The sequence below is a fragment of the Scomber japonicus genome, chromosome 21 (genome assembly GCF_027409825.1).
Source record: "Scomber japonicus isolate fScoJap1 chromosome 21, fScoJap1.pri, whole genome shotgun sequence".
NCBI classification, from domain to species: Eukaryota; Metazoa; Chordata; class Actinopteri; order Scombriformes; family Scombridae; genus Scomber; species Scomber japonicus.
In genome coordinates, this window is record NC_070598.1 from 8,053,581 (window position 1) to 8,125,669 (window position 72,089).

The following is a 72,089-nucleotide window of genomic DNA, read 5'->3' on the forward strand; positions in this document are numbered from 1 at the left end:
AGTACAGCGTGACCTCTAACATGAACTAAATAAGAGAGCACACTGTGTGAATAATGGAAAGAGAGAGACACAGATGTTGCACTGATGAGCTTGAATTAATGTTATTTCCGAGTCCAATGCCAGATTATGCAGATGAGACATTTCTGGAGCCACTAGAATTTCGCATCATTAAATAATTATTGTGATCTTTATTGATAACCCTGGTGTTCTGTTATAATATGGATCCTGGAGAGAGAAAAAAAAAAACGTATTTTATCATTTCGTTACTTAATGATCTTTTCTAATTTTCTGAGAATTATTTATGATTTTGAAGTAATGACATGTTTTACAAATGCATTGCAGAAAATTAGGATTTTCATAGAGTATTTCTGGGACTTGTATTGCCACTACTTTTTTTTAAAGCTGCACTGCCACTCCAATATTTATGTTATTGGAATGATTTAGTTATAACCACAAGAGGTTCAGCCTTGGGGGTCTAACTTCACCCAAACATAACTACTGGTGATATCACTGTGTAAGATATAATTTTTATCTCACTTTTTTTATCTGTGAGTGACAAAATATATATTCAACACAACACAAGGGTTTAATGTGTGCAGCGTTAAAGGCATTTAATCCAACTGCATGAATAATGACATCAGTGATGGAATGATTGGTTTGACGTCAATAAACTGGAACTCTGCAATTCTTAGCATCCTCCACCAGATGTCAGTATAAGTCCATATTTTTTAAAATCCCATCACAGGAATTCTTAATCATACAAGGAAAACATTCAGAGCACTTTTGCATTCATAAGCATTATTCTCCTCATAATTCACACAATTACTAAGATTCACACATGGGATTGGTCCTGCACAACCAGGGTCGTCTGGGTAATGAGCTGCTTTGTTCAGCAATTTGATGTTTGGTTATTGTTAAGCTAAATAATAGTCACTGAAGAGAGAGGACAAAATGTCTCATTTAAACCAGAAAAGCATGATTATGAGCCTGTTCCCCTACATTTTTGGTTACTGGCATCTCATAATAAACTGAACTATTGCTAAATAAATACATGCAGAAAACTACCCAAAGAAACTGACTTGCATGTTGCATAATCCTTAAATTTCCTGTTCTCCTGTCAGGATTTGCATCACAGCAGTCAGCTCTTGACAAGGAGCGTGGACGCAGAATAAATGTGCCTATGTCTGGTTTTCACTTGCAGATTTTACTAACTAATCACACATCAGTCAAGGGAGAAGCTCTTTTTTTTGTCGGAGTTCTAATTAGATTTGAAGGTTAACTTTTAGTGCTGCTGTGCAGGAGGGTTCAACATGTTTTTACAACCTCATTAATGATGGAAGTGTAGGAAGGGTGAAAGATGGAAAAACACAGATGCATCAAAATCGATTAACATTTCATTTCTAAATGGAGATTTTACGACCCGTTTCCGAGCCAGGAAATAAAAAACGGAAATGCATTTTCTCCTAAAGTTCATTAAGAAGGGATTGACCCCCTCACTGTCATCCCCTCATTATCATGCCTAATCCTGTTTACCATTATGTAAGGTGAACAAGAATAAGCATAATGATCATTTTAACCATGGGTGTTCTTCTCTATACCCGATGTAAACAAGTCAGAAAACACAGAGATCATTTAGGCTACAAAATGAACACCATACAAAGATCACAACTGGAAATATAAAACTTGTCAATGTATATCTAAGCAGCCTTTGTCTCTCTCACACCTGGCACCATGATGACATGACTTAGGAGGCTATTAGAAGTTGAAAGGGGATTTTTGATTTAGCCATGCAATAGCCTTGGAAAGACCAAATAACAACCACACAAGGCTGATTTAAAATGAAATAATACATTTATTAATCAGAGCACTCACACAAGACTGTAGCACTAAGTATTTTTTGGCAAGTGGCTAATCCAATAGAAAAAAATGGCATACCAAAGACAGTTAGTGTCACACAATTACTAGATGTGTACACCAAATGGTCTTTATGAAACAGTAATAACTTTTAAGAGATAACAGGAGCCTTCAGGAAGGCCTACGAGGATGACTTTTGGTCCCATCCACTATAAATCAAAATGTGATATGTCCTGGTTATGAAGTCCTAACCAGTGAGTGAGTCAGCTAACCTTTTGTCTGCCTTGACACAAAAAAGGGGAACAAATAGATAACTATTTTCATGGTTACAGTAGAGTGGCCTTTTCATTTCTGAAGCAAACTTGATTAAAAAAAGAGGCTAAAATTATAATGAGAAGAGAATAATTATTAAATGAATGAGATTAAATATAACATGCTGATATGTTTGGCCTTCTCTTAAGGCCTTGAAGGCCCTAATGGTTGCCCTCTGCCTATCGCAGGCCATCAATATTTAATCCAGGTCAAATAAAAGGTCTGTTTCTCCCTAAGGGGTAGGTTCCTAAGCTTGACACCTGATTTTCATGCAAATCGTAGCTGCAGTCTTTCCTTTTTTTTTTTGAAGAAAAGTGTGTTTATATTTTAAGTTCATAGATGTGAGGAACCTGATAGGATTTTTCCCCAAGCCATGGTTTATTTACTCAGTTTAAAGTTTAAGAGTATGAACCTGCTCATAGTAACGGTAGAAGTGCATTGACCATTTGCACCCTGGCAGCTGTTTGTTGTTGAGCACTGGCAGAGTTCCTCAACCACAACCTCCACTCTGATTTCCCAGCTGGTCTGAGAATTCACTCAGAAAACTTCATATTACAATGTAGTCTACCAAAGCTGTTTGAGTCATGCTGGATGTCCGTGCTTTTAAGCTAAATATTCCAAAGCAAAGAGCAGAGCCCGAGCCTCATATACGTAAAAGGTTGTGAGGTTTTCTGTTGGATAGATTGTAACTTCAGATTGCAGAAACTGTGCTATTGGATCTGCTTTCAGCAACTTACCTAATAACATTTATAGCCTTTACCTGAACTCACATTACTAAGTCTGAGTTATTGCAAGCTGAGGGCCTCAGATTGCAATATTTCATCTTACATCACTCAGCTCAATTGACACACTGAGTTATGGGGATAATAGAGTTATTTAATTTCAAATAAAATAAAAAGATCAGTGACACTCTGCATTCATAAGATATATTCGGATTGAGCTACATCCTCATATCACCATATTACAATTATGACCATATTAACATTATTATTGGAGGTCTGAAGACTTCATTTTTGACTGATTGTGTTTCTAAATCGTTTTAGGGGGAATGAAAACTTCGCCACAAATGAATTACATATTATGTTTATTCTAGGACACTATAAACAGTAATTAGACCAAATATACTGTATGTTAAAAATGAATTAGTTCAATATAATAACAAGGAAACTGCATTCACAAAAGTATAGACTGATTATTGTTATTATCCATTGATCTGAAGATTACACTGCTGAATAGTCAATTTATTGCTCACTGTACAATGTCCAAAATCCCAAAGAAAATCAGATTATTATCATGTTTAATAAAGAAAAGCATAAAATCATCACATGTGAGAAGCTGAGAGCAGCACATTTTTTGCAACAATAATAAGAAGTTACTTAGCATGTTGTTATTATTATATGTAGAATGTATTATTAACATATTAGTGTCAGATACCCGCTACGTAGCTTGGTTAGAAGTAAACTGAATTAGAAAAATATTGGGGATATGATCAAACATGCCTTTCAACATTTGATTGGTAACAGATCTGATAAAAGTTTGAATGTAAACAATGTCTGTTATGGAACTGTGCCCGTACGAGTTGCTACTAGCAACCAAATATTTGGTTGAAACCAACTACTTATGGTAATCTCTAACAACCGTAATCTCTAGGGGACAAGATTTTGAGATCGGAGGAGTTCTGGTATCTGTTTCTATGATTTCTACAGGAAGATGCTTTGGTTGCACGCAGGTAAACAGTCCATGTGGTTAAATGAAAGAGGCGGAAATTGGCGGAAATGTTGTCTGGACCTAAAACACAGACAGAAAATATGAATGTTTGTTGTGTTTAAACTGTTAACTAAATTCAAACTGGCTACTTGTGAAATAATCCAGTCATAGATCATCCATCATCTCTCAACTCGAACTCATTCATGATCTCAATTTGCTAATCAGATTGTAAACACTATCCTAGTAATATCGCACTTACGATTAGGCTATTGCTAATATATTATGTATTATTGTAATAAACTTCTTTGTAACTGACTCAGACACAATTTTAAAAGATGGTGGTGAAGAATGATAAGTGGCCCGATAGTGTTGTTTGAATTTTATGGAAATCTCTCAAGCGTGGCTTTCTATGATAGATGCAGAGACAGTATAATAAAGAAATTGTGTCTGAATTGCTGGCTGTGGAACAATTGGTACCAAATTATGCTGCAATGGAGGGTAGTAAAACTGAAATTGAAGCTCAGGCAACAGCAGCTTTGATTTTTGTATGTCATGTTTTTGTGGGTGTGAACAGTGTGTATACTTCCAAAAATATATATATATATATATTTTTATTTCATATCACCTTTCTGAACATGACCTGAATATCTGAACGCTCTGTACCTTCCTCTATGAAGTACACATTACTTGACGCTTTAACCAGCACTGTCCCATCTCTTAAAACTTTTCACATAAAAGCTGTAAACTGTAATCCGGCATGCATACAGAGCAGTGCTTTATCTGAAACCAAACAGAATGGCTAATAATGTCTGCACTCCCTGGCATCAGCAGAAATAAAAGTCTCCTCTGGGAACCATCAGATCAATGAGGCAAACCTCTAAATCAAATGTTGATTGAAGGGAATCACTGAATCAGCAGGATCTTTATTGTGGGGCAAATTAGGAATTTAAAGTTGTGTTTATGAGCTTATTGTCCTGTGGCTATTACAGGCCTTTTAAATTCATTGAGATGTAGCATGTGTGTTGTAGTGTGTAAAGTTGCCCTCGAGGTTATTTAGTTTCACACAGCTCAGTTTGACAGAAAAGTCAGAGCCTGTAAACATATGTCAAAATGGATTTCCAAACAGCTAATGTAGAGATTTGGCAACCAGTATTTCAATGTGATTTAGCGGTTAAAAAGTCAGGGAAGGAAAGTCTGAGCAAATTTCATTTCTCTAGCTGAGTATGATGCTTATCATACCTTTACGAAAGCCATAAAAATAAAGCAGAACATCAGTTGACAGACACTCTCTTGTTCTATTTTATATGAGTAACAGTGCACTCATACAGCTGAATGTTACTTCGACCTTTTCTTTCTGGAGCCTTATACTAGACGGTGTGGTGAAAAGATAACAACTACAAAGAGACAGACAGGAGAGGAGGAGAGACATGGTTACACAATACATTAACAAACAAGAAAAGTGTTGTCTAGACCTAGTCTTATTCAATATCTATTTGTCCAGTAGAAGGGAGGCTGTTCATCACCAGCCCAAAAGACATATTCAAAAAGATATCGTATCTATTATCAAGAGTTCAATCCAGAGATGAAGTTCACGCTTCTTTGATGTCTCTTTATGAAATATATATTGTTAATAACCAAGAAGGACAGATATGAATAGTGTGTCAATGAGGAGGAAATGTGACTGGCCACACACTATACATGGAGACAAATGGAGAGCCTCTTGTGGCAGAAAACCATTTATCTTCAAAATGTCAACTTTTTATGCGATAAGAAAACTGTTCTTCAGATAGTCTAATGGGTTTTTAAAATGGTGTAAAATAAGAGAGAAAATCGACATTTCTCAGCCTATAATGATTTAATGATTAAATTATTTATTTTATCTGAGTCAAAATCAACAAATTTGTAGATGTCGTTTTCACTGGACAGGAATATAATGATGAAAACATATCATTATTGTTAATTCATAATCATTTTTACAGTGGGGGAAGCAGTATTCAGACCCTTTACTTAAGTATGTAAAAAATACTCCATTACAAGTGAAAGTCCTGCGTGAAATAGCCTACTTAAGCAAAAGTACATACGTAAGTATTAGGAGCAAAATGCAGTTAAAGTATTACAGTAAAAGTAGTGGTTTGGTCCCTCTGACTGATATATTATTATATATGACATCATTAGATTATTAATACTGAAGCATCAGTGTTAGAGCAGCATGTTACTGTTGTAGCTGCTGGACTTTATATACAGTTAGCTAGTTTAGTTCAGTGGTTCCCAACCTAGGAGTTGGGCCACTCCATAGGGTCACTAGATAAATCTGTGGGGTCCTGAGGTAATTAATGGGAGAAGAAAGAAGAAAAAGTTAGGTTCTGATAAACAAATACTTTTTCAGTTTTTGGACTTTTTCACTAATCTTTGATTTTTGGTGAAATGTTGGATCATTTTAACGTTTATTGAAATTAAACTATGTTTAGTTTTGAGGGGGAAAACACTATTTGGTGGAGCTGTTAACAACTCAGACATCTGAAATACTGCTTTTTGTAAGACATCAAATGTCAGAACAGTTGGAAACCACTGGTTTCATCTTTAACAATGTGTTGTATTTTTAAAGCTTGTTATATTATCCATTGTGTCCAAATCTTCATCTGAAATGTAACTAAAGCTGTCAGATAAATATAGTGGCGTAGAAAGTACAATATTTCCCTCTGAAATGTAGTGAAGTGGAGGTATAAAGAAGTATCAAATGGAAGTACTCAAGTAAAGCACAAGTACCTCAAAACTGTACTTCAATACAATGCTTAAGTAAATTAATTCATTCACTGCATTGTTAGTATAATATTATTAATCATTAATTAACATTCTGTAATTGGAATAGTAGTTACATTAAAATTGCAACAAATAGCAACGTACAAACTTTTTAAAGTCTGACAAATAACTTGTCAAAGTCCAAAACAAAGCCCACAGCAGGAGGGCTGAGGGGAATATTCAGATACTTCATGTTGTAAATAAACATGTTTTCCTCAGTTGCAGCAGCTACTGTGGCTACACATCTGGGAGAAAAGCCGTTGAATTTTTTATGACACACTTCGAAGCTTCTCATGTTTAGTCACAAGGTAAAAGATCAGCTATGTTTTCTTCAGTAGGTGTGACAGTAAAACTTCCAGCTACTCAAGCCAAGCCATTACAAATAATCCAGTAAGAGTGGCGGGCCTGTTAGATTGGCACTTGCTTCCCTGTGAGAAAACTCATAATCAGAGGTTGACATTCAAATCAAGCAAAATACACTCAGCAGGAGATATGATGCTTATAAGAAATGCATGGCTCATAAGCAGTAACTTTGCCACTAAATTGAGAAAAGAATACATGGATATTCATTTAGATAAGAACTGTTACTTCCTGAAATGGTTCTGTTAGTTCTAATGTGTACTTTTAATGAGCCGAATCTGAATGGAGAGCCACTTGATGTCAAGAAGCACTGTGGTAAGAAGCTGCTTCTGCGAGCAAACCACTTACCCTACTGCAGAATGGTCAGTAATTAATTATCAGTAAGGAAAAACCCATTATAAACAAATCACTTTATTTTATTTCATTTTTTAGCATCCTTAGCATAAAAGCTGTTTTATTGGTGTGTTCTGTTGAAGTTATACACCAGAAATGGCTCCTCATACAGCAAAATGCTAGCAGATCCAACACAAAGATAATAAAACAAAAGCTATCATCTGGGGCTTGGAAATATATAGGGGCAGAATCCCCCCAAAATGAACATCGGAAGATTGAACAATAACCTGATTATAAATTAGGTGTAAACCTCAAACATTTCTTCTAGAACAAATTGTTCATTTTCCAGGAGAACCTTCAAAGTACACAACAAATGTTATCACTCAATTAAATGGGCCTTATCAGTGATCATCAGTCTCATAGATATGGGCGCCTGTTACATTTACTAGTTGGTTCAGAAGGGGCGTTATCATCCACTGGTTAGGTGGAAGGTCATCTTTGAATAAGGACGCCATCGAGCGGCCATAGTAATTATGCCCTGTGGAAATGATGTTCAGATTACATCAAGATAAGATTATCGTATATGATTATGAGGCAGGTTGGGTGGAAACAAACCGAAACCACCATTCGCCTTCGTAAGGACATTTTCACTGCATTTTACTGTATTCATATCCAATGTTTGCTAGATTTAAATATGTTTCAAGTGATCATTTTAACTTAAACCATGATCTTTTCCTAACCCTAAACAAGTGTTTTTTGTGCCAAACATTAACAACAATGTTGTCATATCATAAAACATGATCTTGTAGCGTTATGCAAAATGGCAGCATATTATCTACTGGTAGGTGCGACAGTCCTATGCTCCCTCTAGTAGGTGTAGCAGGCCTGTTCTAACCAAAGACTGTATAAAAGAAATGGACATCACCCATTGGTTTGTGGACTGCTGCTTGGAAGCCAATAGTTTCCAATCTGGGCAGCTCCATCTTGAAAATTTCAGGTGCATGCTGGGAAAAATAAAAACACGGATTCTACTTATATGGGCATGAGGCAGGGCCATGGGCGGAGGGACATTGGACAATCAACCTGTCAATCACGACGTAGCCATGCCCTAATGCATACCCTGCTTTATCGTCAAATATAAAATCAGGAAGGCCAAAATGTCACAAATGAACATCATACTGCATTGAAGAAGGCTTTAAACTAGCGATTGAGACCATAAACACATTTTGAAAACGTTTACTGAGGTTAGAAATCAAGTGAGAAGTTGGTGAATTCTCCATTGACTTGTATTGAGACGGAAGTCCTTTTGACACCAAAACGGTCGCCTCCTGGTGGCCTTTTGATAGAATGCAGTTGTAAGTTACTTCCGCGTGGCCTCATTTCAGAGGACCCGAACTCCCCGCCTGGTTCTAACCCATATCTATGAGGTTGATAACCAGTTATATGTTCATATGGCCATTCAATCGAGTGATAACATCTGAAATGGTTGTCAAATTACGACGCAGCTTTGAACTAGGACCAAGATTTATTTGGTTGTGCTCTTGTTAGCACTCTTTTCATCACTTAAATGGTTTGTTTTCTTTTTACTATTATTGTATCTGCAGAGAAGTATCATTTGGAACAACATAATAAGTGCTTACATTCTATTAAATAGTTAACTTTGACATTTAAGAGAAGTCAAAACATGTTTTCTTTAAAAGGACAAATTATGAAAAGAGCCTGCTTTCTGTCAAGCTGGATCATTTAAGGTTGAGTCGGAGAGATGAGGGAAATTACATCCCTTTTAGTGCTAGTCATCCTGTGGAGGGGATGTGCCATATACTGTTGGCAGGATGATAAAGAGACATTTGAAATGCAGATATTAAAAAGACGTCAATTTTGTGTGGAAGAGCAATCTGACTGCGTGTTTGTGTATTGATCAGCCTTCGAGATCTGTGGAGTGGTAGCGTCCACTGACACTGCCATTTTAACACAGTGAGATGTGCTTTGCCGGCACAATATAGACTAAATGGTGATCTGTAAACAGAACCAGTGGGGTTCCATGAGGACAAAATTAAGTTATTTGGAAAAGAAGTCACATAAATTGTTGGTAAACTTGGACCCATAAAATATCTAATAGCTGTACAATTCTGGCTTAGTAATCCTGGGCAAAATGATGGTATTGATTTAGTGTTAAATACATATTAAAGGAGGCATTGTGTGTTCATGATGATGTATACAACTCCACATATTTACATCATGCCGAATATCAAAAAACAGCACTTCAAGGAAACGAATATTTATGGATGTAATGGTGATCTGTTACTGGTCCTTTCTCCAGCATGATTTACATTCCTACTTAGATGAAAGAGATCCTCTCTCTGTCATCACACTGACATCTCAGCCCTGCAGTGAAGGCTTATGAATGTTTGACCTGCTCCTTCAGATACCTAATATTTTCTTTTAAAGAAAACAGAAGGTCATATCAGGGACAACATTAAAAAAAGGGATTGACACTTTCACTTCAAAAAATGTGGAAAAATTAAATTTGCAAATGTCTCAAGGTGACCTCAAACTTTGGTGGAAACACATAATGTGCTGAAAGGGGACGCTCTATGGACATTTCCAGGTCTATATTTTTCTCTACTGGAATACATTTGCCTTATTTAAAGTAAAAAAACCCACATTATTTATCTTACTGGCTCTTTTTGCAGCCCCCCAGTTTAGCTCCTGTCTCTTTAAGCCCCCCTCCTTATAAGCCCACTGATTGATTAGTTTCTGGGAAGCCACCCCTCGGTGGACAAATGATAGTAGTTGGATTTCACTTCCTTATCTAGTTCTTTAATGAAAATATGAACTTCTCAAATACATCCATGTTGAAGGCTGAATTTGAGAGCGTAGAGATAACATATTCATTTCATTTCATTTTAGTGGGGAAAAACATTGTACTTTGGGGGACAGGAAAATAACACTTTTATATATATGTAAAAGAAAATTGCATACTTCTCAAATGCCCTCCATTTTGAAGTAGAGTGTAAAGCAATACAGTTTTAATTTAGTGAGACAAAGATAGAAACAGAATAAAGTGTAGACCAGTATTTTAAATACAAGTGTACAATGGAAGCGTATGTTTGAAAAGCAAAATCAATAAAAGCTTGAGGACATATACATGGACTAACCAGCAGCTTGGAAGACCAGCTATATTGACTTTGCAATAAGAACTGCAGGCAGCAGTTTTGACTTTTAAGTCCAAGTTCAATTGAGACAAAACAGAGCTCCAAAACATGAATAACTAAAACTGCTTAAATCTCCCTTATAGGAAATAGTTGCATTATCTGTCCCTTGAAAGCCTTACCTTCAGGCAAGGCTTTTATAAATGGACTTTGTCCCCTCCCTTGTGCTTTGCTTTTGGGATAAAAATAGCCTATCAATTTGACATGCTTACCATGTCAGTTAACAGCAGACATCTTACTTTTTAATGCAGAGAGGAGGCGCGACAGATGAGTGAGAGAGAGAGACAGTTCATAGCGGGGAGGGGGAGGTAAATGTGAAGGTTTCTGTTGATTCAGGTTGTGGGGCTGAAGCAACATTATGTAAGTTTGACTTACTCTGTCACTGGTTTTAGAACAAATCTTGGCCTAAAGAGACTTGCTTCAGTATCTTGGTAAAGACAGTAAAATATTCCTACAGTTCTAAGTTGAGATTTTAAAGATCCATGTACTCATTATTTTCCAAAGACAGCATAGTATGACAGACAAAACTCTGGTCTTGGGATGATGCAAGTGTTTCATCCTCCCTCCACTGCCTCTTACGGCACATTGTGAACTAGTTGGTCGCCCTTGACAACCGTGAGTGCCACGGTCATGAAAACCACTCTGAGACATATTGATTTATTCTGTTCAATCAACCATATCTTTGCCAAAAATAATAGGGAGCTGTGTCTTTATGGGCTTGTAACATTTCTAATTAAGAAAATAATCAATATGTTAACAGTCACATTCATAATTATAACTAATGGCATGCACAGAACACGGAAAGGGCACTATTCCACACAGGTGTCGCCTCGATACAATCCACACCTGACAGTCTGCGAGAAACTTTTAATCAATGTTGAACACAGTGATGAATATATAATTAACTGGCACTCTATTGATTAGGAGCAATTTCTCTACAGCCTCAAGCTGATTAAAGCAATTAATTTCATTAAATCTTGTGGTGCATTTACTGTAGGTGTTGAACTGAGGCTGTCATTACGTGGCATACAGAGTAATAAGCTGCCACACTCTTTTGTTCCCTTGCTACATTAGCAGGATACTGTGATAGCAGAGAGCCAGTATGTGCAGGTATGTCACAGCTTTACTTTCTGAAAACCAGCTACACTGTCTCATCTAGATAAACACCTTCACCCATCACTTTACTTTTGATGGCTAATCTTTATGCAGATGATAGTTTTGTATTCTTCACTGCATATATTATCTTTCAACCCTCACTCCATTTACACATATTTTAAGATTTACACTTTGTAGGGCCCGAGCAAGACTGGACCTTTGGGGCCAATACCAATACCATAATATTAGGGAGTAAAAAAATTCCAATATCTATATCAGCATGGAATACATAAACTACATACATAAATACTAATACATACATAACAAACACTTTTGATAAAGATATGTTTAAGAGACATTATATTTTTCAGTTAAACATTGTATAAAATGAAATTATGTGCACTGGAACAGTAAACTTTACTTGATACTTAATGATTATGATAGCGATATTGGTCACCTTGTTATCATCTCACATTCCTAATTAATTAAATGTCAAGCTGAAGTGTGTATAATATTGCATGTACTGTATGAATCAACCACATGTGGCTCAGTGCCAACAAAGGGCAAGATACATTCGACTCTTTAATGCCATCAATTCAAATAGCTTGTTGGAGTTTTTTTTATTGCCTTAAGGCAAAACTGTAGCAGTAGTGTGAGGATAATAACACACACAGTGAAGTAGATGTATCACTGAATAATGTAAGATGATGACCTTGGCCAATGTTCTTGCTATTATACTCATTATGATCTGTGCAATTACCGGACACATAAGCATTTTATAGGCGAGTAACCTTGAGGGCAGTGGCAGCTAGAGGTTTGAGAGGCAGTTCAGTTCATCACAAAATCTATACATTCTTGGCATTTATAGAATTATATATTCATTTTACAAAGAATGACTCCTATTTGCCAATTATGATAGTACAAATAGCATTGTACAAAAGGTGAAATAGGGTGGAAGTAAGATTAAGCACAGAATGGTATGTAGCCATACAAATATATTACATTTGTTAGGCTTTATATTTGTTATGCAAAGTTAGATTGCAGAAAATGTGATACCCACCTCAAAAAGGTTACACACAGACTAAGAAAACTGAAAATCAAGGCTGAGTTTAATAAAATATATACTGTAATTGTTACACAGGGGGCCCTATGTATGTTATGTACATGTGTGTCCTCTAAACTCTAAAGCATGTGCACATACTTGTTTTCAAAAAGGTTCCATTACTGAGTAAGTTTAAGTTGTTAACAAAGGTTGACAAAGATTTAAGTATAAATGTATATTAATATAGCATAGTGAAAGTCTACATCTGTAACAATGTTAACTTCTTCTGAAACGTCTTGCTTTTTCTGCTTGACTAAACGTTGCTGACAACTTGTACCTCACAGTGAGTGAAAGTCAAATAGACAGAACAAGTGGTGTGTTACTATGGTGAGACCATCCATTAATGTCTGTCCGTGTCTCTGGTTGTCTCCACAAGAAATCTAAGGTCAGCAGATTGCCAAGTTCAACACTGACCCCTCCTTTGGTCCTCACTCATTTGCCTCACCAGCGTTTAACTTTTGAGCTGTCACACTTGATATGCAATCAGTTGAAGTCTTGATTTCCCAGGGCCAGAAATACTGTAGATAAGAGGTGTAAGATAGGGACACATGTGCTTTGCGATAAGGGGCTCACCAGTTACACAACATGAAACATATCACAACTCTTGATCTGATATAAGTAAATAGTGCTGTAGAGATGCTCTGGATGTGTGTGATGATTTTCCCAAGACAGTAAATTAGGTCAAGTAACTGTTCATTAAGAGGAAGTAATTATGCCATCACTGGCTGATTACGGCACATCTATTTGTTGTTTTGCTGTCATATGGTTCATTAGCAACTCATTATCTGTCTTTGAGTATGTCCTCCACTACTCGAAAGACATACATATTTAAGTGTGACATCTGCTCAAAAAGATAGTGGTAAATAAAAAAAAATAAAAACTTTGTATAAAAAAATTGTCATGTTGCTGAGGAGATTTCTGTGTCTCAACACATAACAAAATCAAGGGGAAAACAAATCACTTCACATTTCCATCATAGTGAGTTATTTGTCATTTTTGAATTGATCAAAAGAAGCTGTTCCTTTCTGTTTTAGTATGTTTACGTTAAACCTGTTTTTTGATAGTGAAAATCAACAATGTCACTAGCATTACCACAGTTAACCATAGACTGTAAATGCATCTTGCTAACCAACATAGCAGCTAGTGTAGTAGTGTAGTCAGCTCCGCCTCCCATCCAAATACGGTCATGTCTCATCACATCTGGCTCCAAAAATCCAAGATGGCGACAGCAAAAAATGCTTAAGTCAAGGTTTCAAAACGTGAGTCCACAAACCATTGGGTGACCTCACAGTAGCTGGATGTGTTTACTGTATTAACATTTAACTTTGATCTCTGGCTTCCTGTGTCCAGCCACCTACTAATGACTTCTATATGGTCCTTGGAATGAAAGAAAGAAAATGCACTGCATACATAACCACATAACTCTAACCCTAAAGGCACCTTTGCGCACACACCAAACCCCCCACCCCCACCCCCTTCACAAACACATCACATATATCCCTTTATCGGTAACCTCAAACCCCTCTAGAGATACGCCAAATCGCTGTCCACTCTACCTTTTTCATCTGCAGTGACGAATCATTACGCCCTATGGCAAAGAAAGGAGAAACAGGTAAAGGCTAGCCATTGATTAGACTACAAACAGTCATTGTCTGTGCTATCTCTGTCACATGCTCAATAACAATGGAAGCAATTCAAATGCGATCCCAAGGTCATCTGGTTGGCTCTATGTGAAGTTCAAAGTCTGTCTCATGTTACTTTGATTTGGTGTTAGGTTACAACCTGGGATCTATATGACCCAGATTGGCTCTCATTCCTAATCTGATCACTGCTATCTGAAATATTTAAAAGCATGTTCAAAGGGTCTGCTCAACTTTGTTCTCTGAATCTCCCACCAAAGCTGTCCTTTAAATGGAGGACATATGCAAGCCATGTGGCCAATCAAACAATATACCAGTGATGGACATTAAATATATGGGAGAATGGTTAATAATGTAAACATTACACTATAACACAGCATCCATCCTCAATGGGAATTAAAGGTTATTGTAAGATAGCAGATTTGATTCTGGTCAGCTTTGAACCAAAATAGCTTTGTGTTTGATTCACTCTGATCTTTCTCCAGCACAGTGTTTGACTTTTGATGTTTTTGTGTGTGGAAATTCTCCTTGCTTGGTTTTTTGTAGAAAGCACAGGAAATAATTGAACATTTGTTGGTGATCAGTTACGAGTTAAATAAATAATGATTATTAGTCACTTGGGATTAAGCTTGACATCAGGATTTCAAGGATTTATAGGGCTGTTTATCTGCCAAGTTCCTTGGAAGATGGGGAAGATACTATATTCTTTAAAAAGGACGTTACATGCATATTTCTAGGTATATATTTTTATTGTGAGGCTACTACTACTGGAATATCTTCCCGGCCTTGTTCTAAAACAGGCTTTAATCATATTGTCACAATTATCACAGTTATCATTATTACCACATGTTTTTAACAAATCTGGAGTTTTTAGAGCCTCTGGAGTTGTGGGGCCCTGGGACAATTGTCTGCCTTAGTTATTCAACCTTGACTAGCACTCTGTGAGAGATCTATAGTGCAAGCGCCTGTGAGGGGAACAGTGGCTGGTGAAATATAATCATCATACATTATGTGACATCATAGGAGGCATTATTTACCAACAGATAATCACAACTGGCTACTAGTGACCAGCACATTGATTCATTTCTAATATGTTTTTTAATGTTTGATTCCTGAGTTTTTCATGACACACAGACTGTTGCTGGGCTCTTCTGGCTCTTCCAATGAATTATTATGTTGAGGAAAAGCTGAAAACATTAATTGTGGGGAAAGTCTACCATCTGTAGAGTGTATATAAGCTAACTGCATTTCTAATATACAGGAACAGACAGGTGTCCAGTGGACTGAAAATATACTGCTTCTTTCAGATTGATAGCCATGTGCATGTCAGCCGGAGCACTCAAAAACGTATTTGTCAAATAATCAAAACAAGTTGATTCTATACCTGCAGCACACACAGTTTCCACTGACAGCAATGGCTCCTCTCCTCAAAGGAAGGTACAGTATTTTACTGAAAGTGGTTGTGCTTCTGTTTGTGATTGCTCTTGGTTGCAAACTGTATGGGAGTAAAAAATATTGAAGCACTTCTACAATGAAGGGTTGTATAGTTTGCAGTGAACGTTGAAAAAAACAAAACAACTTGAGGAGTTTCTTTTATTTGTACGTTACACTTCATTAGAGAAAGATCCCCTCTCTTGATCAAAGTGTCTTACACAAAGTTAATTGTGGTAATTTGAAATGAAGGACAAACATTTCAAAATTATCGTGTCAACTTGAGTATCTCCAAAGGCACATTTTAGGTTAATTACAGTTTAATGAAGCCAGAATGAACTAATCATATAGACCTTGCCACTGGCTACAATTTCATTTTGAGTGAGTAAAAGAGCCAAATTATTTATTGTTTCCTAGTCGCTTTCATCCAATATGTCCTGGAGGTTAGATATCAAAACTTGCCCCAAAATTGCTGTGTTTGCCTGTGATTTGGAGTGCTTCTTGTATAAAACATAACTATTAATGGATTCAACTCCTGCAGGAGCACTTGACCAGCAATTTGAAGAGGAATCATGTCTGAGACAAGAAAATGTACAGATTCTCCTCCTTGACGGGTTGATTTTGTGAGCCTGTCTTCAAATGCAAATTCTTTAGTAAACAAGTATTTCTGACTGAATACATAAAAGGCCACAGGTCTTGAGGTAAGTAAGGAAAGTGCTTTACTCGGGTTTGGATGCTGTCAGCTCCTGAGTTGGCTGACTGTCTGATCAAGTCAAACAATTCACTTCATTATTTTAGACAAAGCTTATCTATTTACTTAGAAGCTTTGAGAAGTAGTGGTTCGATAAGTTTGGTCATAGTGTCCCTCTGAAAATATCAGGATTTGATTGATCAAGGGTATATAACTTCTGCTCACCCAGACAGGTGATTTCATGTTTGCCATGCTCATCTGTATTCTAGGCTTTTTTTTACCTGCCGTCATGACTGCTTTTTTTTATATCATCTTTTCAGCTTTATTCATCCGTTCCATCCTTCTATGACTGTTTTTATCATTCGCTCTTTGTATGGACGTCCATTTCTTTCTCTGTCGGTGGTCTATAAACTGTTGATGACTGGGGACAGATGTGTGGATAGAATTGACGAGTAAGAGCACAACGAGCTGCTGGAGACCATTTGAGGGTAAAGCTTCATCTCATCAGGTATCGTCAGTCCCTGGGAGAGAGACAGCAGGTGAAGGCCAGTGGACTAGGAGGACATATGTGGACGAGGTCAGTGAGAGATAAAAGCAGAATTCAGTTTCAAACGTCAGATGTATCTGTTCTCTCAGTATCTACCATGGTTCAATAAACAGCAGTCAAAACACAACATGACAAAGTGAAGATAGGAGGTTGTATTAGCAGATCCAGAAATTCAGATAACATATATCCTCTAAGCTCTCTGTCAATATAGAGTACTTTTTTTTTTTTTTTTTAAACCAACCTCAGATTTCACAGATTTCACCTTTTCAGTGTGGGATTTAGATTTGAGTACAATATTTTTTCAACTATAGGCAACTCAGATAGAAAGCCAAATGTGTCTTTTTTTAAAGCACATTTCGCATATCATATCACGCTTGACTTTATCAAAGTGATGACAAAACTCCAGCAAGTCATTTTGATACTTTTTTGTGTGAATTAAACAAACAAGATATACTGTTTCAATAAGTGAACTTTAGGGGAGCTGGTACACAAGAAAACAAATTTGTATATTCTCCATAATGTCTATCTTCCAAATATTTAAAGACTTTGTGGCAAAAAGGAAAAGCACAGTATCTGAAACCTCATGAGACAAAGTGTGTTGTAGTGCTTTATGCTTGAAAAAGCAAAAAAAACACATTCCTGACAAATGGTCTCACCAACACACACATACATTTTCTTGATTCATGTTTTCCTCATGAATCCACCACCACGGTTGACTTGCCTCATTTTGTCGACTCAGCAAGCCTGAAATCCAATGACTGACAACAAGATTCCCCGAGACGGCTTGCCACTGGCATCTTTTATCACAAGAGGGGAGCCAAAGTATTTTGTTCATGAATAAAGAAAGGTGTAATTCCTTGTAGCATCGCATCAAGTACAATGAAACAGAGGCCACTTTTTTCTCCAGAGTGTAGCCCTCTAGTAAGGGAAAGGTTCTCCTTGAAGTATCTCTCTGACTGGCACTTTAACCTCTCCAATTTGCAGCGATGCATAATGGCATGCAAATGAAAAAAACGGTTTCTAATCTGGCATTGGGGAAAACCCTGTCAGGTGGAATTGTAGAAAGATTGATGGTGGTGGACGTGACTGCAGTCAACCATTAACATCCATTTTCCTCCAGCTGTACATGAAGACATGAGACTGCAGCAGTTTGTTTTTCTACTAAGGCAGCCTGGACTTATATAATTTTCAAGATGACAATCAAGCATTTTCAAATTACATGTTTAGAATTATGACAGTGTTGATGAGCTTGACCATTTTCCCAAGGCTTTATTAGTTATTCACCATATAGATTGTATTCATATTTTGAAGAGTGGGCATAAATGTTGGTTGGGATTGTTAAATGTGTTTGATCTTGCATCTGCAAGATCAAATTCAGTGAGATGCTAAAAGTAAGCCAGCATAAATTGATAAATCTATAGGAGCTATAGCCCATCTATTATTCATGGACTTTCCATAGGTCTCAGACCAAAGGCCAAACCATACATATTTTAGCATCCTGTTCCTGGCCTGTCAGACAATATATCTCAGCACGGACAAAATCCTTCCCTAGTCAACGCCTTCTTTCACACTTTGAGTCATCATCAACTGGGGTACATTTGCTAGAAATTGTCTTTCTCTGAATTGTTGTTTCACTTTTACCGCAATCCTCTGCAGTCAATTTGCTTCTGGGAATCTATAAATATGTCCCAGAGAGGTAAAGTCAGTTTAATGGCCAGTGTTTGGTTGTAAGGTCTATGACCCCTTTATTCTCACTGTCCTGGTTCATCTGAGCCACCAGTGGAAATGAAATAATATAGACCCAATGGTGACAGGTCAACTCTTTTATTGTTCTTATATTGTAACCCCAATTTCACCATGATGGCTGATTTTTAAAATTGAGAAGGGTCTGTGTTGGTTAGTGGAAAGTAGGGCAGCACACCATGGGCAGTACATTAGCTTTTAGTGTGCAGGGGTCTCAGGTAACATAAGACTAGTTTCAAATTACAAAGACTAAACAAACTGCACCATCATACATAGACTACATTTGGGATGACTGAACTAAAAAAAAACAAAAAACAGTAGATGGCAATTTTCAACTTGCACAGAAAAGGCAAAGAAAAGTCCAAATTTGGGTGACATGGTCGATGAAGGTGTAGGAACTTCAAATGAGCTGGATGAACTGGACTATAAAAAACATCATGTACTGTTTTTACAGCCAACTTATTATTCTGGTTTCTCCAATGTTATGTATCTCGTGTTATGTCCATCATCCTACTTTCCTTTGCTTTTAGTCATGAAAAATTATAATGGATGGCCTCCTGATGATTGCCATTAAACATAATAAAACCATAACAAATTGCACTCCAAAGCCACCATTACTGCTCTGCATTGCATGCTGTAGCATTACTCAAAAAGATCATTTTTCTTCAGAGCACTGTACCACCTTCATTTGGTAAAGTGCCCAGTCCACATCATTACCACACAAATTTTGACTCCTTGCTTTGAAGTCTGCTTTAATTTCTCTCACGGAGACATTTCATTACTTTAGGCTGTCGGTTGTAAAGGTTGACCCACGAGTGGCCTAATTATCGGATTGCTGTAAGTTGGAGCATCTAAATTGGTGCTGTGAGAAGCTTTGCAAGGTATTCAATGAGATATCTATCCATCTATCTATCTATCTATCTATCTATCTATCTATCTATCTATCTATCTATCTATCTATCTATCTATCTATCTATCTATCTATCCATCCATCCATCTATCTATCCATCTATCTATCCATCTATCCTCCATCCATCCATCCATCTGCTTATTAACTATAGACAATATCACTGTTGTTCTATAGCTGTCAAATTTAAGTCATTGAGATTCCTTGTATTGATCTCAAACAAACAATACTCTGTATTGTATTGGGGTTTACATGATAAACTACCAATGTGTTTGGTTACTTCTGGGTCCATCACTCTCCTATTTACTTAATTAACAAACATGAGAATCAATGCGGCCACAACAGAATCGAATTGATTAGTAAACAACTGATCAACAACTGATTTTTAAGAGATTTTACTTTTATTTTGGTAAACAGGGTTGTTGTTGGGTATTTTTGCTAGTTCAATAGAAGTTAACAGCAGTCAATATATTTTTGCCTCATTCTTCCGTAATTATACTGACAATAATTCAAAAAAATGTCAAGTCCTTTGAAAGAGTGAGAACAAAGTAAAAGCTTTAAGTTAATATGCTTATCACATTGTCAGAAGCTGATCAATTGTATTCGGTCCTGAAGGTGTTTGAAATTTTTCCACAAAGCCTGTCGGAACAGAAGCTGCATACTAACAGAGGGAATCTCTGTCATTATTCTGCTTTAATGTCTGTTCAGTGATTCAACTTACTTTAGACAAAATTTCCTTCCTGCTGCAGTTAGTAATGGGAACTGTCAGATGTGTTTTTTGAAAACAGAGCTTATCTATATCAGACAAGATACAGCAAAAACACTAGAAGACTACTTGTAAAGCCTTTTAAAGAGCAAATGTGGATTGGTTATTTACTATAATAATATAACATGAGGTGACATCCAGCCAATGGGTGTATAGTTCTAGGGATGCAATATTAGTCAGTTGTGGATTTCATTAAATGTGAGATATTCAAATTCAGATATTCAGGGTCCCCAGAGGATAAATGATCCCCTGATTTTTCTTGAGCATCACAAGCCTGTAAGACTTTTCACACATCCAGTGAATTATCTCAACAACAACTTAACATCTACAAGATGGATTGGCACAAACTTTGATTGAAGATGGATTGGCACTGACTGGATTGACAGAATTTTTTATGTAGCACCACCAGCAGTTTGGCATGTTTGATTCAAAGTGAAATATCTTTACTACTAATGGATCGATTAGCATTAACTTTGGACAGGTATTCATGTTCCCCACAGGATGAACTGTATTAACTTTGGTAGTGATATCATACTATCTCATGATGGAAGTAAAATGTCAGTGCAGTTTTACATTTCACCATGACTGCTAAGGAAAGCAAAATGTAAGCCTAAACCTTTATAAATCTTCCAATTATGTTTTCTGACAGCATCACAAAACTGCCAGCACAGCTGCAGTCCTGTTTTTCAATAAAGTTAAACTAAAGCAGCGTACCGTAGCGCAGACTGTAACTGTAAATCATCATTTGATTGTTCAAATTATAATTCACTCAAGCAAATCATCAATAGCTGATACACCCTACAAAATAATCAACTAAAAAACAAAATCACTTCAGAAGTCAGATTGATTTTCTGTACAACATAAAATGCTGTATATTATATAGTTTCCCCTATACAAGAACTCTGATCGTCATCCAAAAAGTTTGGATACAGTTTATTGAAAACACTGTGTATGTGTATGTGAGGGGGTTGCATCTTTGAACCTGCTACAAGTCTTTAAGTGGAGTTTCACAAGAAAATATGAGGAGAAATACAATACAGCCACGACTGTATCTGATTCCATGAAATGCTCTTGTTTTCCACCATATCTTGCTAATTTTATTTCTTGTGCATAATCCATCTCTAAAGTGGGCTAATTGAATTTTCATGAGATTATAGCTCCCTTCCCAAGTGTGCTTAATTCCTTGATACTCCATTCTCTGTGTACTGTTTGCAAACGTGCTTTGTGCCATCACTCATTTCTTATTAATGCCTATTTAGATGGTAATCTCAGGCCTCATTATCTGTGAAAAAACAGCACCGGGCTCCAAAGTGGCTCAGCAGAGGCTGTCGGTAAACAAAAGATTGCCGTTTGAGCCAATATTTGACCAATCAAAGCAGTTTCACTTACGCTGAATGATAAAAGGGTCAAAATGTTAGATATAAATTTACATAATAGCTCCCAGAAAAAAACAGACAAGGTCTTTTGAATGGCAGTTTCAGTTGTTATGTGTTATTCATGAGGAAACCTTTTGGTTGAGGAATACCTGTAAGCCCAGCAGCTAATATCAATACCAGCTAAAAATCCACAGATGCTAATATCAGGACACAGATGCAATGTGCTTTTATAGCTTTAGTTGCACAAGTAATGATAGCTGAACCTCTCCGGGCTGCTTTCTCTGGCATTTCCAGAATTAATGAAGCAAAATGTGGATTGTGTTGATATCACTGCACCTGTAATGACTGTGGTCTTTTCTGATGATATTCATTTTAGGAAGCAGATAGGGTGTTGCATTTGTGTGCTGTATTACACACACTGAAATCCAATCTGATCTTGGGAAAAAAGGTATAATTATGCCAGTTAAATGTATTTTTCCTGAATAGTCTTGTTGAAAAGCAAGCTTAAAAATAAAATGTGTTGTCAAAGTATAGACTACCTCACCCCTTATCTTGTCATTCATAGTCCCTTGCCATTTGTAGGATCATAGCTGAGCTTGCACCAGAAAGTACTTTTGGATTACCTCTGTCCTTTGCTTTTAAAGATCTATTTCTGAACTATTTTTCGAACCAGCATGCACACTTTCTCCAGCTTGCATCGGACAGTGGTTGAGCACAGCAGGATGTTGATATGCTAACTCAAAGTCTTGGAGACATACCAACATTTCCAGTTTCAATTGGGAGTTTTCAATACTTTTTTTTCGACCTATTTAACAAATTTACAGGGACTTAATACATGTGAGAGAATGATGCACTTTATTATATGATTATTTAGCTTTGATCTCAGATAATTACAATTATGTGGGTGGGAATATAGAAACCTGAACAATGGAGCAAGTGGGGCATATGAATCCCCATTATCGAGTTAGGGGGAACAACATTATGGTTTTGCTACCCCACTTTTTGTCTTTTTGAAAATAAATGTCCCATCATACAGCCCCCACGATCAGGTGAGTATATTTAAGTAGCCTATATTATTGATAATTTTCAGCACCTGTACTCACACATTTTTGGACCACTCTTTCAGTTAATCCAGTCAAACCCATCACTGACTTTTGGCCACAGTAGTTGGCTGCTAATCTACACAAGAGTATGACTGTTTACAAAGGTGAAAAACTGCAATCACTGACTGAAAAGAGAACATAGGAAAAGATACATTAGCGTATATTGAATGAACCTGCTTGGCCCACTGACTCCAAGAAAACTTTAAATTAGCTAAAAGTAGGATCGTATTGTCACCGAGATGCCGAAACAATCACTGCCATTAGCCAACTTTGTCAGTACACCAACCTAATCACTTTCTGATCTGGTTCCATCAGCAGAGGAATAATCTTTGTCAGCGTTCTCCTAAACCATTACAAATGACAGTTACATATATGACTGATGTGGCTGTTTCCATTCTGCTACCTCAATTACTTAGGTTTGGTTACACTAAGCAAATAACACTACTTGGTTTGGGTCAAGGTTATAAGAAAAGAGGAGACAGGAATTATGGTTGCCTGTTCAAAATCACACACTAAAGACTCCTGCATCCAGTGAGATGGGAGATGTGACATGTGGTCTGATCGTGTCTCAAGGGAAAAGGTGATTGTACGGCAATTTAGGTAGCTGTTACGAACAGCCACATTTGACAGCGATGCAAAAAGCCTGCAGTTGTAGTAAATTGCAATAATCATTCAGAGGGAGATAACAGCACACACTTTTGGACAGTATCTCCTCTAAGGCATTCACCATGTGCCCTTGTTAGTTAGTACGCACAAAATTGGACATAAGTATATAAGAATGAGAGTTTGATATACAATTTATAGAAACTCCAACATGGTAAATTTGAACAACCAACCAATACTGATGTTTTTCTGGGTGTCAGACTGTCCCAGATGAAATAATACTACAATACATATCCATGCTATGATATGGGGGGAAAATACATGAACAGAATTGTAATTTATTGTCAAGTAAATAATTGGCAAACATGGGTTTTTAAAGTCTGCAGCATGCCCTTAAAATCACCTCAGAGAATTTAGTCATTCAGCTTAATTTCTATAGCCTCTATTGAAGGGTGAGGAGTGAAGAGAAGCACAAAGCTTTGAGTGGTAAGTGTTCCAACTGAAAAGGCAGTATAAATAGCCTGGGAGAGTCCTTTAATGTCTTTATAAATAAGGATTTGCCAATGAAGCCATCTCTGGTATCATAAAGAAACCAGGCCTGCATACAGAAAAGAAGTTGTAGCTGAAATAGATCCAGCAGCCAGAGTTCCTTTTCAGGGAAGAGAAAATGAAACACATTGAATTGAGCACTCAAACTTCAGTCCGCTCTATTGCTGACCCTCCCTTCCCCTCTTACCCCACCCCCACCCCCCCACACACATGATCAGTTTACAATAATGTGAATAATGTAATTGCTGCTTTCCTGGCTAAGGTTTCCACCGCAGCATTCAATTCTCCACTGTAGCAGTAAGACAGGAAGCGACATTTGCATTTCCTGTGGTATGGATTAGTAAACGAGCAGGGCCCGGTGGTATAAAAGCGGAGTATTTTCCGATACATCAAGCTAAAGCCATCTAATTACTGAGACCACAATTATCTTCGGCGTCTGTGGGTTTCCTCTTTTGTTTTTAAATAAGGTATGCTGCCTCAGGCTCAGAGCAGCAGCATTAACAGCAGGTTAGTTACAGATACAGTTCATCAGGAGATTTATGTAGCCATGGAAGTAGTATGCTCATGTAAAAACTAAACTGATGAACATGTAACACCCTTCATGTGTTTAATGTGTTGACACATGTACCATATGTACAGGAAGAGCATATATTGGATGCTAATTTTTGCTAACATCTTAGCATATATTTTTAAACCAAGAGGTCATACAGTACTTTAAAATTCTCTCTATGTGTGCTTGTGGTTGTCTCTCTCACTCTCTTTGGTAAACCTGCTGTGGTGGCTCTGAGTGTACTATGGGCTGCAGATGAGCCTTTCTGATGGCTGTGTGAGTGATTGTCTGATTGAATGTGAAGGCTGTTCCATGATTGGTTCCAGCCTCGAAGCTTGAGGTTAAAAAGGTCAGCTTCCATCAATTCCTCTCTTCACTCTCAACCAACCAGCAAATGTGGTGTGAACTACTTCTCTGTAAAATATTGGAAATAGTATATTGGAACTATCTTAAACAGCCCTCGGATCCATAGGAGCGGGTAGCTCCTGTTAGTTCATTTTGTAGTCTTAGTAAGAGATTTGTATTTTTGTTTTTGCTTTTAGGTTGATTGATTTAGTTCCATTTTGTTTGTTATTTTGCTGTTAACCCACCCTGAATCTAAAATGTCCCTAAATAGTTGTGTGACATAAATACATTAGAGGAATGCAATCCATGTTGCTGGTGGTTCTTGGGAGTTGGGAAGAGGGGGTGAGGGGTGGAATCTCATTTTCATGTTGCACCAAGGTTTCCCCAAGGCCAGATGATAACAATGTGACAAGAAAAACAACTTCCAAATGTTCAGTCACTTTTGTCCCACATTGCAGCACAGTTCTTGCACTGCATTTTTAATTCCTGCAAGCTATATTTACCTCTGTAATTGTCATGTTTGCCTACTGATATGGAGCGTAAAGAAGAAAAAAAAAAGTTTGAATATGATGAAGGCATTAGATCAAAAGTCAGAGGTCACCATATTCATTGGTGACATAAATGTCAAATGTCGTGATAGTTCATCTAATAGTTGTTGAGTCATTTCACTCCCAAGGGAACGTCAGGGGAACACCAAAGTCAGTAGGATACATTGTGTAGGATCCATAAATGTCTGTACAAAATTCCATGGCAATCTCTCCATTAATTGTTGAGATGTTTCAGGTTGGATAAAAGTGGTGGACTGATCTGATGACTGACCAATAACCCGACGTTGCCATGACACCTCGAGCCAAAGCTGCTACAATGGCTGAAAAGGAAAAGGGATGAAAATCCTTGTACCTACTATGTTGCTGTATAATGAATAGATCATATTAATGGAGATTTCCATGCATCCACATATTGGACAGTGAAGGCAATATAGTCACTTGTTAACTTGTCATTTTTATGGGCACCAGACTTCAACATTACACTGATATATATACCACCATCACTAACACAGGAGTTTCATAGTGGTGGTGAGGAAAAATTCCATTTGTTTGAGTGAAATAAACCTCAGTAGAGAGCTGTAAATGCTGACTCTCTTAAATAAGACTGAAAAAGGCATCTGCTTTTCCAGAATCACTAAATAGGATGATGCCACCAGCTGTCACACATTTGTGTAAAGTTTTACTATCCATTGTGGAATATTATGGGAGAAAGTGTCTACACAGCCCCAAGCAATGAATGAAATATTAATCCGAGGAATGTGAAGTGTACCAAAAAAATCCTTTCCTAACACAGGGTGCAACAAGCTCAATTTCATTAACCAAGTCCAGCCTTCAGTAATAATGTGATATTTTAATACACTGCCTATTTCACTTTTTTATGTCTTGTACCTCAGTGGAAAAGTTGTTTACTGATATCATATTATTAATATCATAAACTGAATTTCAACAGAGAGCTGTGAAATGACTTAATTTATCAAAAAAAAAAGTTTTGCCTTTTTAAACTGATAGTAATGATCTGAGTGTTTTTCCTACGGCATGTAAACTTCGGTTTCAGTTACTGAAATTTCAATCAAGGCCTGTCATGTGTGTTTGGATAAATAGAAACTGGCACAAACCAGTAGTAGTTGGAAAACATTTTCTCTCAAATGTAAATTTGGCTTCCTTCAAGCTGCGCTGGAGATACCACAAACTGCTGCTCTATGAAGTATGAGTTCAGTATCTGCTAATTCACCAGACACCATGCTGGGAATGTTCTTACCATAAGATTACTGCTCTGTGATAATGCTTCCAAAGCATCCTTGATGTCCTTGCTGCATCAGTTTTCTACATAGAGATAGGAGATGTCTCTAGAATTGAGAGGATTTGACGGATTTGACCTGCACACACAACATAACTTCTGTTATTTGTAAATTGGAATATTATTTTCCTAAAAACTCATAGACATAAACAGCCTAAGGCAATATACTGCAACTGGATTGTTTCTATGCAGTGTTTCCATTTTGTGTTTGGGTAATAGCAATGTAAATTTGGTCAGAGTTTATTTAACTGAGCTAGTAATTATTGGCTGCTTTAAAGGAAAGTTTAGACAACTTCCATTTCAGCAGATATTTTGACTTCAAAAAGCAGAGGTGTAACTAATAATAATGTTTGCTCTGCTCCATTTATTTGTCCAACACTTGAATTTTTTTCTCACAGCAAACATTTTGACTTGTCAGACAAAGTTGTGACTATTAAAAATAATGATGAGTCCATCCCATTAGTAAATCTGATTATATCATGGCCGTATGCAGCATGCGCACCTTTACACAGTACATGTTGACTTATCATAGCATAAAATGAACAGCTGTGACTAAAAACATTAATAATATCTTTTATAAACTTGAACTTGTATCTCAAGATGCCAAATCTTTAGGATTTTTTTTAATGAAGAAAACACATACTACATCAGATTACATTGGCTAAATCTTTTGTCTAAAGTGATTTCCCATCCATAAATATTAAAGCGATTAAAGTGTCTTGCTTGCAGTGTCCAATGCATAATGCAAAGTCCACTTAAAGTTAGGGAATGATTGGGTTGAGTGGTTACGGTAAACAAACTGTACTTCAGATATGGTTAGGGTCTGGTAACTAGAAGATTTAGTTTAGGGAGTTTAGGAAAAGATCATTGTTACCTAAATCAAAGCTCTAGTGTGAAAGTTAGACTTGCTACATCCCATTCTATCATACTCACTTCCAAACCCTTTCTTTCCACCTTGCAAAACAATGGATAGGCCACATTAGTCCCTGAACCTGCACACCTGCAGTACAGAACTTTAACATATAAATGGACTTCTATTATACCCAAGCCCTTCCCAAAGGACTTCATACAAGGCTGATTAAGCCTATCACCTCCAGATAAATCTGTCTATATTTCACAGTACACCAGAGTTTTTTAATCTGGTGTTGGGTTTTAAATTCCTAAAATGGTAAGCTCTCTGCTAATTTGAATGGGGATTAAATAACTTAATTAAGCAGCCATTCACTCTAGACTTTCCAAATGTTATCAGACCAAATGGATCAAATTCTGACATTGAAATCAGTAATTTTGCAGAGGGTTGTGCGAACGGTGCAATTTATCCACCGTTTTAAAGCAGCAACAGTAGCGTTAGAGTAGCTGCAGTGGACCCTATGACATAAGCATGTGTCGACAGTGTTTTGGCATTAGACATCAATCATGAGGCGTAAAATCAGCCACTATCAATGTAATTTCTTGGAATGGCATATATTAATTGTTCCTCCAAATTAAATTTAGCCTGTGCAAAGCGCTAGGAGGTCATTTATTTTGTCAATGTACACTATGCTATCCACACCAGTAAAATCCCTTGGTTGCAGTATTGTTCACTAGTGTAGTAACTGTCCACCCCTGATGAAGTGTATGGAAATTAGCTTTGCTCGCAGCACTGCATCACTTATCAGCTTTGGCCAGTAACGTGAGAAATGCATTTTTGAAATTTTCGTGATATTTTTGGATTTTAATTCATTTTGGTGCTTCTTTGCTAATCTGTTATTGATAATAATGCTTTAACATGCACACAGGAAAGGTAAGAGGGGAAGTGATTCAGCCGGTCCATACTGTACACCCACATAGATGCAGTAAGTATTTCCCAGCTTTAGTGGGCACTGAAACATGCAGTATAGACTAAATCCATGATTATTTGATAAATTAAGGTCCTTGGAGGTCTGATATCTTACATCTTGAGTGCTCTTCTCTGGTAATTTAGGAAGAAGGTGGTTAGATGTGCAATGTATGGCAGAGGGAGGGGGCAACACATGACCCGTGCATACACCTCAGGGAGATGCCCGGTCCATTCACCCTCCTCTCAATGTAGGTCACACTTTTATTTTCTTTGCGATGTAGACTCTATTATGGTGTTTGGCTGAGGGGTTAGAAACAGGAACACCACCACAAAAGCCCCAAAGAAAATGTTACGTACTTAAAACACTATATCTACTTCTAAATGCAGGCAGAAAATATGAGCTGAGGTATAAACCAGGGCATCCTGTAAATATCAACCAAGAGCACACAGAGAATTTCTTACAGTAAGCTCTTTGAAATGTAACTATTGCTTCGCCCCGAAAACCTCTGTTCTTCTGCCTCATTGTCAGCCTTATAAATGATATTTCCTGTTATGTTACAACCTGAGCATTCGTTTTTCTATTTCCAAACTTGCTTCATTGTAAAGCTTCAAACACCAAGGGCACTTCTGGCAAGATGCGCACAGGGCCAATTTCAGAAAGTAATTAAACGTGTCCTTTCAGCACAATAACACTAACACTGCAGCCAGACCACCCAATGGTACAGCTAATGTCAAATTACTCATGTCCTCAAAAGTACAGAGCTATATTGAAGAACTATGTGCAGAAATATCTTCTGTAGTTTATTTGGAGTTACTTTTGAATTCAGAAATACATTATTTTTAAAGAATGCTCTCAAGCTCAAGGAAAGAAAGTCAATATTTCTTCTGATAATAACATGAAGGCTGCAGAAGACTGGCAGATCAAGCAAGCAAGCAAAGCATAGAAGGAGATGTTTGAGTAGTGAAAATAAGCAAAGTCAAAGAGCTATTATAAATGATTTTGCAGTCATGTATCTATTGAAAGGTATGACTTAATTCTGTATACCTATTAGAAGATATGAGGTGTGTGTTACTGTGTTGAAACAGTTGAGGGTGTGATTGGTGAAGTGGTCCATTGAGCACGTTTTTAACAAATTCAGAAGTCAAGATATCAAAAACTAAATTTCGCCCCAGATTAAAAGTAGACGGATCTATCCTTTAAATATTTAGCCTCAAACATTTACTTTGGGCTAGTCTCTGCCTAATGAGTGTGGTTTAGGCTCAATGGGAGCATGTCTAATGCATATTAAATGAGCCATGTCTCTACCAATTGGCTTCACAACTAGTTTTCTAGAATAATGGGATATTTGGCTTAACTGGTTCACTTGAGAGTTTGAAAGGATCATAGATGATGAGTGTGATGAAGGCTTACTTTAGAAGAAACACCATGCGCTCAAAGTAGCTTTTGACCATTTTGTTTGCCATTTGGTTAATTCAGCATCGTTTCATAACCCTCACAAAATGCTTGAATTAGATGGTGCAGTAATGATAAAAATTCAGGCAGGGGTTCTTGTTCACTTTGGTCCTGCATCTGTGATGTTTTATTTACACACAGTCTCTGTATCTTCCAGACCTTCTTTCAGACTTCTGTTTACCAAGCAAACCCAGCGCTGACTGCTCTTAATATAGCTTCAAACCGACGCCACGGAAATAAGAAAAATTACTCATATCCACCGCCTGGCAGATCCCGAACACTGTCTGCAGTCTTGGAAGAATAAAGTGTGTGAAATAAATCAAAGTTGTTTTGCATGGATAAAAATATGCTGTTATCTGACTCTTCAGTTGCACTCTTTGACCTGTGGGAGATTTACACTTCAAACACATCTACCTTCCAACATCCCTTATTCCAAGTTGGGGTAGATCCTGTGAGTACAGGTTAGACCCTTAAAAGAAAATAAGCCTGAACTGTTTGGATCATCCATTCCCTCTTGAAAGAATAGACAACTGGTGGGAAAATGGATAAAGGCTAATCATGGAAACAGCAGCTTACAGGCAACCTGTTAAACACTTACTACTGCTTATAACTGCAAAATTCAGGATTCCTTCAATTTTGGAACCCATGCCATTAGTAGTTTTTCTGCAAAGGTTCCGCTCATACAGCAGATCTCCTAGCAAGGCCTAAAATGTCACTCCAGTTTCCATCAGTAACAAAGAGATGAGAGTATTAGCAGCCGACTGCCCGTCTCACTTGCCATTATGGCTCTCTGAGGAGACATTACAGGATGGAGAGAGAAACAGCAATGGAGGGGAAGATTACTATTACTCACCTCGAACAGCAGTAAGTGAAGAACATCAATTACACTGACAAAGGTTCGGTTATATCAATGTAATTCAAATAGGTAGCTAACAGGGACGAATTGTTAGCCTATTTGAGGTTATTAATGATAATGAGTTTCATCTTACAAGTGGCTAAATATAAAGAAGCACATTTCTATCTATTCTCTGGAGCCGCTCGTTTTCCGTGTATTCCCGCTCCATGTGGAAAGCCATTAGCTATTAAGGTTTTTTTTTTTGCATTATTCATTTGTAAAGAAGTTCTCAGTTTCATTGGGGACAGCTGCCTCGAAATATTAAGTATGAGATTGCTTTTGATGGAAAGTTTGACAGTTTGAATCCCTAACCACCTGTTTAATTTGAATAAAAAGCCCTCTGACTACCCTTAAAATGCCCTAAAGTAAAACTAATTTTAAAACTCTTCATTAATTCAGTGAATGTGTCAAAAAAAGAAAAAGTTCATACATCTAGTTTTTTAGCTTCATTACGAGCTTACGGCAAACCCTGTAAAAGCATGTCAAGATATTTCACAAACAGACTGACCAGCATTGAAATCCTTTGAGCCATACTGCTAATGGAGAAGATAAAATATAAAGAATGAAATAAAAGGCCTTAGAGGAATAGCTTAAGATTCCACTAAACTGTTTGTCTACTGTAATACATTAGCAGACTTCCCAGCAGACTCTTAGAGTACGTGCACTCTAGGGTGGTTAAACTTGAACTGAAATGGCACTTTTCTACCCTCAAAAGCTGCTCATCAGAGAGCTGAAGAAGATTGAACAGAGGTTTGAACATACTTGCACACAAGAGAGAAACTGTGTCTGTAGCTGCCTAGTCACAGGAAGGAGCTGTAGGACAGAATACTTACATACATTTTAAATGTAAGTATAACCAAAACACACAGCAAAGTTGTTGTCAATAACATATTTCTGTTGGTGTTATAAAATATGTTGGTCAGCTGGGCTTACTGTCTGTCATAGTCTTTACCAGATGTTGCCAACTGAAAATAGTACAAAGAAAAAGAGATTAAGCCATGTTAATCTCGTACCGTGGGCAGAGGTCTCTAAAAAAAAAAAAAGACCTTGAAATGCTAGTGTGGACGCAAATCATTTTTTCACTGCAGTTGATTCCTGCCCGGCTGATTCTCATTGGCACAGGATACATAACAGTGATTTACTTCCCATGTCAAGCTGCTTTTAGTCTAATGCAGCTCCATGGTGCTTAGTTTTGGATATCCTTAAACCACCAGGTTCTTTCTCTTCATAATGCTCTAGGGAATACTTCTAACTCTAATGGAAGTGGCTGCAAAAAAGACTACAACAGATCCACTACGGTTACAGTGGAGCATAGCAGCCTACAGCAGGTACAGAATTCCCTCATCAATAATACACCTCAAGACAAATTGGGCATGGAGGAGCCATGTTTTTGTGTTTAAAACCTGCCCGCTCAGTGTACTGGTGCTAAGTACAAAAGGTTGGTTTTCGGTAGATTTTTGTTTGGGGCGTTCCTTTGGGAATAGCGGGAAAAGCTTTCATCCATACACCAGGGAGCACCCTTAGAGTATCAAGAGAAGTGGAAGTTCTCAGGGGAAATAAGAAATAAAAGAAGGGGAATCTTAAAATTGTAGTCAGCAGCACTGTGCAGTCAAAATTCAAGAGGTTATAGAGAATGAACTACCACCTCTTGAGGTTTTCTAATCAAAGGATGGTGTACCCTTTGCCAGCTGTACGTCTTTATGTGTGTTCATGGCAGTGTTTGTGTGTCTCTGTTTGAAATGTATGCATGTGGGAGGTGAATCCTCTTCGATACTGAATGAATCTGAAAGGAAAAAAAAAACATGAATGCCACTCTTCCGACATCCGTGGGGGCAGAACATCCTTGACATTATCGCATCACTCATGTTAAAGTCATCATCATCAGAACGAAATGTCAAATTGGGAAGAGCAACAATCCCTGTAAAACGTGTAACCTTTTTGCTTTGCGTGTTGAATATTTCTTGCAGAGTCCCCGGTGAGCCTTTTCACTGCAGTTGTTTGGTCACATAGGCCCTCTCTTGCAAATTTTCCTGACATTTATGGAATGCGATTAGGTGGGATTTTTGCCATCCATGACAAACATACCTCTAAATCACATTATGTATGACACAGTAAACAAGCCTCCACGTTAGACCTGAAGATCAGCGGTGGAAAAGAACATCGGTGCATTATAAAGTCCACGTCTCCACTGATTTTTTTTTTTTCGCAGGTGGAGTGACAACAAAGGGTGTTGAGATTGAGTCCCTGTTTCTGATATTACAGTGGTGTATAGTAAACAAATCTGTATCTGAATCTGAAGTTCACATCTTAACACTCCTGCTGATCTGAGAGTCAAAGAGACACAATATCAAAGGCCCACAAGAACTGGGGTGCAACATGGCTTAAAAGAGAAAAAAAAAGACTTGAAAAGAATTCATAGGCATAAATTCAAAGGCAATGTAGTAAATGTTCCCTCTCTTCAACTTTACCATGGTATAGCTGAGATTTCTATAATTAGACTGCTTCTGCCATTACTGATCTAGGAATGTGTAGAGTCCAGCATTTTTCGCTCAGTTTAAACCAAATCAAAAGAAATCAGACAATCAAGTAGTCCAATAAGCACACAATCCATTAGCAGCAAGATGAGGACAGCCCCACCCCTCTCCACATATAGGATCACTGATGCCAGATAAGTGGGTAAATTTATAATTAATTGAAAAGATTTTTTTTTTTTTTTTTTTTTTTAAAAGGTGGCGATGACAGCTTTCCCCTTTGGTTTTGTATTTGAGACCACCAGAGCATCTTGTGTGGAGACAAAAGCTTAATTGGCATCCAGATGTGTATTGGCATTGTTTCTTCTGTGATCCATTTTATTGATAAAAGACGTAAGCCTCTGATGCACAGATCAATGGGCTCCCAGATGGACTAATTAGCAGTGGCTTGTTATTCACATGTTTACTTATGGAAATATCAGACTAATCCTACAGCAGAATGGCAGAATGAGACAAAAGTGTAATGTATTCAATTTGTCATATAGTGTAATTAAATATGGCCCTGTGAGCATATGTGGAAAACAAAACCCTATACACATTCATTTGTTTTCTAAAATCGTACTAAAATACTATAAAGTACACATTTTACTTTTCATGTACAGTTAACAGACTGATTTGATTTATTGTTGAATTTGGTGCAGTGTATTTCTCCATCTTAGTAATTAAGCCATTTAAAAAAACAAAAGAAAATGATAATTTTCCATGTTGTCATTACAAATTCATTTTTTGGGTGATTGGTCTAATGAAAAACAAAGTGTGTAACCCAGCATTTTTGGACATTTTGGACTTTTTTGTCTAAAAGTAAGTTTATCCCAGCCTCTACTGCATCAGCTTTGATAATACTTTTATTTGTCTCTTGCGACATCATCCTACTTTGTAGTGTTCAGTGTAGCAGTACTTCACTGGAATACCCGATTCACCAGAACTTAACCATGAAGATAACAGATCAGAAAACACTCATGTGAGTGTTTCTGGAGTACGCTTTTCTGATGTACTCTCGAGAGTAAGACATTGTTCTTCTGAGCCCTCCAGACCTAATCACAAATCACTGTTATATTTAGACAAAAAAAACATTCGAAAGGTTTAGGTTCAAATTACTACTTTTTAAAGGTTAGTGGATCTTTGTGTCATGGTTGGAGCACTAAATACTCTAAACACTAATGTTACAGATAAAAGAAACCAATATTAACGATCGGTAAGAAACGGGAAGCAAACTGCAGTGCCCTGCCTTAAAAGACCAATCGGTCTACCCCAACCTTTCATCCTTTGTTCCCTTTACAATAATATCACACACCTTCCCCCTTTGAGCCCGGTAGATAATTAGATAATTCCTACAGCTTTGTCACCTGAACACAAACATATGTCGACTGATGCTGTCATTTTTTCATGGAAGGACTGTTTCTTTTTTTTGTTGATCAGTATGAACACTTAAAATCATGTAACTTTTCTTTGAGTTAGTTGAAATGATGTGTGGGAAAAGACTTTAAATCAGTGCCTCATATTCCTGCTTTATGACTATCACAGACTTTCTCAGGTTTGCATAATTATAGTCAGTCACTTTCCAATAGATTAAAATAAAACAATAAACAACTTTTTAAACATATTGGTCAAATTTATATCAACTTTTACATCTTACTAATCCTTTCTACTTATAATTTAAGTGCTAATTCTACACTGCATACTCTACGGCATGTTTATCTGGATATTTTTGCTTTTGACAGACAAAGATTTTGTTTATCATTTAAACATTTCCAAATCCTCTTGGCTAAACTGATTACAAAACATCAAGTAATGATTCTTTATTTTCCACTTGAATAGAAAACAATGATCTGACACACTCGGGGGCACGCAGTCTCTCTCTCCATCTCTCTCTCTTCCACACAACGCAGCAGGTGATGGCATACTTAAGTATGCCGATTGTTTGCTTTTAAAACATAACAGTGATAGCCTCCAAGCGGTGTTAATGTGTTTCCTATATATAAAATATGCTTGACTTTTTTTCTCTTTTTTTTTGTCCGTCACAGAGAAAACCCACACAGCCCCATGAATATATTCTATTTGATATTCTCCAGGCTGCTTGATCTTGATCCTCTGCCTGTTTTCCTGTGCTATGAATATATTACAAGGACACAAAAGAAAATAATTTTATTTGGGGGAAAACACATGGCTGGATGGTGAGGGAGGGGAGGATAAGAATGGCTGAGAAAGGCCATGGTATTATCAAACAGTACTTTTCATAAGTAGTTTTTCGAAGGAAAAAAAAAAGTGAAAGTAGGACACAGTTTTATTATTTTGTCCCAAAGCTGGCAGCTGTGACAGTGGTTACCGGCAGTTATCAAGCTGCTACCAACTAAATATATTGTACATAACATTCTGGCAACGTCTCAGTGCTGTTTGTACACCGCCAACTCCTAGAGGAAGAAGGTATCATTTTTGATCACGTGTTCATGAGGAGGTGTATGAGGTATTTGTGTAAACATTTCATTTAAGCTTGTACATGTCAATTCAGAAACATCTCACACACACAGGAAAAAAAACATATTATGTAAAATAGAGTTTTCCACATTCCTGCCCACAGCTGTACACTAATCCTATCAAAGTGAGTGTGACAGAGGATGTTTCCACGGTGATTGAGGCCATGAACACAGAAGCAGTGTACGGTAGCTCAGAGGGACAGTAAGACACCAATGATGTATTTGGATCACAGTGTTGAGCCTAAACTCGTCAGGCAAAGGAAAATATATTAACAATGCAGAAGCAGAATTGAAAGTAGTAGTGAATATTTAAATAGAATTAAATAACAAAAATGACAGTATAGTCAAAAAAGTTAAATTGAGGGGTTGTTTTTTTACATACTTAACATCACTTTTTCTGGGGGTAAGCAACTGTAATATTTCAAGTAAAACATATTTTTGGTGTTTTTTGGGATTTATAATCAATGTTTTTTACATGACTGTCTGGTGATTTATGACATTTAAATTCTTACAAAAATAAAACAAGATGTTTTGCCCCAATAAACCAAATACTGAGCAGAAATAAATAGTAGTTATACATTCATTTGTGCACCTAGTTGGAATAAATGCAGTCAAAAGCCCTGCAATAAACTTACTGTACTTACATGAGGATTCAAATTACTCACAGAGGTCTTGGGCTGTATACCGAGAGGTGTTTCTAACATTTCGAGCACAAGACTAAATATTTTGGCATTACAGAATATTACATGGCATGGCACATAGCAATTTCAGAGTATTGGCTTAAGGTCTAATTACCTGTCCTCTGTGTACATATAAACTCATCACGAGCTAATGAGATACTGATTAGATAATGATCCCTATAATATATTGGTATGGACCCACTGACTATGTTTCATATGCCTGTACAATGTTTATGACTCAAACAACCTACTTTGTTTCAATACATGTGAACACAATAACCAAGTAAAGCTCATCCCTTGATATGAGAAACATGATTAAATGTCTGGCTTTTTCTCATAATTAACAACTTTTAAAAAAAATCCCTCAATTAGGAATACTCTGCTTTGTCAGTGAGGGATTCTGAAATTACATGAAAAACATAAAACAAAAAGACTTTGTCTGAGGTAAAACAAAGCTTAATGTAATCACCAGATAATTAGACCACAAGTACAGTACGACTAAAAGCCTTTTTTGTCTTTCATACAGCTAATCTTAAACAGTATAAAACAACCCACATGCTGGCAGATTTTGTGTCACCTGTTTTAAGAACGAGTAAATACTCAATTCACATTCAGGGATCAACCATAGTAAATAAGAAATGTAATGTGGGAGAGAGGGGGGTGTATGTGATAATGAGTAACGAGGTACACACAAAAAAAGAATAAAGCGGACAAAGTGCGTCGATTCTGTTATATCTTGGTTTAACAAGCTTCCGGTTAGGAGGTATTTACTAATCAACAGCTAATGTTAGTTTAGCCTGGGTGACTGACCTCTCACAGCACACCAGAGAAGTTCTTTCCTCTAGCAATTAAAACTACTGGTGGCTAGCTAGCAGTTATGAAGATGCAACATATGAATAAGACCATTTTTGAGTTTCCACAAGGTACATCTCTCTTCTTTTGATAGAGGACTGACATGACACCTCCTGCCCTTGCACCAAGCTAATGCTTCTCAAAGTAGTCCTGTGAACACAGAGAGAATATACTGATATGCCCTCAATTCAACTTCCTTTAACAGCAAAGAGCCACTGGATCCACTGGAAACGAACAAATCACATAACAACGCCTCTGACACTTATGTCAATATTGGCTGACAAGGAAGCAGATAGATTACATCACAATCTCTACAGGGTCATTGCATCTATTTCCTGGTAAAATCTGAATTTTAGCAGATTCAAAATAGGTTATATGTGTGAAATCAGTTGCTTCACCAGTGTCTTTGGCCTTGTAGTTTGGAAGGGAAGGGTCATATAACAAGGACATCCCAAAACTGCAGTGATTATTCTCTTCATCACACACATCTTCCTGGATCTTCCTGGTCCTGAAATTGACAAATTAGTGGTTGACCAGGAAGCTATGAGAAGATATTAGGGTTGAAAATCATTTTTGCCGTTTCAGGAATTCCATTTGTTTACCACCTTTCCCAACCAGGTTACAAGGACAAGACAACAGAAATGTGGTTTGGCACATATTAGCACAAATTGTTGGAGAAAACAGTGAGTTTTTTATTTGAACAATGCCAGCTAAGAAATGCTAGGAAACAGGCTAGGAAAAATAGCTTAAACATTACCGGAGCGACCCTTCCTTGTGGACATTGTGACGTAAATATCTCTGCGCCCTTGCCGGCCAGTGTCGGCACCAGGCGAGGAGTTCCGGTCCTCTGAAATGAGGCCAACGTGGAAGTAACTTAGAACTGCATTCTAGCAAAAGGCCACCAGGGGGCGACCGTTTTGGTGTCAAAAGGACTTCCGTCTCCATACAAGTCAATGGAGAATTCACCAACTTCTCACTTGATTTCTAACCTCAGTAAACGTTTTCAAAATGTGTTTATGGTCTCAATCGCTAGTTTAAAGCCTTCTTCAATGCAGTATGATGTTCATTTGTGAAATTTTGGCCTCCCTGATTTTATATTTGACGATAAAGCAGGGTGTGCATTAGGGCGTGGCTATGTCGTGATTGACAGGTTGATTGCCCTATGTCCTCGAGATCCAGCCCTCACAAGCTATCACAACCTCCCCGCAGCGCCCATGGCTCCGCCCATGACCCCGCCTCATGCCCATATAAGTAGAATCTGTGTTTTTATTTTTCCTAACATGCACCTGAAATTTTCAAGATGGCGCTGCCCAGATTTTGAAACTATTGGCTTCTGAGCAGCAGTCCACAAACCAATGGGTGACGTCACAGATGTTACGTCCATTTCTTTTATACAGTCTATGGTCGGCACGCCCATTGTAACAAGCGAGAAGTGGCAGAGGTTACTATTACCGGGATTAGTAACTGTACTTGATTTCAAGTAACTGTATGCATTACTGTAACCCTTACTAAGTAATGCCTCAAGGCCTAATACTGATTATTTTGAAGAACAAATCTGCTGCAGAAACTGAAATGAGATGAATTGCCAAGTGGGTCATGGGAATATCCCATGTGGGTAGATGGAAAAGCAATAAAGCAACTTCCACACACTGAGACATGTTCTGCTGAGAGAATAAATCCTGGATTGATGGTATCACTTGGCATAATTTCACTTCACTGCACAGACAGACTACTGCTGAAGAAAAAACATACACCTGTACGTGAAGTCTGTTGTATCTCTTTGCATTAAAACAGACAACATGACAATCTACTGCAGGTTTTCAAGAGGAAATCTTTTTGAAAAACCTCTGAATCACATAGTCAAATGTGTCTGATTGCCAGTCTTTGACATTTCTTTTTCTGTTTCTCTGCGTGACTTATAAATGTTTCCCTGGGCTTTAGTTCTTCATATTAGCATGTGAGCACAGAGCTGCATATGCAGGTTCATCATAATGCTTTGCCAATAAAGTGGTCACCCTGGTAACAACTCTGCAGAAGCCAGTGGCTATTCATCTTGCTGGCGACGCTGTTTAATTTAACCCCTCGTTTAGTGAGAGAGCTTTCCGAGCGCAATCCATCACTGTTACAGTACAAATGACACCGTGACATGATTTCTCATCAATATCATACATTAGAACTGCTGAGCCATTTAAACACCATGATAGGAGATACCACAGCTGAAAGGATGGGGAAAGAATGGCTGGAAGGAGTAGAGAGGAAGAGCACTTTCTTCTTAATCTTTTAAAAAGACCCTTTTCTGGTACTGATAACAGGCTTTTTTGATTTCAGAACTGGGTGTCATTAAAGGTAGGGTTGGTAATTCTGTTCAGAAACACTTTTTGTTATACTGGGAGAAATGGTCCTTCTATTATGAAAGGTATCAATACATTATGGCTTTAGAAAAAGGAACGGAAAAAATCAGAGCTCTGTAGCGGCCACAGGACTGATAAAACCCCGACCAATCCGAGCCGTTCGGTGCGAACAGAAAAAACCAATCAGGTGGCTTCATGTCTAGTTTTGCTTCCGCATACAGTCTACGCCCCGCCCCCTCTCTCCCTGCCTACTGCGCGCGTGCACAGTCTTCACCTGTCGCTGTTGCCAGAAAAACCAGCACACCTCTCTGCAGAACTACCGAATACGGATGTAATATTTATGTAAGAGCAATGGCTGAGAAAATACCACTTGCACGTCTACTTGTAACGGCTCGTCCAGAGAAAAGGGGAAGAAAGAGAAGCCGGAGGAGGAAAGGACTGCTAATAAAAAGGCTATGGATAAAGCAAGAGGTCAAACAAGAATCAACATCGGAGTAGCATTTGAGCGGTGGAGACAACTGAGGGATCTGAAGGACCTGAACAGTGATGCCGAGGTTGCTCTCTTTCTGTTGGACAGGTAATTATTTGTTTTGCTTCGGGGAGGATTTGTTATATATATGTAAGTTATGCTAACGTAGCTACTTTTGTAGCTTGTATTAGCGTAATGCTAATATTAGCTTTGCTGTGTGTTTAAAACGGGTCGGTGACGCCAGTATTGATTATACTAGTATATTAATTTTAAAGATATTACTCTACCGTAGTCAGTGTCTGCATTATTATTGTGATAAAAAGACCTACGTATATTGGCTTTTACACGTTACAACTGTGGTGATGTAGCTCATTTATGTTTTCATAGCCATGAGAAGGACCGATCAACCTCGACGCCGTCTAAACACGGATTGATGAGACCTACTCTCCCTCCAGTTCAACTATTGTTTCTGAGTCTCTGTCCGACCGGTGAGTTCAACTTGCTGCTGCTGCTATGAATATGTCTTTCATATCTAGCTTTTTCTGTTTTATGTGCCTCAAAGTGCCATTTGAGGTACTTCAGAAAACAGCATTATTGCACATACAATATGTGTTATCAGTGATATCTGCCATATCATTATACAGACATTGAGTAAATGTTAGTGATTAGATATTTTGAGAAATATGATGGCCTGAGGATAAAACCTGTCCTTCACCTTAGGAGGTCCAGCACTTCACACTGAGTTGTTAACATCAACAACAACAACCATCAACACTAAAATAAAACACAGCTAGCATAAGTTGTACCTCTAACTCTGTGTGGTGTTGGTGGAGTAATTGATCATGCTACAAGCTTGTCTATGGACTATACTCTGGTAGATGCTATGCAGAGAGGATAGGAACAAACTGAGGATCTTCTCAACAGTTTATATCAATCTTTATGCTCCTTTGGTCCAACTGCCAAACCCAAGACTTCTATTTCTACATATAAAAAGTTCTGTGTTTTGTCCTCTATGAATGAAGGGTAAATGTATGTTGACAGTATTTTCTAATTTTGTAATCTTCACAGAGATGATGACGTGATGAGATGATGTTAATTCTTCAACTGGTTTGAGCAGACATCTGTCCCTCCCCCAGCCCAGCCATTACTGCAGCTACCCCCCTCGTTGACACCTCTAGTATGCTACCCCCACTAAGCTCAAAAGCATACAGCTTTTGCAGACCCAACTCAGCAGAGGCCTAGGTGAGTTTTCTTACAATATTGTAGTTTGATGAAGAAGTTCTAACATAATTATGTGCAAAAGAAATGGGAAATAAAGCTCTAAGTATTCTTTTTCTTTGATTATCTCAAAAATGTATTCATTATTGTCAGATGTGTAATTGTGTTATTCTTCCTAAAGGTAAATCACTGCCAAAGGAGTAGATCACCACCGCTGACAAATACTCCCTACACACAGCCTGACCTGTCTACCTTACCTGGAAACACCTTTTCCAATGTGTAGATACACTCATGTTGAAAATGTACAGATTATTTATGTAACAATAAAAAGGATTATACCAATTTTGTTGTAATTATTCTGTAATCACTTATTTTTAATGTGGTGGTGAGAAAATGTATTGCTTCTGTTGCAGAAATAGTCAAATGAAAGGCATTCATCATTTTCAAATTTTTATTAAAAACTGACAAAATATAAATAAAAGACCAAATTTAAAATGTAAAATGTATACTTCCAGGTGAGGGTTAGGGTTAGGAAGCAGGTTGTTGCCCACAACACTTTTTTTCTAGATCTGTGGGCATCTCACGGCACTTCCTGCACACACACCATGTAGGTAGACATGGAGCTGGAGGGCCTGGTGGAGGAGCATCTGCAGGACATCAAACATGAGGCTTGGGTCCCTTGATCTGAAGCAACTGATGAGATTCTTCCAATCTCAGTCGTTCAATTCTAGCCTGTAAAAAATAGTTCATCAAGAAGATTAGACTCTCACCATCTTGTCCTTTATTATTACTAATATTGTAATTTCATTTATTATATTTTTGGTATGTTGCCGGACCAGAGTTAAAAATTTCATGTGTTTATATTATAGTATTATATTCTTTAACAGTTTATGAATGACAATAAACTCAGAAGTGTTGTGTTTACAGTAAATGGCAGGTCATTGTTTACAGTTCTTGATAATGTTGAGATCAGGAAAAAAGAGGCTATTTTAGAAAGGCTACCTGCTCATCTGCAATTCTTTGAGCTTGCAGATTTTCCACTCGTTGAATATCCTCATCTTGTAAAAGCTCTCCGGTCGCAGTCCGGCTTGCTCCACGTCCTTGACCTCAAGTTCCTCGGCCTCTGCCCCTTGCACCCCCTCTAGCACGGCCTCCTCTGGCTCTAGCACGACCGCGTCCCCTTGGAGCTGAAGACGTGCTCGGTTCAGGACTGTAGCTCGGGTCTGAGCCAGTGCTCTCATCGTGTAACCTCTAACAATGAAACAACAAACATAGCGTTAGTCTAGTAGCATAAGTGTCTAAGTTTTATAAAAAAATTGAGATATTGGCCCAAATTTACTTTCCTAACACTTCTGCATCACCCTGCATAATTGTCAATAAAAAACATAGCAGATATGCTACGTGACTAATAAAAACATAAAATACACGTTTGTCAGTGAAAAACACGTAACAATTATTACAATGTAATTTAGCTGATGGGTCTGAATCCAGCCGTATCCTTGGGGAGATACAGCAGATTCAGACCCGGGTCCCGGATCTGAATCTGCACAGACTGATGTGCTATAAAACAAACAAAAAACATAATAATATAGTTTACTTACAGGTAAATGAGACATGAGACTGTTTGGTTGTTGTCCAAAATACTTTGAAATGGCTAGCTCGTAGCTCTCCTCTCCTCCCTGCAGCAGTGTGCGCGTTCCAGTTTGTGGGGGCGTGGCTTGGACGGACTCACTGACGGGAGGGGGAGCAGCGGGGTTGAGCTTAGAGGAGGCAGGAGGAGGTGCTATTTTCAAATCTTGCTAGCTCTCTTGCTAGCTTTCCAACATTACCAACCCTACCTTTAAGTCTTGCAAAGGTCTACTTGTCTAATTTGCTTTTGCCAGCTCTGATGGTTTAATAAAGAACACACTGGCAATCTGCAAAGGTGTAGCATGTGAGTAAAAATGTGTGTCTTGTTAAAATGTTTTACCACAAGCTAGTCACTAAAACACACTTTCTGAGATGGTTGATACGTCGACAAAGATTTTTATCCTTCAAGCAAGGGTGGATAAGTCAGACACACTTTTATCTCCTTTCAAACTCTCAACTCTCTTTATATCCATCATCAAAAGCTTCTCTGTCACATCTCTCCTAATGCAAACAGGAAGAAAAATGCTTTTACCACTGCCACCATAGCACATCACATACTCCTCCTTTCAGTGTCAGTACATCAGTTGTCGCTTAGCTTGATGTTTTTTGGACTGTAAGGTCACATACTTTTAATGTACTGAGGTTCCTGAGCAAAGTTGCAGCAACACATTCAAGCTTTTTTATAAGCATGTGTTAAAACATACATAACACTGCTTTTTCTGATCTTTCTGACTGTTCATGACTGGAAAATGCTTTCATTGCTAGACACCTGAAGATTTTCAGTCAAGGCACTACATTACACTATTGTTAGAGGAACTTATACTAAAGACATTTTTGGGAGTTTTACCTCATGAACCACCGGAGTCTAATGTTAGATGGTAATGCTAATTGTGCTAATTATCAAATAAAAAACAAACTGATTTGGACCTATATTGTATACATTATATTATAAATATAAATAATAAACATTTCCAGGTGGTATACTCACTGTCGCTGTGAAGGAAATGTGAATTTGTATAAATATGATCAGCTCCTCTGGGGAAAAAAAGAGAAACCAGAAATGCAGGGTGCATTGTTTATCTCTCTCACGCTTTTTTGTGCTTTAATCGTATGCTGTTTGATACCTTTGTTTCTCACGAGAAAGAGGTGTTAAAGAGAAAACCTGAAAGCCAAACACTCTCTCTCCCTGTGAAAAGATTTCCCACCCACAACACAGAAAACACATGCACATACCTCCACAGTACACAATACCCCCCACACACAATCCAGTTACCCCTCAACCAAACAGATTGCTTCTCCATACTGACATGACTGTCAGTGACAACAAATTAGGAGACATTCTTTAAAATGCTTGGCTTTTGTTCCAGAGAGATGAAGACACACTGAGCTACATATGGCGACACATGTAACTACAAACCAGTCAACTGCTACAATACTGTTCCTTCCACTTTACACATTTACTATATGTGAAACTCTATTTCAAAGGGACGAGGATATGTAAAATGTATGTGAAAATCAACAATCTTAATGTCAGTAATGTGGCTTATTAACTTGAATATGTTTCATGTTGTAATTTATTGGACACATATGGTGCTTTTTTCTGATTTTCTGTTACTTTTTTCATGCTGCTATGGTGCCAGATGTCTATGTTAAACATGGTCAAAGGCCATCATGTTTATTCTATTTTCTGTCTATGCTAATGATTGTTCTCTTCTTTTTCTGTCAGTGCATTCCTACACTACACAAGTACTGTATAGTATCTATGCTGTATGATGGAACTGTGAAATGAAATTGAGGCGTACTGGTTAAGGATTGGATTTGATTTGCAAATTGGTTTGGAGGTCTAGAAATGGTAGAACTCTCTTGCATGTTGATTTATTGTCAAAAATGTATGACTTTTGTCTCTCTGTTCTGTTCTGTATTTTGTGAGTCAATAAATAAATATAATATATAAAAACAGATACACATCAGGTTGTTCTCTTCTGTTCTGAAGCCTTTGTTGCTTAGGTTGTTCTATTCCATTTCAGATCAGATTCTGGCATAACATTTGAGAAGTCTTCATTTCAAGTAAAGAATAGGAAAAAAGAAGTGTAAGCCTACTACTACTGTTTGTTCACGTAGCTTTCGGAACCGGCTTGTGGAAGCTAGCCAGTCAGAACCGAGTGGGCTCATAAGGAGGAGGGGGTTCTTAAAGAGACATGAACTAAAACAGCCTTATTCAGACAGAGACAGATCTAAAAAAAAATAAATAAATAAAAAATAAAAAACCAAGCATATTATAAATAAGCAGTTTTTTGAATTGTAAATCATACAATCAAATGTATTCCAGTAGAGCCCCAGAATATAAATATAAACACAGACCTGGAAATGAGCATGGTATGTCACACAGCCAAATGCACATGAGCCTCAGGTTGGATTTAAAGCAAAATGGATAGAAAAGGATGAAGTTTAATCAAAAATCAACAGAATGCAGCTCATTGTACAAAACAACAAGGACATTTCATGTATTTAAAAAGCTATCGGACACAGTAATGATAAGCATAATATTGATGATAATGATGATGAAGATAATGACTGAGAGGATGGAATAAAACTGAAATCTATTGTGAGTTATGGCTTAAATAATTTGTCTGAAAATGCAGTGTTTTCTATTCTTAACAGCAAAATGATTGCCATATGGTACAATAACTAACTCAACAGTGCATTGACTGTGTGAAGCCGTTAATGATGTGTGTCATGGCTCTCCGCAATTCTCATATGTTTTTGTTTTTTCTCCCTTTCCTTTTTTTCCAGCAGCTGGCAAAGTCACTGATGAAGCAGAGACCTAGGACGCTTGACAGCTCAGCTGGTAACAGTATCTTAGAGTGCAACACAAGTGCGAGGCAAACTGAAGAAAGACGTATCACCGGAGCTGCCGCAGCCTCTGCTATCAAGTCATCACGTTGACATGTGTATTTCTCTATGTGTTGACATAAGCTTGTGAATAACTCATAAACACATGATGGAAATGTCATACTTGCACCTACAGGTTCCCTCCACAGAGCAAATATTGTGCTTTGACAGCAGATTTTAAAAAGGTCTTTTTTCACCTTAACTTAAAAAATAAGTCCTCAAACAGTTGTTATTCTGAGTCCTGATGAAGTGCTATGGGCAAATATTCACATCACATGCATATAAAATACATCCCACTATTCTAATCTAACGATGCCAAGCACGCTTTTCTTGAAGCAATGACTGCTTTGAATAAACTTACTTTCCCCCCCATGCTACTTTTACTGATAAAACAAGTGACCTGAATCCTAGCCGAAGCTTCGTCTCTGCAAACTGAGGCTTTTATTGATGCCTTGCTGTGCGTTCTTCCTGTTTCTGTCACACAGAATTGAAAAAATAAATGTGACCTCAAAAAGAAACTTTTGAAACATTTTATGCAAATTACGCAAAGTTGGATTAGCTCGCAGTGAAATCTGTGCATGTCTGAAGATCTTAACACAGATTTAACACATCTCCCAGCAACGTGAAAAATAGATGACAAAAATGTAATGCTTTTGGAGACACAACTATCTCATGTTGAGTGATTACTTTATCCTAGGTGAAACTGTGAGAGTATGAAGTATTACACAGCTTATTTCTTGCTGCTTGGTACTATTAATAAATGTCTTAATATTTAGCAAAATGCAGGAAGGGGGATTTCTAGACTCCCCAGCAGAGAAAGAGGCTCACTGACGGTGAGTGAATATGCAGCACAGTGAAACCTTAAGCACCTCTTCCTATTGAATTAGAAATCACTCTCTCCTTGTCTAGGGCTGTTATTCATTTTCCTCCCACAAATCAATCAATAAACGGTACTTTAAATATTAATCTCTTAATCGTGATTCCATCTTAAACTACAGTGCTATATCTTCCCTGTGAGTAGAATTAATTTTGAGCATTTGGAACAACTCTCAAATGTTGGATGTCATTGAGGACTGATGTGAAAACTTGATTACCCTCAATCACATCTTTCCTGGATTTTCTATTGGCTCAGTCACCGCACTTTTACTTTTACACTTTTCCATCTCACATATCAAGAATCTGTCTAACCTTATTGTATTATTTGCACATTAGAACTAAATGTGGTTAAAGGATGTGAAAGCTGCAAGAGTCAAGAAGCAAAACGACTACCATATCCAGTGTTTTTGTTCTTTGACCCATTTAAGAGACTAAAAGTCAGGATATCTCAGCCCTCTGTCTTAATCTGTCTCTGGGAAATCCTCCAACTTTAGACTAATTAAATCACTCCAGTGCCCCTTTACAATAAGTCTGCATTCATACCACTTTTCTCAGGTTTTTATCTGTTACAGCCAACCAAATATATCTCACCTCCAATTACAGTGAAAACTGACACACTGACAAACACAAGTCTGCCCCCAGCCAACACTAAACATCAAAAAGGATCTGTAGTCTGTAGTCAAATTGTATAATGCTGCTACTAATCATGGTCAGATTTCATAGAAACCCACTTTAATCAGGATAGGATTTAAAAGTACATAATTACCATTGTTAGACATCCTTTTTAACAATTGCTGACTGACAAATTCAGTGACTCATTTTTAAATATATTTTGCAGGTAAGCAGAAAAAAGTGCTTTGCTGTCTACTTTAGTGGACATTCATCAAAAATTAAAGATAGGCAAGTATACAAATGAGTGAAGCAGGGGAAGCGGAAGAAAACAAAAGAGGGTTGACCTAACTAAACAACAATACTGTTATAATATTGCATTGTAATAGCTTCCCAGCTAGCTGATGGACTTGTGTGGTAGTGGTCATTGTTGGTGTGTGAAAATACCTGATGTCACATGATTTTGACAAAGTCCAAACAATTTTAAACCATCCAGAAGAGTGCAGATCAATAGAAATATCTTGTGTGAGATACTACAGTAATTAATGTTGTCACAATTAAGAGTTTGATCATGTCGAACCCAACAACTTATAATAAGAACATTAACAAACCATTAAACATTAAAAAGATACATTTTCAGGACCTTTACATACTCAAACCAAGCATAGTGTACGATATAATATGCAAATCCAGAGACAGATAAAGATTGCAGCCCATCCATCGTAATGTCATTCCACTCTGTCAACCACTCAACTGTGAAGGTGGTTATCACCAATAATGTGTGTTGACAATTCACGAGATGTTCCATCAATGGAATTGAAAAGGCTGACTGATCCGAAGTAATAACTAGCCTTCTGCAGGACCGCCGCAGATTGATGGTGCTGATAACAGTGTGTCATGGAGTGGAAAAGCAAATTATGACTCTCAGCATATTGGGTGAAATTGGTGTATCTGCACCTGGATGTGAGTGCCGTATGATAATGACAGGACGGCAGTCTGAGATGAGATAGAGTTGTTAGCGTTTGCGTTAACAACACACATCTTCACATGTTAACAGATGCACCCTCATGCGCTTTTGAAAAAACATGTTATCGGTTATCTGTGGCATGTATCCAATTACGCTACAGCGGGGTTTTTCTCCTCATTTTCAATCACGTTACATTGACTTGTCTTGGATTAATGATGGAAGAAAATTGATGTGATTGTATCTGCACCTGAAAATAAGAGACAGCTTAGCTTATCTATCGTTTATCTGAACTAAAGGGCCACTATATTATTTCCTTCCCTGCCAGAGAACAATGTTTATGCTGATCTAAAAACAACAGCGTGCAGACTAAAATAATGCAATTATTGTAAAGTGGTAGGGTAGAGAGTCAGACATTATCACAATTCTGAATTGCTCCGGATGAGAGCTAATACAGGCTCTGAAATCACTGATGGCACAGATGATAATGACGCAAGTTTAGACAAAGAGAGATGATGTGAGTTTTACTTTCACCTGGATCTTTAAATATATATTTTACACATTCAGGTCCAACTTCAATCTAGTCTGTGTTCAGCATCACATTCATATCCATTTTTTTCATTTATCATCCCATTTATATTGTTTATATAGTATAAGCACATGAATAGAATACCATTACAAGCACACCAATCTACACAGAGAAAACTAGAGTGTAAACAGTGGTTGAATTAAAGTGAATTACTATTATATTTGCTCCCTCCAAACAACCATCAGTATTTTCATTGTGCCCATAATGACCCACAAACTGAATTATTTTGGACTCTGATTTGTAGCAAACAAATATCCCTTCATTGTAAATGGCAGTCAAATAGCTTTTCCACCTGAGAGAATGAGGTTGTCCCCTTTCTTGCATACCGGGGGCCATGATCAAAATAAGATCAAACAGCTCATTTTCATATATTAGGTAGAGGGGCCTTGGGCTTCAAATCACTCACTTCTCTGCTAGACACAGCTTCAAATTCTCATTTATGACAATTTGATAGTGACATAGATTACATGTCCTGCAACTATGAGAATGTATCCAGTTAAGATGGAGGGTTTCTTGCTTAGACATTATTGCAGTTCCCAGGAGTCATCTGTTATACAATTGTACTTTACAATGACACAGACCAGGGAGGAGAGAGAATTGCCTCTATTGTTGCATAATACTAAATTAAACTGCATTCACTGCTTAACGTTTTTAATTAGCGCTTTTCTCTTTTAAGCAATATAAACAGCATGTAAAATGCAACATCTGCTCTCATAAAATAGCTGATACAAAACACAAACAAAAAGCTAACACAAAAGCTACTAACAGTACATGACTAAGTGAGGTCTTCTCTAAAACTTTCAAGAAGGTAGTCATATTAAAAAACTATTTTAGTACCTCTTTCACTAAGAAGTTGCAAAAGATCTTCCAATTTGTGCAAGGATCCAGCATGTGAACTTTCTACCCGACTGAAAAGCCCGCATTATTATCTCCAGTCATGGTGTAATCGAAAACAAATCACGATAACATAATTATATGCTGTCTTCAAGTACTTGTTTCGTAACAGACAAACCATCCCAGTCACTGATTCAGCTCCAATAACTGCTTTAATACAGCATTTCCTAACCTTGTCATGGCTTGTGTCCACTTTCATGTCTAAATGTCTAAATAATATCTATTGTCTCGTCACATATTTATGAGAAGCGGTGGCAGTGTTTATAAAGTATTACTGCAATGGACAACATTATTTTTAGAGGTCAGGAAGGTTGAAACTATTCAGTATTTCATAATAAAAAAAAGAAACACAAAGCTGAGCAAACACAAGAGGATGTTATGATATAAAAACAATCAGTCATATTTCAGATAAGCACATGTAGAAAAGAGAAACATCCATTCACAAACTATTAAATGGAAAATAAATTCTGCTGTCCATAAACTGGTTCAGAATTAATTGGCATGTGAGGTGTTGTTGAGCAGCCAGGGGTGTGTTAGCAGGCAGGCAGGCAGGCACCAGATGTGGACTGGGATTCTCCCAGCAGCTGCTCTAATCCCTAAATCTATGAGACGCCATTTTCCTCCTCTGCACTCATTTCAAAGTCACAGACTGAAGAAATTTTGGAACAAATTTCACTTCATCTTTCAGTGATTTGGTTGACCTATATTCATCGTATCTAATGTGTTATATTATGTACCTGTTTTTAATTCACTTTAAAAAGAGGTCATTTGGGTTTTTTGTTTTGGTGATGTTGCAGTGTGTCTCAAGCTGTTACTCTTTGCTTGATCAGTTGTGGTGGCTTTTGTTATTCAAGGGAGCAAATCTAATGAATTTCAACAAGTTTCTGTTCACAAAAACAAAAATCTGCCCACTGTCCATCACCTGCACTCGCTGTATTAACAAGCTTATGGTCCTCAGACTTTCATCAGATAGATATTTCATGATTTTCAAAACAAACTTTCTTTTTCCCCTCAGAAAAAACCCTAAAAACACCTTGTGAATTTAAAATTCTTTCATGAACTGGGCACCGGCTTAATCACTGTTCTGTTGCGTCCATCATTCACAGCAAGAAGCAAAACAAAATACATAAAAATTGATTTACTTTGCATGAAATTATTTCTATTATTGATTTAAAACTGAACTGGGCTGAACAACCCTCTGAAAATCCCTGTATTACTTGTAAACAAGATTATTATCCTTAACAAACCAGTGAATAATTTACAATATTTGTTATTTGCTTAAGTGAAGGAATTACACACTGAAGTGGCACAAAATAACCTTAATTTCACTCAATGAAATCAATGTTATGCTAACTTAGAGGTAAGAAGCTGCTATCAAGAGCAATGATAAATAGACTGCATTTATATACTGTAATGCCTTTTCACTTAAAATGCTTCACAACACATGCCCACATTCACCCATTCACCCATTCACACACACACACATTCATACACTGATGGCAGAGGCAGCCATACAAGGTGCCAACCTGCTCATCAGGATCTAATGCACATTTACACACACACACATACACACAAACACAAACACACTTACACACCGCTGGCGCAGCCATCAGGAGCAATTTGTGGTTCAGTATCTTGCCCAAGGACACTTCGACATGTGGACTGGAAGAGCCGGGGATCAAACTGCCAATCTTCCGATTAGTAGACAAGCCGCTCTACCTCCTGAGCCATAACTGCCCTTGACTCTGACTCTGATAGTCAGTCTAAATATCTATCTACACTCTACCATGTACAGTACATTATATAAATCTATGACTTTTTAAACAAGAAATGATGGGTTCCAGCTTTGAAGTTACAGTCACTAACTTTATGTGATTATCATTAATTTCAAGTATTTACAAAAATAAAGCAGTCTCAGAAACAGGTAGCCCCATTCCTCCACTCATATTTGAGATCAATGGGTATAATCCATCCAAACAACGCAAGGACATACAGCACAGTCATACTGTTGTTTTGGGAGATATTGATGCATATGTGTACAACAGCAAAAAGAATAGTAAAAAGTAATACAACTGCTTTAGATACTCTCAGTCTGTCTATAAGGTAAGGCCAGATGGAGTTCAACGATTGGGAGTTAAATTGACAGACAACTCAAACACAACTTAAAATGAAATAAAACCTGAAATAGTAAGTATACAATACAATAACTTGGATATTTTGGTCTTAATTAATGCATGGAAGAGTTTTAAAACTGCCTAGCATCATGGGGATAACAAGGTCTAAGGTGGATTTCTGACTTTCTCTCCACCCTCTGAAAATATCAGAATGTAAATAACTTGAGTGAAAAAAATGGATTTGGAGTCTACTGCACAAATTAAACTCTTAAAAAAGGACCCTACATAATCAGTAGTATGGCCTGAACATCGATTCAAATCAAACTCATGAGATCTTCCTCTCTCAAGAATCCGTACAGCTGTTATTGCACAGAGTTTGGAGAAAGCAGAAAAAAGCATCTTTAATAACAAGGATGCTATCATGGAACGAAAAAAAAGAGCAGCCTCCAAAATGAGATTATTCCCACTGAACATTATTATGCATAAGTCCATTATCTGGTTACAGCAACACAGAAAGCAGCACCCCGCATTAACATTCACAATATACAGTAGGAGTGAGGCGGGTAGACATAAATCTCTGAAGACCTGCATACCAAAAGTTTAACAAATCAAGATAATCTCTACCATGTTGATGCAGAGGCTTTGGAGAAAGAGGATTCCCATGTGAAAGCCACCCACCCATTTTATTAAAGCCACACACACACACACACACACACACAATTTTACCTCCTGACATTTAAAACTTTAATGAGAGTTAATATTTACTACTCAGTATGTTTGTGATGATTTTTTGGATCTGGATTGCTTTTTCAGATACATTCATCAGGGTGAATGCAGCATCCCCATGAAGCAAAGCTACTGTAGAAGGCAGCTCTCGATTGATGAAATATGTTGTTTATTCCTAAAGAGAGGCTTGTTTTCCCCCGTCACTGCTCAGGCTGCTGATTTAGTTTTTTCAGCCTATTCAGCTGCTGCCAAGCTGTTCAAAATGTGATAAGTGCTGTAACTTTTCCAGTGGCCACAGGACGTTTTGTGGCGAGAGATTCTATACGTTTTTGGATATGAACAATTCTCAGCCCTAAAAAATCTGTCCAAATAGACGAAGCAAAACAATGAATGTATGTTTGATATACCTACAGGGTGTTTTAATCTCACTGGCTGGAAGTTGGATGGAACCACACTAGCTGTGACTGAAAGGGAAGATTTTTGTTGTGTTTTTTCAGTGTGCCTTTACTTGCCAACAAAATCAAAAGGTTTGCCTCCATATAGGAGAATTCTGCAGGGTTGAGATATTAGCCTTAGCAAGCTAATGACGAGCATTAACTCTGAATGACAGCAAATTTAGCAGATATTACATTTCTTTCTGTTATTTTCATTTTTTCATTTTGCCACAGGTCATTCTTGAAGTGGAGTCCTACAGTTTAGGGTGATTGTGAATTTGCTTATTGTCAAGCCAAGACAAAAAGTATGCCTTAATATGCTCAGTCTAAAAACATCTACTCTGATGAACACAGACCTAAACAAGCAGCAACTACCACAGCTTCATGTGGAAGTACTTTCAAGTGCAATGCCATCGATGGCTGTTAGATGCTGGCTCCAAAATATATCTGGCTCCAACAGACTCCCATTTAAAAAGCATCAACTTCAAAAATACTAAGCCAATAATTGGTCTAAATCGTTAAATTCTGGGCCCCCAAGTGTGCTGGTGGTTATTTCAGAAATTATTGCTCTATTAATAAGATTTTAAGACTTATAGTAGCTTTGATATCTGTGTTGTGGGCGTTAACTGGCAGTTTCCTCACCTGCTCAGTGAAGTTTTTAAATGTCAATACTTGGTGGGGCACCACCACGCAACATACCAGATAAACTAAAGTATTTGCTCTTGCTAATGTGTTTTTTAACACGTCATAGGATCCATGCATGGCTCACAACAACAGTGTTTTTTTTAGCAGGTCTTAAAAAGTGCAGTTTTACACATGCACAGGAAGAGAGAGAGAAAAATAGTGTGAGTGAGTGGGTGAGTGAGAGAGGAGTGCAATTACACAAGTTACATTACCACTGTCACAAGTCTAAATTAACAACGCAATACTCCATTGCAACAAGCCGACACAACCAAGCTCAGAAGAAATGAGCCTACAGGGTCATAAGCAAATAGCCAAGAGCTCAACATCACTGATGGCCACAACAAACACACAGACAACTTTAAAAGGGACACAAATCCAACCTGTGACAACTAACCTTCATAAATAGGCTAAGCATAGACACACTGACACCTGTCACTATCCATCAACAATATGGTCAATGCACTGACCAGCACCACAAAAGCAGAATGATAAAATATGCTTTCACTCACCAAAGCTGAGGCTCACATGAAGAGAAAGGCAGCATGGTGGTTCATCCTCTGGACACAGCTGGTTTTCGATGGACAGCATGGCCGATAAGTAGAGTCAGGATGTTTCATAATATGGAACCTGGAGAATTTTAGGTGGAGTTAGGTTTTAGTGGATATATTTACATACTCAGCATTTGTACACTCAAATAAAATAGTGGATGGTACAGTATATGTAGTGCACTATATAGTAAATAGAAAGTGATTTCAGACATTGCAAGCAAACGCCTTATTTTATACTCTTGATTAGTGATCCAGCGATGATGCCCACCCCTCAAAAAAAGCGCTCACTCTGTCTCTATCTTGACGAAATTTTGCGACTGTTTCGCTGCTTCCTAGCTTAATAGCGCCAGAAGAATGGTTGAAATGCTTTTTACACCTTTTTTAGAAATTCATGTATGACCTATTTAATGCGTTTATAAGAAAATGTCTGAATTCACTTTAAGGGAACTGTTTGCCATTTTGGAGAGGGAGTGATAGTTTTGCTGCAAGTTTTGTGAGAACCCTTTTCTTCAGGTAAGCAATTTTTTTAAAGTTTTTTTTTCTTTTCATCTTTGTAGTGATACATCTAATTTTAGTGGCACTTTGTAGATACTGTAGATAATCTTATTTTAGACTGAGTCTGCCTCCTACCACCTTCCTTAGCACTTCTCCACAATAATACTTTAAAGATGCGAGTGAAAACAACACAAACACAAAGAAATAAACACAACCACACCAGGCTGAAGTTATGAAATGGGGACAACAACAATGGTCTGTCCTCATCAGTAAGTTTGTCTTATGAACAAGCATTTAACCACCCATCATTGTTCTTTCCCCTACCTGTGAGTGCCTTAAGTTTATTTTCCACATATCAAACACTTCTCTAAGAGCGAAGGCATTGAATGTTTGAACGCTTGACTGCTTTTTTGACTGTTTAAATTTAGTTGGCATGTTGCTGTATATATTAGGTTGTTAACTTGAGCAAAATCTATTCTATGGGGTCAATTTAAAGTCTCTACATATGCTTCACACAGCACCTGCTGATTTCACACTAAAATCAGCACACAGGAAAACATCATATGCTTTGCAATCAATAAACCTGTAATGGAGGTTCCCATTCACTGTAGTGAATACCAAGCAGGCAAACTACTGGAAGTCAGTAGTTGTGCCAAATGAAGCTTCAACACACAGTTAAACACAACTGCAGCTCCTAAGTGTCACCTCAAATTGAGCTTCGACACAAATGTTTTAATTTCACAAATCATTTAATTAACATTTCAGTTTGTGTCTCTGATTGAGCTCCTTTGGGCGCAAAAAAACTGGTTTTGAAACTAATTAATGTGAAGCTAAGGCCTCTTTCTGAGACCATCTATGGCTCAAGTGTAGAGGTGAACCTGTATCTCAGATGTCCTTACCTGTCAGTGTGGGTCAGCACTGTCTACATACTGACAACTGGACTTCCAGGCTGACTGATGCTCTGGAGATAGATTATGTCAACAAGGTGATTTAAATGGGAGAGAAATGCCCTGTAACCTGAAGAATCAAGGTCTGAGATCCCTGACACAGTCAAGGTCACAGTTTGCTTATCAACAGACAGACATACTATTGATGTGTCCTTGAGCAAGAAGGTGAATGCTTATCTATCTATCTATCTCTATCTATGCATGTGGTGGATGGATGATCTCATTGCATTCTGAAATTTTTATTGAAAATGTTCTGATTGGTCCAGCAACATTTATTTTAAAATGTACAACAATGTAAACTATCAACGTTGAAATATAAAATCTGAACAGTCAAAGGTATAGTAAGCGATGTGGGGGAAAACGAGGAGAAAAGTTATGTGAGTGAAAACCAAAACAACGCCACCCCCATCCCTTCGTGCTCCTTCTGAGGCTCCACCCCCCGAAGTTCATGGACGCGCATTGTCACGGTAACGGACGTAACCACTGCGCAAGCTGACCAACATGGCGGAGTCTGAAGAGTCTGCTGAGGTAAGGTAAATTAGCTTAGTTTGATAGTAGCAGTATTTATTTCTCTGATAGTACAGGTGGCTAGCCTGGCTAAAACCAGACTGCGTCTCAATCTCACGTGAGATTATTGTGACAGCAAACCTGTGTTTATATGTCTTCATGACTGTAAACACTTTGAAAGCAGTGAACAAACAGCAGATACACAGCGAACAACTAGCCTACACAGCCGCTACGTTGTAGGTTATGCTAGCACGCTGCTAACGTTAGCTGCGAAGCTAACGTACAGAGCGTCAAACAGCTGTAGTAACAACTATGCTACTTTACAGATAACATCCTGACTAACTAGACAGTGAGCTGAATGTCAGCAGGTAACGTTACAGCTTATGTGAAGCAGAGCTGATGTTACTCACCTGTCCGGCAGATAAACGTCCGCCTTCACTCTCTGCTCCTCCCCTGGTCTCCGTCAGACCCTCTGCAGTTATAAGACCACACCGATGTGTCCGCGAGTCCTTGTCTGTTCAAAGTCCTACTTTTATATTAAATGTTCTTCTAACTTTGTCCTCTCTGGATGTTTCTTGGTCACCTCTCCGTCTCCACTATGTTTGTACCAGACGTTCCTCACTCCGGCTGCGTACACTACGCAACACCCCCCCCCCTATCTGACCGCGCATGAACGCTCCCTGCAGGCTGTGATTGAACCGGACTTTTTTTCAGCGCGCACTTAGACAGCTAGCGGATAGTGAGGAGAGATTCGGTGATTTTGACCATAAATCTATTGGATTATTATGGTTTACTACACCTTAAAGAAATCTGCTTTTAATTTCTTTTCTTTGTTTAAATATTGTTTTAATTGTAACGTTGTGTGGTGTGTAGCTAAACAACTGATCAGACTGTTTACCAGTGAATTGGAAACTACCATATGAACATTTTGATGATCTAGTAACCCAACTTTTCACCTATGGGAGAGTTTGAGCTGAAGTGTTAAAGTGTTTCCCACTTGCATCATCAAAACACCAAATGATGGAATATCTTGTGAGAGATTTGTGTCCAGTGATATTAAAACTGATTTGAAGGAACAGTCTGTCTGTCACATATAAGCTGTCAATTACATGCACAATTAAATAAATGGCTTATTTAAATAAGCCAAGCAATCTGTAATTGTTGACGCCTCTCCACACTGCAAACCCCTTCATAAAGTGAGTGACAGCAACTTTGCCACAGCTCAGCACCACCCTGTCCGTCTAATTGTCACACCTCAGTGGAAGCACGCCCGGTAACACTCATTTATTATGGTATAATTGGAGCTAAACAAACTCACTTCCTCGTGTTGAGATAATGATTGTAATTGTCAGAAATAATTTGTCACCTCTAATTGTTGGTGTCAGTCATCTCATCTGGATTTGACAGGTGTCACTCTGTGTTGACATTTGGCTACTTTGAGGTGAGTGGGGGGCACATTAACTTCCCTTTATGTTTTTATTTAATCAAGAAAAAGCATTTAAAATGAAAATGACAGAGTAGAGACACTAACAGAAACAAACAGTAGGCTATCAATGGAAACATGATGACAGCTTTGTTGTTTTTCCATAAACACATCTGCACAGTGTCGTAGTTTGTGTTTCCTCATGCTGCATGATTATGGTGTACCTTGCAGTCCCTACTGCTGTTTCTGCACTAGAGTGGGCGAGTGATGTTGACAGACTCTTTCTACAAACCCCGTGTAGTCAAGCTGTTAGATGGGATGCGCTTGCGCAATTGCTACACTCTCTCATACAAACATACGGCTCCGTCAGTCTGTGCAGGTTAGTGTTATATTCAAATTAAACGTGGAACTGCTCGTATACAAAGGGATTCATATGAGAACATGCAGTAAGTCAACCAGTTTTACCAGTTGATTTGATGGAAAAGTTCTTAGCGGATTTACATTTGACTTAGTGACAATCAGCAGCACTTTCTGGGGGAGCAACAAACTGGAGATATCGTTAAAAAATCTCTGGACTACATCTTGGGAAACATTTAGTCCGTTAATTGCGTCTCTGAATACCAAATAAGGTCTTTCCAAAGTCGATAACGAGGAGCGGCAGCGAGGACAATCCCCGGCGCACCAGGTAAAGCAAACATTCACCAGCAGCTTTATACGTGCTCGCCTGCAACGTTTTTGACTCCTAACTTTGAGCCTGTCAGAAAAAAGAAAGCTTGATTACTTTTATTTCTTTTACAGAAGTTTTCACCATGAACCAAACCGCAGGAGCCACGAACGCGTACCGCAGATGCTCCAAGGGAGGGAAGGTAATAAAGTGTTATTCGGAGAAGTTGTGATTTGGAAACAGCGTCGCTTCGTGCGCACAGGCATGGTGCAGCACTGGCAGCATGGCTGAAATGTTAAAAGATTTGTAGACGGTTGTTTGTTGCATTTTGAGTAAGTGTGTGTCTGTTAGCTGATGTAAAATCAATTTATTGGTTGCAATAATCAGCTTAATTAAAGTTGTTATTGTGGCCAAGCGCATTGTAGACTTTGGGGCAGAATTAGTTTCATTTTTGCCAGATCTTTTTCTTATTCAAGCAAATGAAGGATGATGCAGGACAGGTGGATTAATGCTCACTTGCAGTTTTTCCCTTCCACACCTTGATGTAATTTCCTGTTCCAACCACTTCATCAGTGACTTGATTGTCATCTGCTGTTCTCAGATTCAAGATGATGACACTGTGCCACACCAAGCCTGTGACCCACATTACCAGGCTGCTGCTGTGTGAATGTAGTGTAGTCAAAAGGGAGGAGAGAGAGAGAGTGAGAGTGAGAGTGAGAGAAAGAGAGAGAGAGAGAGAGAGAGAGAGAGAGAGAGAGAGAGAGAGAGAGAGAGAGAGGATGAAAGGAAGGTTGGGGGGGGGTGGCAGGGAGCTGTAGAATGTAGGAGGAGAGGGGAATGATCATCTCTCCAGTGAAAGTATAGAAGAAGCAGACATCTCCCCCTCTGTGTGTATGTGTGTGTGTTTGGGGGTGGGGAACTGCTCTCATTTAACACATCTGGCTCTGTCAACATGCACGATAATTTAAGATGAAGTATGAAAGCTTATTTATCACCAGCAGCTATGGCACATGGAATATCCACAACAGATTTCCTAGCGTTTACACACATTGATTTTTTTTTTTTTTTTTTTTGGCTGTAAATATTTCTAGTTGATGTGTATTGATTGATGAGGTGTTTGTTCTCCCATCTAGGTGTTTGGAACAATCTAGTAAAAGAGCTCTGATGTGTGCATACAGAAATGGATGTACTGTGTTGCACTGTGTCTGTTTACACTCTGTTTAACGAACACTGGCAGCTTCTGTTTTCTTCTTTTCCACTGTTACTGTTGCTGTTATCGGGTTGCATATTTACATTACTGTACTGTACCACACATTTGTAGTGAGTGTTAAGCAAGATGAGCTTTCACGCACTGCTTGGTGTAGTTCTAAGGTGTTTTGTCTCTACTTCCAACTTTTAGAGAGGATTCAAACTAAACACTTCCCCAGACACTTTTGTCTCCCGACGGCAGTGTCCGTTTCATTATCCGTCCTGTAGTCACTTTTAGCCAGTTGTCTACAATTTCAAACTATTTGGGTTTGTATTTGTGCCTGTTTAAAGCTCAGCGCTTTGCAGACTTTCTCTTGGATGAGTCTGTCTCTCTCTCAGTGGAGTTTCTATTTCCAGTCATGTTGACAGTCTGCCACAGAGACATTTCATCGTGGATTAATGACACTCTGATTAGGCCTGCATGTGTTCCGCAGGCCTCCCTACAGGATAAGCCCCACATGGTCATGGTCATCAGCTTTTGACAAGCTCTGACAGGTTTATAAACACCTGAAATAAGAGAAGAGCAAGTGTGGCTAATTATGTCTAATTATTTTCGGCTCCTTAAGAATTCTATCTGATCTGGTTTCTGTAGTTTGCATTTCCTGTTTTAAAAAAAAGGAAGAATCTACAGTAAAACATTTAAATAATGCTGTTGGCCACAAATCCTGCCTTCTTTCACCAGTGTTGTGGTGTATTTTTGTCTTTCCCATAGCTAACTGGCTAAATAGAGACAATGGAACACTGCAGGGAGATATTTCCAGTGCAGCTTTAAAGGATTTGAATAGCAAAAAAAAAGATGTTCTTATCTGACACAGCAACAGTGTTTTTTTGTCTTTATCGCAGACAGCTTTTCTCAAAGCTCAGGGAGAATCACAGAGGAGCCAAACAGACCAGTTTCTACACTGACAGTGTTCTCCATTGACCATCATGCAGTGTAGCAACTCAGTAAAGCTCCTGTATTTTTATTAAGTTGCAATGTTCCTTTTTAACTTACTTTTCACATTTATCACTCTGGTCTGACCTGCAGTCATATAGCATGGAGGAACTCCCCTTTTCTGGGGGTTGTCCAAAGCCCCTGTGGGAAATGTAGGCAGTCGTTAGAAGTAGTAAAAATGAATGCAAAAAGAAAGCTTAACAAAGCTTAATCTACCAAAAAAAGTATATACAACAGTAAAAAAAAGTATAATTAAGAATATTTAAGGGTGAAAATTAAGTCTATTATTAATTATTGACTTTTTCTTTTTTCATGCCTAAATCCCATATTAGATAGACAGCAATTTGCCTGTGATGACCATTTAGTATTCAGAGCTTTTATTCTGGATTATTCTCATTATATAGAAGTTCATAACAAGCATTTACAGCAGTTCATCATCACATTTAGAGCAGAAATCAAGGAAACTTCCATGCAGCACTTATTACAGATTAGCTTTTATAAATATATTAGCAAGTCATACTCTCATGATGCACAGTTGCATCTTATTTTATTGTGTCACTGACACTTTTCAGACACTGAATGAGGAGGAAAACTCTTTCTTACAGTTTTGCCATGATGAAAACAGTGTCTGGACATTAAATACCCACTAGAGGGCAGTGTGGTACTGTAATACACATATCTGTAAAGGAGCCTTGCTGTGAAACAGTAGAATATGAAACTTAAAGTGTATCATTTTGACAACAATTTATCATTTTATTTTTAAGAATATTGTCTGATTGGCTTTGAAAAAATATCAGCCTACTAAAAGCTGTATTTTGCAGTCAGTAGCAGCTTGACTGCATGATTTATTTTGCACTGTTGTTCCATTGCCTTAATCCTTTACTCTATCTTTTTTGGCTGAGCTTCACCATCCATTTTTAACACTTTCCTGTAATAATATGCAATAGTTACACACTTTCTCTGTAACAATTTGAGCTTTAGTTTGTTAATATACAGTACAACTTGGATTTTCTCAGTTTGTAGGACTCATAGTGCTCTGAGATCAATTCAGAGCTTAACTCCCCCCACCACCTCTTTCCACAGTTCCTGCTGCTCCTTTCTTTTGTCTTGTCTCAGTCACAGCAGGCTAGTTTGATTATCTTGGCCCTTGACAGCCCTGCAGTCCTGTGTGCACACACTAAATCCCAATTAGTTTACCCAGTTTCGGAGCCATTTGGAACTTTGCTAATCTCTGCATCTGCAAAGCCCAGAAAATCCCCAAATTCTTCTGATTACAGTTCCATAATGAGAATATGAATGTTTAATTTGTGTGACTCCATTGAGACACAACAGGGGGAAAAAACCTAAACTGAATTGATGGTCTACTGCATTGAATATGCATTAACGGCTGCTGCCCAAATATAAATTGATCACTTGACAAAATCTGTGACTTGAAAGTATTGGAGTTTTTTCCTGTCAAATAATTAGTAATCCCCTGAGGTGTATTTTTACATCTCATTATTTTGTTGTGTGTGGGTGTGTGTATGTCAAACTAAAACCCATTTGTTTCTGCAGTCATCGAGCTCACAATAGAATACAAATAACCAAAGCATCCAGTTATTCAGAGAGCAAATGTGCTAAACGGGTATTTCAAGAAGCGCAGGAGCTAAGCTGAAAGGTATTTGGATTGAGGGTAGACTTCTTAATTACTGTGGCTTTGTTGGCCAACAGCGGGGCAAACACCAGCATGAACGTGCCAAGTATTGATCCCTGCTCTCATTACACTGCAGGGCCATTGTAATGCACAGTTATCACTCCAACTCCCTCACTGGAGTCTATGGAAATGATCATTGATTTTTTTTTTCTTCTTTTTTTTGCACTCTTGGTTAAAATGGCAGGAGAATGCCTGTCTCAATCATCTTTGCACTTTGAATTTCTGTACTCGAGGCCCCTCTCCCACTCTTTTTCTCATCCTGATGACTCGACTTGAGAACAGGGCCACGCCATTGGTCAATCTCAGTTTATCCCTACTCAACAGTAGCGCTTTTGTGGAGCTGCATCTTTCCTTTTGAAGTTGCTCTTTCATGCTGGCTCTCAACACATAAAAGCTGCTGTCAAGAACCAGTGCGATCAAGACTTGTCTTGACTCTGTCTGGAAAAACAACAATGCACCTTATGCCTTTCTCTGTATTTGTTTGGGAACTTCAGCTGCTTGTTTAGAATGTACACAATGAAATTACATTAGGAGCCACATCAGGAAGCTTTACCCGTGTGAAATGAATTATGGAAGAGAGAATACATTTTCTCCCTTTCAACACCAGTAGGTGAAGTGTTTTTTTTGTTTTTTCTTCTTTTCTTTTTTTGACTATACAGTCTATGGGTTTTACTTACAGTACAGTGTGTTGCAGATTGCTAATTCTGCTGTAGTGGCATTTCTGTTTATAATAATCTACTGGTGTGTGCATTTATTCATCAGATGCTGCAGCCAAGTCCTTTTTGAGCTCATACTACACACAGGAAACCATTGAAGCCATGGCAGCTTTATTACTGCATACATACATACATAGGAAAAAAACATGCAGACACATCATGGTGCTTAAATGCATGCACATCCAAGCCAAGTCAGGCACCGTGTCAGTGTTACTCGGCTGCAGCGACTCGACTGCTGCTCTGTGTTTCCTGGGGATGATTGACACTGCAGGGAGTGTAATTGCATGAGTCACCGAGACCTTCCTGGCCCTTTTGAGTGAGCGGTTGGCTCTGTGAAATGCTTGGGTCATGACAGCCCATCTGGTGGCGTATGACAAGCAAGTCAACAAGCCCCAACGAGACAAATGGCGCCACAACAGTAAACAGCCGCCCGTGGTTGGGAGATAGACACTTGAGCCATATCTAAAATCACGAGCATATCCTCTATGTGCCCCCAGAGGCTTCAGTACCCATCAAACTAGACTGCACTTGCTGCATCCAAAGTGTAGTGGTGTCTGAGCCTGTCGCAATGGCTTGAAAACTCTTCTAGTTCCTTTGTGTACATCTGTTACAGTCGTGTAATGCAAATGAGCCTTTTTAACAAAGAGGATTTTCAGTGGAGTGTTACACTGTGCTGATGTGCAAGAGTTGAGGGCTGCAGGTCAGGTTTAAGTTTGCCCTCTGCTGGATGAAAGAGTTCATAATCTTCAGTGCGTGAGCCCCTTGTCTTACTCAGCAAAGTGAGTTGGTGCATAATGAGGCATCTGAAATAGTCAAACCGTTAAATTAATGGTTGTGGTGCTGTGACTTAAATGAAGTGGTTTGCAATAGAAGGAGTTCAGTTTTTTCTTTTTTTGAAAATAGAAGACAGCTTTTTAGAAAGATTGCAAGAATAATAAGACTGTAGCAGCAAAGATAACTGTTTATAGGCTCCAGATTTCTTCATAAAGGGACTGTCTAGCATCCCTGTGCTTACTGAAAGACACACAGCGAGACTCTCCATCTCATCATGTAAGACAGCAGGACCTCAGTTACTCTAAATAAACAATCATTTTATTCATGCAGTCCCCGTGTTGTATTTTTTCTTTTACATGAAAGGAAATATAAAAATAAAGAACAAAAGATTCTTTGTGCTGTTTGATTCTGCTGTTGTAGTAAACTTCGAAATCCTGATGAAAAAGGAAGGCCACTTTCTGCTTCTCCAGCCACGCTGTTTATCCTTATATATCCTAAACCCACGCACCAGTGCTCAGGGCTAACTTAGCGTGTTCAGTGGCCTTGGTCAGATATCCAGAGAGATGTATACAAATAGTTATATCTCCTCATGGGTTTATCTTCCTTTGTTCTCAAGCTAAAGTTTTTTTTTTCTTTTTTTTTTTTTTTTAAATACAATAGACTCACAAAGATGTGAAGTGTTTTGCAGTGCTGCTAAAACTATTCATTTTAATCCTTTATTGAGTATTAAAACCTATTGAATTAAACTGTACCATTTATTTAATGATATCTAGAACGACCTGCTTCATGTTGGAACTTTGTCAGCTTTTTCTGTTATCAGTGATACAATACTAGGAAAGAATGAAACTGCCTTACGACTAGAGACTTAGATTTTTCATTAGCATTTTGCATTGTGATAGACTTTTAAGACAATTATTTCCACGTGTCACGTTTCCAACACGTCAGCATGTTAGTCCATAGATTGTCGATGAGAATGAGCGCTGAATGTATTATTCCGGGATACTGATTCTTTTTTCAGCCATTCAGTCTTGATTGATTTGTCTGTGTGCATCATAAGCATATATTAAATCAATGAATGGATCATTTTGCAGGGAACAGCAGATTTTCTATCCAAAAAGTTTCAGTATTTTATTCTTTCACTCTGTCATGACTCTGTCCAGTCCAGAGTTTGCAAGTTAATGGCTCTGTACCTGAAATAGATGGGCGTTGAAGCTTTACTGCTGTTCATCATTGATTCTCCACGTCTCTGCAGGTGGAATGAATGGTATTCTTCAAAAAGATATTAAGATATTCCTTCATTTGGTGTTTTAGGACGTTGTCTAACACATTCCTCCAAAGTGTCCAAGTGGTCTTCGGGTTGGTTTCTTATAAAGGTCCCACTTTTTTTTTCTTCTCTATTGTTTTCCAGGTTTTTCATTTATAGGGACATCTGCTTTTTTAAATTTTGATGTTGTAGTGTTATGATGTTGGATGCTTATTTTCAACATGGTCAAAGGTCAGGCCTTGAGTCTGTTCTGAACACTCTGTTTGCAAAGTTATCTCTACTTCATCATGATGACGTCAGATTGTTCACACATGCCCTCAAATGGCCATCCATGCCATAGTTGTGGTTGCTAAGGTTATTCCATGGATTGTTCACTTGCATGTTTTGGTTCGAATTCAGTCTCAGAAGTTTCCATTTTGTGTAAAAAAACAAGAAAAAGAAGTGAAATCCTACTACTACCTGCTTTCTGAACTGTAAATCATGCAAAGATATTCCAATGGAGTTTCAGAATTCAAACCTAAAACTACCTCCTAAAAATCTATTAGATTGCCCCTCTTGTTTGAGAACTAACCTGCTCTTTTACAAAACATATGATATGTACAATAGTTTATGTTTTATTGTATTTTGGCCATCCCTTAAGAAAAGTAGGTTACACTCTGTGCTTTGTTACAATCACTGTAAATGGGTGTTACTAAGGACATGTATATGTTACAGACAGGGTGGCAGATATATGTTTATTGAAATGTGCTAATGGGTCTGGAATGTATCACAGTAATGGAGACAGGCCGGGACATATTTGTGTTCACTGTTATTGTGATTATTTCCAGATTGGATTACTATAGCTATATGTGCTTGTCTTCAATTTATATCATCTGAAATAATTGGTTACAAGAACAGTGTCAATTCTGTGTGTGGGTTATTTCTCCCTTTTTAACCTTCAGGTTTGGCAGTTGAATCATAGCACTTTTGCCCATCATCCCTATGGGATCCATAACAGTGCCTGCAACTTATTAAACACATGCACGTTGAGCTTTTCCAGACTACGATGAGTGAAGTGAAATGCGTGGGCTGGCATTTTAAAGCTACAGACTGATACATCTGTAAATATGCATGTCCAGTTAGTTGGTCAAGGACATTTCCTCTAAAACAAAATGTCTTTACCGCTGCTTCGATGCTCTTGCAAACATTACACAGCCTGAGTCGGTACCGGAGAAAAAATCCATATAGCTAGTTTATCCACCATGGCATTTCAGGATGAATCTGTTATTTAATATTGGTTATTAGCAGATTTATTGTTATTGATCAGAGCAAATTTGGCCCATAAATCATCTGATCATGCAGGCGCTGACTTTTACAGGCTTCTCCTGTTGTTTTTAGTGGAAGCAGAGGAAATAGAGCCATTTGATTTATTTCCAATACAACTACTTTTCCACTTTCCTTTTGATTTAAAGTTGTTATGAGGAGCATTTCTTCTTAAAGAACCACAAGGGCTCATTACAAAGCTGCAAAAACTTTTTTTTCACATAGATGTGTTATATAGAACCATTTTTGGTGATGCCATAATTCCTCCTCCTCTTCATTATAGTCCTTAGGGTGTCCCAGGGAATATCTCTTTTCTTTTTTTATATCCTTTTATATCCCACTCCTAAGCTGAGCCTTTAGGCAGTAAGCTTTTCAAGACCTTATGTTAGCTCCTGGTTACCCATGCATGCCTCTGCACACTGACATACACTGAGCAACAAAGAAACCTTTGGGTCAAACCCTTTAATTAGAATCACTTCACTTGATTTCAGGTGAAAGCGTATTACCTTCGTACATGCTTTGAATGTGATCTGTTAAACCCCAGCACACTCGCCACCCTCCAATTTTCAGGGGTGTTGCACAATCCAGTAATTTAAATTTCCTAGTTTTAATACAAAGGATCATTTTTGTTTTTTGTCTTTTTTTATTCTTTTCTAGAATTAAATGGTTTTCCATTTTCATGCCAGCGAGTGTATTTTCACTTTTCATTTGGTTGAGATATACTCTATGTTTTGGTTGTCTAGATACACTTTAAATTTGTGTGATGATGAGTCACTATATGAGTTTGAATTGTTATTTTAATAGTGCAGGGAATTTCATTATCACTGTCAGAAGAGAGTTTAAACCTGGCTCTATGTGCTACTCATAATCATTTGAACTAAGGCAGTCATTTACCCCTATTTGGCCTGATTGCTTGGCAGTCTGTTGTTGGCTTGGCCGTGACTTTACATATTGTTTCCCGAGCTCTGTCCTTGTCTCACTGCACTTCCATTGTGCAGCCTTTATTGAAATGTATAGCATGGCCCTGCCACAGCCCATTTTCATATAACTGGTGGAGGCAATTTTATTGACTTATTGCAAAAAGCTGGTGCATAACCGATCGCACAGGCTTCATCTGTCCCTGTGTCCCTGGCTGTTAAAAAGAGATGATTTGTCGTGTTAACTCGCATTGCCCTAAAACAAGATGCTGTTCCCCTTGACAATGAACACCCGCCGCCTGAACATAAACAACAGTTTTATTGTGCTCCAGTCTGTGAGCCTCCAAATCAATGCTTTGTAAATCATCCTCAGGAGGCATGCAAACACAGATCCATTCTGTGTAGCTAAAACATCTATGGACACACTGGTATATTAATACAGATGGATAAAGAGCAAAGGGCCACTGCCATGTACTGTCAGCCAATAATAATGAGTTGTTTTTGTGGCAAAATGGCAGGGAATCAGAGAGATGAGAGGATCAGTAAAGCCATCAGCCGTCTTTTCAACTCAATCCAAACCTTGAGCCATCATTAAAGTTAAAGCATAATACTTTCTGATATTTCACTACTGCTGAACCTCACCTTGCTGCCTGTTTGTATTAGTTTCACTTAATGGGTTTTGTGCCTCCAGAGACTATGTGCAATCTAAAATGAGCAGCAAGCTGTAGACAACAGAAAGTGGGACAGATATGTAGGTGCAATTTTGAGAAAAAACCAAAAACCTATTCAGCCCTATCCTTTAGGCTAACCCGATTTGGTGTATAGATATGGACCTGCACTGCACACAAGTTTGCAGTCTGTTGCATGGTAATCCTCAGAAAGCTAATGGCTCAGGGACAAACCTTCTTAGCATCATTAACTCTTCTCTCAATGATAAAGTTAATATATATCTTAATGAGTGCACTGTGGCGCCAGAACTGTGGAGTTTGAAGTTTTAAACTAAGCATGCACTGGAGGCGATGCAGATGCTAACCGAGGGACCTGTATTATTAAAACACTCAATGAGGAATGAAATTTTATGGATAACAAGTTAAAGAGTTCAAAACAGATGCTACTTGAGCTGAATTCACTTTAAGGTACTCTTACATTGACTTCAGCCATGATAAACTGCTGCTTGTATACATTTTTGACGCCTGTGTCAAGGAAACTTGTCCTATTTGTGCCCTGACAGATTTTCTGTGGTCTGTAATGTGCATTCACTTTTATTTTTTGAACTGTATATCCAGTTTTACACTATTATTTACCACACATTTTCCAATTTTTCTGTAGTGTTCACAGAGGCAGTGTGTGTGAAATGTGACACTAATTTGCATGCTGACAACGATTTCTAGTGAGATTACACCCAGCTGATTGATGGCAATGCTGTTGCCCCAGAAACCACCTTGGGCGATGTGATATGACTCTCCCGTTATCAGACACTAAAGCATATTCCTGTAGTTAATCTTCCCAAATGGGCGTTCACAGAAGATATCCAGCATCCACAGGCCTTGACTGGAAATGAAAGACAGCCGTTTCCAGCAGCACGTCTGAATGCAGCTCTTTTCACAGCAGCAAAAATTCTAAAGAGGATGACAGGGAGGAAGCTTTAGTGGCAGGCTTCATTATTCACTGATGTACTATAGAAATCTCCCTATAAGATCCAGGTATGGCTATATATGATGGACGGAATTATTGTTGTTGTGTTAAAGTAAATTAAATCCACTGATAAATCTAGTGTCAGGCAGGAATGCTGCAGATGTAATCTGGTGCAAAGCAGGATAGGCATCATGAGAGAACAGAATGCATAATGAATACAGACAGACAAAGGTATTGTTTCACAATGACAATGATTTCATTTCATAACGACCTCTTATAGAGGTAAATGGATACATTAAAAAGTTCCATATGACATCAGTTTGGATATGGCTGTTTACTATTTTGACAAGACACTGCCCCCCTGTTCGCAAAGCTAGGGTTATTAAAAAAAGTTTCCCTAACATATTGAGGAACACTTTGAATGGTCTGCACAGAGCCCTGACCCTAAACCCATCCGACACCTTTTGGATGAATTGGAACACTGACTGCGTGTGAGGCCTTATCGCCAGTGATGTGGCTGAATGGGCACAAATCCCTGCTGCCAGGTTCCAAAATGTTGTGGAGTAGCCTTCCCGGAAAGGTTTTTAGCGGTGTGGTATTTTGTAACTAGGTCTTCAGCAATCTCATATAGGTGTACTTTAAGCCATGTGGTATATTTGTGTCTTCAACAACATTTAGGACAAACAGGAATGTGTTGACACTCATCTCTTTGATCACCTGTCAAGCATATAGTTAAATACAGTCTTGGCACCTAATCATGCATATGTCAAAGACAAAATCCATCTTCAGTATGGATTTTTGATGCAACCCCCTGCTTCAGATCAGTGAATCTGCCATGTCTGACGGCATGAAAGGAAAAAAAAAAAAAAGAAAAGTTGAAGTGCTCTGAAAATCTGTGCCCTGTATGACACCCTGATGGATAAACATGAGCCACCCAGGCATGTGCAGGGTACAGCCAACTCCACAATGTCATCAGTCAACCTTAATGGTTGTTAGCATTACAGAGTAACCAGGTTTAATCGTTTTACAGACTGTTGACAGTGGAGTTGGACATATATGTAAATGTTGATGAAGCTGAGATTTTAACAGGCCAACAGGAACTGTGTTTACTCTCTATGAGAAGTGTGTCTTCTCTCACTTTCCCTCTCAGTGTGTGTAATGTACCTGATGACAGATGAAGGAAGATATTGAAGAGGAACTGCTGAGAAGCCATAAATATGAATCATTTGCTGATTCTGTTGATCGATGATGTATCATCCTTTTCATTAAGAATGCACTTATTGATTGGAGTCACATGACCAATGTTCAGTGAACATTTCTTACCTGTCAATATAATACAAGGAACATTTCTGCTAGAAATTTAAAATGTTTTATTGCCAAGAAAATAAGTCCAGGAAAGGTCCCAGCAGACCCTTTTAAAAAGTCAAACACATTTTGTTTCATGGACAACATGTCAGTTGAGTCACTGTAAATGACTGCAAATTGAAAAAGCTTCTAATAAAAGGTAAAATTTGGATGCAATAATTTATGCATGTATGCATTGATTTTTCTTTTCTCATACTTTCACTATACACTCAAGTTCACATCCTTTTGAACCACTCAAGTGTGAGTTGTGGAGCTGAAGCCAGCTGCTGTGCTGTGGGAACTCATCATCCATCCCTGAGCGGAGCAGAGCAGGTTAAAGTGATGAATCTGATCCAAGTTCCTGACAAACGCCTGCTGTTCAAGGCAACTGTTCCATTAATATTCAGATGTGCTTACTGGGTCTGTCACGGGGTGGAGGGAAGCAAAAGTCCCCTTAAGTTGGAAAATAATTACAGTAACTTTTTCCATCTTGTACTGCCAACTTCTACTGAGAGGGAATTCTGTCTACAGTTTACAATTTACAGTATGTCATATATTATTAGGATGTGCTCAAGTCACACAGCGTTTATAGAGCTGCAGGATTCTGAATTTAAGGCATCATAGTGCATTTCACCCAAAAATTGATCCAATGAGTATCTGCAGCTCTTTTGAACAAGGCTCAAATAAAAAGGCGCAAAAGCAGTTTTGTTTTTTATGGACAAAGGGAAAAACAGCAAACATGGTGGCATTTTTCAAACCAAACACCACATTAGTTCATGATCTTTCTAACTCTGTATGTGGCAGTGATACCGCTAATAGACCGCCTGCATCGAGGCTGCAAGATTAATGTGCGTTTTACATGCCATGTACGCCATTTTTTTCCCTGCTCCTGAATTCATTAGAGATGGTAATGATGTGTCGCCCTGACACTTGGAGGCAGGGAAGGTCAGCACTAACCTCTTATCTAGATTATGAAGCTCCCCACCAGTGAAGAAGTGTGCCAAGCATGTTTTTTTGAGAACAATCCACATAAAGATATTTGAGATGCAAATCAGTTGATAGTGTTCGTACTGAGATAGTTGCTTCCTGCTGATCAGTAATGGTCACATTTTCAAACGCAGCTGTCTCTGGTTTGCTTATCATTTATTATACTTAACCTGTAGCTGAAACCTGGAGCTACATTTGAATAAAAAAGGGAAAAAAAGAAAGCAAATATTAGGATTCATCTGTTAAAAGAAATTACAGCACTAGTTCTTACTATGTTCTTGAAATCATACAATTCAGTTGCACCTGTGGACCTGCACTGCCATACTTTTACATATAAATGAATATCAGTTACATTCAAGCACTTCCTAGATGAGTTTATTCAATGCTGATTAAGCTCATCACCTCCGGATAAATCTCTATATTTCACAGTATACTAGAGTTTTTAATATGGTGTCGGGTTTGACATTTCTGTGCTGGCCGGATGAATGCCTATAATGCATGCTCTATAGGCAGAGCATGCGCACTGGTGACTTTAATCGTTTAATCGTGCAGCTCTTCTTGACTTTCCAAATGTTATCAGGCCAAATGGATCAAATTCTAATAGTTAAACGAGTCATTTCACAGAGGTTGTGTGACACTCAAAACAATTTATCCACTGTTTTACCTTC